A 70,049-nucleotide genomic window follows, 5' to 3' on the forward strand; every position below is an offset into this window, starting at 1 on the left:
GAAAACACTAAACAAACAACAAAGAATTATCTATCCAAAATGGAGATGTATGGGTAAACCACTTCTCCAATCTTTTTGGCTCTATGACAAAGAATAAAGAGCAAAAACATATACATGATCAAATACAGATCTTAGAATCAACTATTAAAGACTACCAGAACCCACTGGATTCTCCAATTACATTGAATGAGTTACAGGACAAAATAAAAACCCTCCAACCCAAAAAGGCCTGTGGTATTGATGGTATCCTCAATTAAATGATCAAATATACAGACAACAAATTCCAATTGGCTATACTAAAACTCTTTAACATCATCCTTAGCTCTGGCATCTTCCCCAATATTTGGAACCAAGGACTGATCACCCCAATCCACAAAAGTGGAGACATATTTGACCCCAATAACTACCGTGGAATATGCGTCAACAGCAAACTTGGGAAAATTCTCTGCATTATCATTAACAGCAGACTCGTACATTTCCTCAATGAAAGCAATGTACTGAGCAAATATCAAATTGGCTTTTTACCAAATTACCGTACAACAGACCATGTATTCACCCTGCACACCCTAATTGACAACCAAACAAACCAAAACAAAGGCAAAGTCTTCTCATGCTTTGTTGATTTCAAAAAAGCCTTTGACTCAATTTGGCATGAGGGTCTGCTATACAAACTGATGGAAAGTGGTGTTGGGGGTAAAACATACGACATTATAAAATCCATATACACAAACAACAAGTGTGCTGTTAAAATTGGCAAAAAACACACACATTTCTTCACACAGGGTCGTGGGGTTAGACAGGGATGCAGCTTAAGCCCCACCCTCTTCAACATATATTTCAACGAATTGGCGCGGGCACTAGAAAAGTCTGCAGCACCCGGCCTCACCCTCCTAGAATCCGAAGTCAAATGTCTGCTGATGATCTGGTGCTTCTGTCACCAACCAAGGCTACAGCAGCACCTAGATCTTATGCACATATTCTGTCAGACCTGGGCCCTGACAGTAAAATCTCAGTAAGACCAAAATAATGGTGTTCCAAAAAAGGTCCAGTCACCAGGATCACAAATACAAATTCCATCTAGACACTGTTGCCCTAGAGCACACAAAAACTATGCATACCTTGGCCTAAACATCAGCGCCACAGGTAACTTCCACAAAGCTGTGAACGATCTGAGAGACAAGGCAAGAAGGGCATTCTATGCCATCAAAAGGAACATACATTTTAACATACCAATTAGGATTTGGCTAAAAATACTTGAATCAGTCAGAGGCCATTGCCCTTTATGGTTGTGAGGTCTGGGGTCTGCTCACCAACCAAGAATTCACAAAATGAGACAAACACCAAATTGAGACTCTGCACGCAGAATTCTGCAAAAATATCCTCCGTGTACAACGTAGAACACCAAATAATGCATCCAGAGCAGAATTAGGCCGATACCCGCTAATGATCAAAATCCAGAAAAGAGAAGTTAAATTCTACAACCACATAAAAGGAAGCGATTCCCAAACCTTCCACAACAAAGCCATCACCTACAGAGAAATTAATCTGGAGAAGAGTCCCCTAAGCAAGCTGGTCCTGGGGCTCTGTTCACAAACACAAACAGACCACACAGAGCCCCAGGACAGCAACACAATTATGCCCAAACAAAAAGATAATTACATGACACATTGGAAAGAATTTACAAGCAATTAACAAAAGAAATAGCAAACTAGAATGCTATTTGGCCATAAACAGAGAGTACACAGTGGCAGAAGACCTGAAAAGTGTAACGAACCCATGCACCAAGTCTGGAACCAACAGGACCATGAACAGCTTCAACCCCCAAGCCATAAGATTGCAAAATAGTTAGTTAAATAGTTAGTCTGGGTAGCTATTTGGTTATCGGCACTAAGTATTTTGACTCATCACATACGCTGCTGCTACTGTCTATTATATATCCTGTTGCCTAGTCACCTTTCCCTACCTATATGTACATATCTACCTCAATTACCTCGTACCCCTAACATTGACTCGGTGCTGGTACCTAGTGTATATAGCCATGTCATCATTACTCATTGTGTATTTATTCTTCCTGTTATTATTTTTCTCTCTGCATTGTTGGGAAGGGCCCATAAGTAAGCATTTTACTGTTAGTCTACACCTGTTGTTCACAAAGCATGTGAAAAATATTATTTCATATTGATAATTTTATTTCATATTGATTTGGTTTATGCTTACCGCATTAGCCCAGTGACTCAAGGCCCAATATTAGAGGACCAGCAGTGAGAGACAGTGTGGGCCAGGAACCACACTGACGATGGATTTACGCCTCCCCAACCCCACACACAACACTATTCCCTACCCCCAAATTCCACATCCAGTTCCACACAAAAACCCACACTGCCCATCTTCCATATCCAGCATGATGAGCAGTAATGAAGCCCCCAGGGTATGGGTTAATACCATTTCACTTTCCTCAATGCTTCTCTATTGAGTTATGGAATTGACTGAATTCAAATTAAATTGACCAACCCTGGACACCCCACATGGTTCTAGAGAAAGCAGCACCCCCTCCCCATCCCTGGCCACTCCAGAGCATCAGTTGGGAGTGGAGTCTCAGTCACCAGATGCATCTGACCTTCCCTCGTCACCAGGACCGTCACCTGGACCGTCACCTGGACCGTCTTGGTGTCAGGACTCACCACAGCAGTGACCAAGGAAGAGGCCAGGCCCAGGAGCCTCCACCCCACACGGCCGGCAAAACCAGTGTTTGATGGAAAGTCATAAGGAACGAGACAGAGAAAATAAAATTCCCTCTTTTGCCGAGACATCAGACTCCAACTGGAAAGCTTCCCTGCCTGATGTTCTTCCAGTAACTTTTCTTCTATATTTAAAAAGGGAGCTCTTGGACATAGAACAGAGTATGGGCCGGGGCAGGCAGGCAGGAGAGACAGACCGACTGAAAATGAGAGAGGGAACCGCATGCTCAGCACGCGCTGAACCATCCCTGAGATCAGCTCGGGAAAGTCCGCCCTTCCCTGTTCCGAGGCGAAGTCATTCCCTCTGGAGAGGCAGGGAGGATTTCCACAGGCATGCTGGATAACCCCAAGCTCACGATGGATGTGATGAGTGGGCAGAAAGATCAGCTAGGCTGTAGCTAAATGCTATCCTTTGAGTAACACTCCCTGAACAGAAGAGCATGTAGGGCAGAAAAGCCAGTCACTCTTATGCATGGACAATATAGCCAGCCTACCATTTCCTTATGCTGTGTCTTTGTGAAATGTACATCTGTAACAAACACACACACACATATATTCAGAAAGTAATCAGACCCCTTGACTTTTTACACATTTCGTTACGTTACAGCCTTATTCTAAAATTGATTAAATAAAACATTTTCCTCAATCAACACACAATACCCTATTATGACAAAGCGAAAACAGGTTGAGAATTTTTTTTAAAGATCATTAAAAAAATATATTAAAAAAATACTTTATTTGCTGAAGTATTCAGATCTTTTGCTATGAGACTTGAACTTGAGCTCAGGTGCATCCTGTTTCCCTTGATCATCTTTGAGATGTTTCTATAACTTGATTGGAGTCCACTTGGGGTAAATTCAAATGATTGGACATGATTTGGAAAGGCACAAACCTAAGATCCCACAGTTGACAGTGCATGTCAGAGCAAAAACTGTAGAGCTCCGATGACAGGATTGTGTCGAGGCACAGATCTGGGGAAGGGTATCAAAACATTTATGCAGCATCGAAGGTCTCCAAGAACAGTGGCCTCCATCATTCTTAAATGGAAGGAGTTTGGAAACACCAAGACTCTTCCAAACTGTACATTTACAGTGCATTCAGATCCTATTCAGACCCCTTGACCTTTTACGGCAGTCGTTACGTTACAGCCTTATTCTAAAATGGATTAAATTGTGTGTGCCCCCCCAATCAACCTACACACAATACCTCATAATATCAAAGCAAAAACAGGTAAGACATTTTAGCAAACATATTAAAAATGTTAAACTGAAATGTCATATTTATATAAATATTCAGACCCTTTACTGAGAACTTTGTTGAAGCACATTTGGCAGCATTTACTGCCTCAAATCTTCTTGGGTATGACGCTACAAGCTTGGCACACCTGTATTTAGGGAGTTTCTCCCATTCTGTCTGCAGATCCTCTCAAGCTCTGTCAGGTTGGATGGGGAGCATCACTGCATAGCTATTTTCAGGTCTCTCCAGAGATGTTCGATCAGGTTCAAGTCTGGCCTCTGGCTGGGCCACTCAAGGACATTCAGAGATTTGTCACAAAGCCACTACTGCGTTGTCTTGGCTGTGTGCTTAAGGTTGTTGTCCTGTTGGAAGGTGAACCACCAGGCTGTGTAAGGGCTATTTGACCAAGAAGGAAGGTGATGGAGTGCTGCATCAGATGACCTGGACTCCACAATCACCCGACCTCAACCCAATTGAGATGGTTTGGGATGAGTTGGCCCGCAGAGGAAGGAAAAGCAGCCAAAAAGTGCTCAGCATATGTGGGAACTCCTTCAAGACTTTTGGAAAAGCATTCCAGGTGACTACCTCATGAAGCTGGTTGAGAGAATTCCAAAAGTGTGCAAAGCTGTCATCAAGGCGAAGAGTGGCATTCTGATTTGTTTAACACTTTTTTTGGTTACTACATGATTCCATGTGTTATTTCATAGTTTTGATGTCTTCACTATTATTCTACAATGTAGAAAATAGTACAAATAAATCAAATCAATCATCAAATCAAATCAAATTTTATTTGTCACATACACATGGTTAGCAGATGTTAATGCGAGTGTAGCAAAATGCTTGTGCTTCTAGTTCCGACAATGCAGTAATAACCAACATGTAATCTAACTAACCATTCCTAAACTACTGTCTTATACACAGTGTAAGGGGATAAAGAATATGTACATAAGGATATATGAATGAGTGATGGTACAGAGCAGCATAGGCAAGATACAGTAGATGGTATCGAGTACAGTATATACATATGAGATGAGTATGTAAACAAAGTGGCATAGTTAAAGTGGCTAGTGATACATGTATTACATAAGGATGCAGTCGATGATATAGAGTACAGTATATACGTATGCATATGAGATGAATAATGTAGGGTAAGTAACATTATATAAGGTAGCATTGTCTAAAGTGGCTAGTGATATATTTACATCATTTCCCATCAATTCCCATTATTAAGGTGGCTGGAGTTGAGTCAGTGTCAGTGTGTTGGCAGCAGCCACTCAATGTTAGTGGTGGCTGTTTAACTTCTTGGAACTCTAGGGGCGCAATTTCATTTTTGGATGAAAAACGTTCCCGTTTTAAACAAGATATTTTGTCACAAAAAGATGCTCGACTATGCATATAATTGCTACTGTTCGAAAGAAAACACTCTGACGTGTCCAGAAATACAAAGATCTTCTCTGTGCGTGCCCTTTAACGTGAGCTTCAGGCAAAACCAAGATGAGATGGCATTCCAGGAAATGACAAGGATTTTTGAGGCTCTGTTTGTCATGATCTCCTTATATGGCTGTGAACGCAAGAGGAATGAATCAACCCTCTCTGTCATTTCCCCAAGGTGTCTGCAGCATTGTGACGTATTTGTAGGCAGATCATTGGAAGATTGACCATAAGAGACCACATTTACCACGTGTCCGCCCGGTGTCCTGCGCCGAAATTGGTGCGCAAAAGTCACCTGCCAGTATTTTTCCAAGGAATACAGAGAGGAAAGCAAGCTTCCACGAACTGCATGTCAATGAAGAGATATGTGAAAAAACACCTTGAGGACTGATTCCAAACAACGTTTGCCATGTTTCGGTCGATATTATGTAGTTAATCCGGAAAAAGTTTTACGTTGTAGGTGACTGCATTTTCGGTTCGTTTCAGTAGCCAGGCGCAATGTAGAAAACGGAACGATTTCTCCTACACACAGACGCTTTCAGGAAACACTGCGCATTTGGCATGTGACTGAGAGTCTCCTCATTGAAAACATCAGAAGCTCTTCAAAGGTAAATGATTTTATTTATTTGGTTATCTGGCTTTTGTGAAAATGTTGCGTGCTACATGCTACACAAAATGCTATGCTAGCTTTGCATACTCTTACACAAATTAGTCCATTTCTATGGTTCAAAAGCATATTTTGAAAATCTGAGATGACAGTGTTGTTAAGAAAAGGCTAAGCTTGAGAGCAAACGCATTATTTTAATTTTATTTGCGATTTTCAGAAATCTTTAACGTTGCGTTATGCTAATGAGCCTGAGGCTTTAGTCACGATCCCGGATCCGGGATGGGGAGTTTCAAGAGGTTTAACAGTCTGATTGCTTTGAGATAGAAGCTGTTTTTCAGTCTCTCGGTCCCAGCTTTGATGCACCTGTACTGACCTCGCCTTCTGGATGATAGCGGGGTGAACAGGCAGTGGCTCGGGTGGTTGATGTCCTTGATGATCTTTATGGCCTTCCTGTAACATTGGGTGGTGTAGGTGTCCTGGAGGGCAGGTAGTTTGCCCCCGGTGATGCGTTGTGCAGACCTCACTACCCTCTGGAGAGCCTTACGGTTGAGGGCGGAGCAGTTGCCGTACCAGGCGGTGATACAGCCCGCCAGGATGCTCTCGATTGTGCATCTGTAGAAGTTTGTGAGTGCTTTTGGTGACAAGCCGAATTTCTTCAGCCTCCTGAAGAGGCGCTGCGCCTTCTTCACGATGCTGTCTGTGTGAGTGGACCAATTCAGTTTGTCTGTGATGTGTATGCCGAGGAACTTAAAACTTGCTACTCTCTCCACTACTGTTCCATCGATGTGGATAGGGGGGTGTTCCCTCTGCTGTTTCCTGAAGTCCACAATCATCTCCTTAGTTTTGTTGACGTTGAGTGGGAGGTTATTTTCCTGACACCACACTCCGAGGGCCCTCACCTCCTCCCTGTAGGCCGTCTCGTCGTTGTTGGTAATCAAGCCTACCACTGTTGTGTCGTCCGCAAACTTGATGATTGAGTTGGAGGCGTGCGTGGCCACGCAGTCGTGGGTGAACAGGGAGTACAGGAGAGGGCTCAGAACGCACCCTTGTGGGGCCCCAGTGTTGAGGATCAGCGGGGAGGAGATGTTGTTACCTACCCTCACCACCTGGGGGCGGCCAGTCAGGAAGTCCAGTACCCAGTTGCACAGGGCGGGGTCGAGACCCAGGGTCTCGAGCTTGATGACGAGCTTGGAGGGTACTATGGTGTTGAATGCCGAGCTGTAGTCGATGAACAGCATTCTCTCATAGGTATTCCTCTTGTCCAGATGGGTTAGGGCAGTGTGCAGTGTGGTTGAGATTGCATCGTCTGTGGACCTATTTGGGCGGTAAGCAAATTGGAGTGGGTCTAGGGTGTCAGGTAGGGTGGAGGTGATATGGTCCTTGACTAGTCTCTCAAAGCACTTCATGATGACGGAAGTGAGTGCTACGGGGCGGTAGTCGTTTAGCTCAGTTACCTTAGCTTTCTTGGGAACAGGAACAATGGTTGCCCTCTTGAAGCATGTGGGAACAGCAGACTGGTATAGGGATTGATTGAATATGTCCGTAAACACACCAGCCAGCTGGTCTGCGCATGCTCTGAGGGCGCGGCTGGGGATGCCGTCTGGGCCTGCAGCCTTGCGAGGGTTAACACGTTTAAATGTTTTACTCACATCGGCTGCAGTGAAGGAGAGACCGCATGTTTCCGTTGCAGGCCGTGTCAGTGGCACTGTATTGTCCTCAAAGCGGGCAAAAAAAGTTATTTAGTCTGCCTGGGAGCAAGACATCCTGGTCCGTGACTGGGCTGGATTTCTTCCTGTAGTCCGTGATTGACTGTAGACCCTGCCACATGCCTCGTGTCTGAGCCGTTGAATTGAGATTCTACTTTGTCTCTGTACTGACGCTTAGCTTGTTTGATAGCCTTACGGAGGGAATAGCTGCACTGTTTGTATTCAGTCATGTTACCAGACACCTTGCCCTGATTGAAAGCAGTGGTTCGCGCTTTCAGTTTCACGCGAATGCTGCCATCAATCCACGGTTTCTGGTTAGGGAATGTTTTAATCGTTGCTATGGGAACGACATCTTCAACGCACGTTCTAATGAACTCGCACACCGAATCAGCGTATTCGTCAATGTTGTTATCTGACGCAATACGAAACATGTCCCAGTCCACGTGATGGAAGCAGTCTTGGATTATGGAGTCAGCTTGGTCGGACCAGCATTGGACAGACCTCAGCGTGGGAGCTTCTTTTTTTAAATTTTTGTCTGTAGGCAGGTATCAGCAAAATGGAGTCGTGGTCAGCTTTTCCGAAAGGGGGGCAGGGCAGGGCCTTATATGCGTCGCGGAAGTTAGAGTAACAGTGATCCAAGGTTTTTCCACCCCTGGTTGCGCAGTCGATATGCTGATAAAATTTAGGGAGTCTTGTTTTCAGATTAGCCTTTTTAAAATCTCCAGCAACAATGAATGCAGCCTCCGGATAAATGGTTTCCAGTTTGCAAAGAGTTAAATAAAGTTCGTTCAGAGCCATTGATATGTCTGCTTGGGGGGGGATATATACGACTGTGATTATAATCGAAGAGAATTCTCTTGGTAGATAATGCGGTCTACATTTGATTGTGAGGAATTCTAAAATCAGGTGAACAGAAGGATTTGAGTTCCTGTATGTTTCTTTCATCGCACCATGCTTCGTTAGCCATAAGGCATACACCCCCACCCCTCTTCTTACCAGAAAGGTGTTTGTTTCTGTCGGCGCGATGCGTGGAGAAACCCGTTGGCTGCACCGCTTCGGATAGCGTCTCTCCAGTGAGCCATGTTTCCGTGAAGCACAGAACGTTACAGTCTCTGATGTCCCTCTGGAATGCTACCCTTGCTCGGATTTCATCAACCTTGTTGTCAAGAGACTGGACATTGGCAAGAAGAATGCTAGGAAGTGGGGCACGATGTGCCCGTCTCCGTAGTCTGACCAGAAGACCGCCCCGTTTCCCTCTTTTTCGGAGTCGTTTTTTTGGGTCGCTGCATGCGATCCATTCCGTTGTCCTGTTTGTAAGGCAGAACACAGGATCCGCATCGCGAAAAACATATTCTTGGTCGTACTGATGGTGAGTTGACGCTGATCTTATATACAGTAGTTCTTCTCGACTGTATGTAATGAAACCTAAGATGACCTGGGGTACTAATGTAAGAAATAACACGTAAAAAAAAAAAAAAAACTGCATAGTTTCCTAGGAACGCGAAGCGAGGCGGCCATCTCTGTCGGCGCCGGAAGTACACAGAAAAGAACAAGAAAAGGTGTCCAAACTTGAGTGGTACTGTGTATATATTTTTTTTAAATTTCAGTCCCATTACTGTAACATTTCATCTCTGAAATGAGCCCATTTAGTCTTCTTCAGTTAACTACAGGCTTCTTCACAACCCGCTGTGAATGATAGTTGACTGAGAAATGCTGTTCTATTCACTCTAATTGCAAGCCTCATTCAAAGGTCATGTCATTCAGTACCACAGTAGCCTCCCTCAATTACAGCTCCCTTTGACTGCACGCTCAATTCAGACAGATTGCAAATGCGAATGTCATCCCTCTCCGACATTCAAGTATTAAAAAATGGGTCAAAGAGACAAAGGTACAACAATGAACAAATATCCCACACAGCACAGAGAATGCAAAAATCAGCATTCGTAGTATTGCGACACTGTCTGTATTTTTAAATGGCATTGAAAAGGCAAAATGGCCTGCTTAATCTGCACAGATGGGAGAACATGAGTCTGGTCTACCTTTTAACCCAATGTGAAGCGTCAGTGCTAAGGTATGCCAACTCAACTGGCCCATACATTATGGCCTGCTAAATACATGAGCCCATATTAGGGTTGATTGCACCACAACTGTAGGCCTAAGATGGCAAGATGCTGCAGATATGTCCAATGTCAAGTTAAAAATCTTCACTTTCTGCTTTTCTGGTGAACATTTCTTCTCAGATTAAGTTACTCTGAAAAGTTGCTGAAGTTCTTTAAAACAGCTTTTAAATGAAAACTCTGTTCCCTTGAATAGTTCCCAATGTCCTTGAGAGTGGCCGGTGCAGCAATAACACAGAATTGGCTGTGGGAGCATGATTTGCACTTATCAGAAAGAAACATGGAGTGGAGTTTTTTATGCATCAATTCAGCATGCAGAGCCAGCAGCATCAACACTGGGGCACATTACCCCTACAGATACCAGGTCCTTGGTAAAAACCTAGATTGCTGCTTTGAAGAGCAGGACAAAGTAAAAAAGACACTGTTTGTGACTTTCTCTCGCTCTCGCTCCCTCACCTCTCTCTCTCTCTCTCTCAGCAAAAAAAATCCCATTCAAAGCTGCCCACCCCACCCAGGTATCCAACCATCAGATCCGCTGCCATGAATATCACGGAAGACTGCAGAGTAAAATAGGGGTGCCGCACATGACCGAGAAACAAACACACACTGCCAGATTGGATGCTCATAAGTATTTTAGTTTTTACCAGTGAGTGTGTCTTGGTTGCCAGCTCCTGAGAACAGAGAAGAGAACAGTGAATGCAGGCTTCTCATCCATCTCGTCTTCTTCACTCCAGTTGGGTTTGAGATGAAAGCCCCCGCAGCCCTTCTCTCCTCTCTCAGGCAGTCCCTGTGTGTGCAAGTTTCACACCTGCATACTATACAAAGGCAACTTTCTTCCTTCCTTCCTCTGGGTGTAGAGTAGGGGATATCTTGTTTCTGAATACCAGTCATTCTCGAGTACAGCTCTGCTATGAAAACCACCAAGTACATATTAAAACCGTCACAGAAACGTTTGGAAACTGAACCCTACAGAGCCCTGAGAAATAAATATGACGCATATTAAACAGAATCCCACCTATGTACCATGACCAAGACAAACAATCCTTCATCAGGCATTACTCCACTAAATATCAACCAGATTATTTACATGTCCTCACTCAGATGACAGATTCACTGTCAAACACAGGAGAATACAATGTTTCATCACTCCATTTCCCTGTTTTAGCCAGTAGCTATTTATCAAGCGGTAAATAAGCAAAGTTCCCCAAAGAATCACAAATGAACATGAGCCATATGAATAAAAACATGAAAAAGTCAGGCTGTACTACAAGTCTGAGGAAAGGTTCCGTGTGCCCATGCCAATGTTGGTAATATAGTGACAACGGTCACAGCATACTCCGGAGACACAACAAAGGGATCTCACAAAAGCCTTGGTTTTGATTTGTCAAAACCAGTAAAAACACGACTGGTTTACACTGCGTCCTTGCTCCAGACTAATCTAAGGAAGTACGCTTGAAATCTAATCCCTCTGACACGATGACAAGATCCTTGGAAATATAGCCTACTGTAGTAGTTTGAAAGTAGAAAAAATAATATTTATATAGTTCATATACTTATTTATGGAGAGCTCAAGTCTCCTTCCTTCTTATAACAGACCAGTGCAAAGCGTAGTTAGGGCCTACTTCACATACCATCCTCCACACTTAGCTAGCCAAATGTCTTAAGCAACAAGTAACAGGGCTCAACTTTGACTGAGCTTGAATTGAACACCGACCCTAATCTACTGCAGTAACAAACACGTCATTACCATACTGTCTGTATCATACTGTCATTATCCTCAGTGGATTATCATTTTGTCCTCGCTTCAATGAATCCACCACCATAATCACCAGTAAACTGATGAGGACATCATTGACCATCATCCCACCACCATTACAGCAACAGACTCACACCATAATCACCAGTAAACTGATGAGGACATCATTGACCATCATCCCACCACCATTACAGCAACAGACTCACACCATAATCACCAGTAAACTGATGAGGACATCATTGACCATCATCCCACCACCATTACAGCAACAGACTCACACCATAATCAGCAATCAGTCACCTTGTCATTAACTCATGTGATGTAATCACCAGTCAGTAAATTGTGTACAGTAAGGATATCCAATCAGCCACCTTGTCATTAACTCATGTGATGTAATCACCAGTCAGTAAATTGTGTACAGTAAGGATATCCAATCAGTCACCTTGTCATTAACTCATGTGATGTAATCACCAGTCAGTAAATTGTGTACAGTAAGGATATCCAATCAGCCACCTTATCATTAACTCATGTGATGTAATCACCAGTCAGTAAATTGTGTAGAGTATGGATATCCAATCAGTCACGCCATAAACTCAATGTAACTCACACAACATAATCGTCGGTCGGTCGGTCAGTCACACTGTGGGCCCTGGTGAAAAGTAATGCACTATATAGGGAATAGGGTGCCATTTGGGACACAGCCAGTGAGTTGTATACAATATGGAGTGGGAAGCCACTCACCTCAGAGGGTTTATTGTGCGCCTGTCTGACCCAGGTGCTGCTGGTCCCTGTGTTCTTGGAGGACTTGGACCAGGAGGTCACTTGACCTGCAGACAATGACAGTTACATTTCAGATTTACGTTTTTAGCATCCATTTACCTTATCTAGAGCGACTTACAGCCAGAGGAGAAAGGATCACAACTTAGGGCATCTGAGAGTCTGACTAACTTGCCTAGTGGAATTAAGCAATTAGGTCACACTATAGCTGTGGTACCTCCTAATGTTGCAACTATACAAAGCGACCACAATCAGAGCTACCCATCAAGGCCCTTTTAATTGAAAGCCCCGGAGTAGCACAGGGTCAAAATTATCATTGGGATCCTTCAATTAGAAACATGATAACCCATCTTTAACAGATGCAGTCTAGCCTGGGCATCATCCCATGTCAATAAGCCATTGTAGACTAGAGTGACTGGCCTGTTATTAGCACTCAGATGCACTGATTGTTCAGGGAGCATCAAGCAGTATAGCCCCCCGGCACATGGCCCAGAGCTATGGCCACTGGTCCAGCTGTAGGAGTTGCCGTAGGCACACATTTCAGATCAGATTACCTCTCCCAATCATGAATTAATCCAATTCGGGATGAAAGAATTCAAACCTGACCAAAGAGGTCATTTGACCATTCACAACCATACATTGGTCAATCACTTGGCCACCACTATAGTGGCTCACAGTGACCAGTCAGTCAGGCACAGCGATGCAGCGATGCAGGCATAAACATCTGGACACTGGCTCTCTCTGTCTTTGATCTGAGCCCAAGCCACTTCAAAGAGGCAGGGATGCAGCGTACGGAGAAAACAAGACGACAGGAAGCAGAATATGGGAGTAGTAGAGAGAGGAGGCCAGGCTAGTGACTGTTCCTGCTATGGGATGCGTCTCAAACGTCATCCTAGTCCCAACCGTGGGCCCACAGGGTGTTGCTGCTGAGGGTTCTCTCTTCAGGGCCTGTTGTAGTCCAAGTACTGTACAGTTCTCATGGCTCACTCCTGACTAATTAGTCTCCAATGGTGACAATCCCTCCCTCTCCAGTTTCTCTCTCCATCAGCCCCTCCCTCAGTCTCTTTTTTCCACCCCTGTCCCTTTCATCATCTCTAACTGAATCAACTCACTGCCAGTGGTGTCCGTGGTGTCCGAGTCATTGCTACTGCTGGAGTATTTTCTCCTCTTCGTCTCCCTCTCCATCTGTAAGGGAAGAAGGAAAACAATCAGCGACACATCAGCAGCAATTACAGTACAGGGCTGGCTATGGTTACTACACTGCTATAGAGTCAAACTAGGCCTCTGTGGGTGAGGTAGTTAGCCTATAGCACAGGGGAAGGGTGTGACTGAGGATATCTGCTCTGTAGATGTGCATGTCTGATTCCCCATCCATCCACAGAGAGAATGGAGTACAGTGAGTCGGGAAAGAGAAGCACTAGAGGAAAAAGCAGGTTATGGCCTTGAGTGACTGAGAGCAGATTTATGTGGCCATAAAACAGGACTTTTCCCCTCTTGCTGTTGCCTTGTTCAGCCTGCCCTGAGCTTTACTGGTGACATTTAGAAATCCAAACAGAGCTGCCTCTAAAGAATAACTGGATACGTAGTGCTGACTATATAATTGACTTCCTGCATCTGACTGGCCTGGATGGAGGTTCAGTGGCGAGGTGTACCTCAGGGATGTGTTGTTTTTCCTTTATTGTTTTGCCCTCAGCGCCGGATCAAAGATGTAGAAAAAGTGGTGGGAGTCATGTTTCACACTATAAATTGAAGACAGGGAGACAGCAACTCATCTTCTCCCCTTCACATAAGAAGGAAAAAACACAGACTGGAGTTTGACTGACAGCTTTTCAACTGGGAAGAAAACCTGTGTGGTTTTTCCCTTTCTCACTCGCTCTCTCTTTTTCTATTCCTCTCCCTCCATTGCAACTATGAAACAAAATCCTCGTCAAGATCAAATCATTTCCTCATCCATGGAGAGAAAGAGGTCTGCATTCGTTAAACAGGAATAACAGATGTATAAAGAATAAAATAAAAAATTGTGTTTGAGATCCATTTTCAGCAGAAACTCTTAAATGTAGAGCAGGTTTCCCCCAGAGGAGCCATACTCCACAGCACAGAGAGGAGAGAGAGGAGAGAGAGAGAGAAAGAGAAAGAGAGAGAGAAAGAGAAAAAGAGAGAGAGAAAGATAAGAGAGAGAAAGATAAAGAGAGAAAAAGAGAGAGAGAAAGATAAGAGAGAGAAAGATAAAGAGAGAAAGAGAGAGAGAAAGATAAAGAGAGAAAGAGAAAGATAAAGAGAGAGAAAGAGAGAGAGATAAGGCCCTCTCAGAGAGAGATAAGGCCCTCTCAAGAGAGATAAGGCCCTCTCAGAGAGAGATAAGGCCCTCTCAGAGAGAGATAAGGCCCTCTCAGAGAGAGATAAGGCCCTCTCAGAGAGAGATAAGGCCCTCTCAGAGAGAGATAAGGCCCTCTCAGAGAGAGATAAGGCCCTCTCAGAGAGAGATAAGGCCCTCTCAGAGAGAGAGAGAGAGAGAGAGAGAGATAAGGCCCTCTCAGAGAGAGAGAGAGAGAGAGAGAGATAAGGCCCTCTCAGAGAGAGATAAGGCCCTCTCAGAGAGAGATAAGGCCCTCTCAGAGAGAGAGAGAGAGAGAGAGAGAGAGAGAGAGAGATAAGGCCCTCAGAGAGAGAGAGAGAGAGAGAGAGAGAGAGAGATAAGGCCCTCTCAGAGAGAGAGAGAGAGATAAGGCCCTCTCAGAGAGAGAGAGAGAGATAAGGCCCTCTCAGAGAGAGAGAGAGATAAGGCCCTCTCAGAGAGAGAGAGATAAGGCCCTCTCAGAGAGAGATAACGCCCTCTCAGGGAGAGAGAGATAACGCCCTCTCAGAGAGAGAGAGAGAGATGTATGGGTAAACCACTTCTCCAATCTTTTTGGCTCTATAACAAAGAATAAAGAGCAAAAACATATACATGATCAAATACAGATCTTAGAATCAACTATTAAAGACTACCAGAACCCACTGGATTCTCCAATTACATTGAATGAGTTACAGGACAAAATAAAAACCCTCCAACCCAAAAAGGACTGTGGTGTTGATGGTATCCTCAATGAAATGATCAAATATACAGACAACAAATTCCAATTGGCTATACTAAAACTCTTTAACAAATCAAATCAAATTTTATTTGTCACATACACATGGTTAGCAGATGTTAATGCGAGTGTAGCGAAATGCTTGTGCTTCTAGTTCCGACAATGCAGTAATAACCAACAAGTAATCTAACTAACCATTCCTAAACTACTGTCTTATACACAGTGTAAGGGGATAAAGAATATGTACAAAAGGATATATGAATGAGTGATGGTACAGAGCAGCATAGGCAAGATACAGTAGATGGTATCGAGTACAGTATATACATACGAGATGAGTATGTAAACAAAGTGGCATAGTTAAAGTGACTAGTGATACATGTATTACATAAGGATGCAGTCCTTATGATATAGAGTACAGTATATACGTATGCATATGAGATGAATAATGTAGGGTAAGTAACATTATATAAGGTGGCATTGTTTAAAGTGGCTAGTGATATATTTACATCATTTCCCATCAATTCCCATTATTAAAGTGGCTGGAGTTGAGTCAGTGTCAGTGTGTTGGCAGCAGCCACTCAATGTTAGTGGTGGCTGTTTAACAGTCTGATGGCCTTGAGATAGAAGCTGTTTTTCAGTCTCTCGGTCCCAGCTTTGATGCACCTGTACTGACCTCGCCTTCTGGATGATAGCGGGGTGAACAGGCAGTGGCTCGGGTGGTTGATGTCCTTGATGATCTTTATGGCCTTCCTGTAACATCGGGTGGTGTAGGTGTCCTGGAGGGCAGGTAGTTTGACCCCGGTGATGCGTTGTGCAGACCTCACTACCCTCTGGAGAGCCTTACGGTTGAGGGCGGAGCAGTTGCCGTACCAGGCGGTGATACAGCCCACCAAGATGCTCTCGATTGTGCATCTGTAGAAGTTTGTGAGTGCTTTTGGTGACAAGCCGAATTTCTTCAGCCTCCTGAGGTTGAAGAGGCTGTCTGTGTGAGTGGACCAATTCAGTTTGTCTGTGATGTGTATGCCGAGGAACTTAAAACTTGCTATGCTACCCTCTCCACTACTGTTCCATCGATGTGGATAGGGGGGTGTTCCCTCTGCTGTTTCCTGAAGTCCACAATCATCTCCTTAGTTTTGTTGACGTTGAGTGGGAGGTTATTTTCCTGACACCACACTCCGAGGGCCCTCACCTCCTCCCTGTAGGCCGTCTCGTCGTTGTTGGTAATCAAGCCTACCACTGTTGTGTCGTCCGCAAACTTGAAGCTCTGGCATCTTCCCCAATATTTGGAACCAAGGACTGATCACCCCAATCCACAAAAATGGAGACAAATTTGACCCCAATAACTACCGTGGAATATGCGTTAACAGTAACCTTGGGAAAATCCTCTGCATTATCATTAACAGCAGACTCGTACACTTCCTCAATGAAAACAATGTACTGAGCAAATGTCAAATTGGCTTTTTACCAAATTACCGTACAACAGACCATGTATTCACCCTAATTGACAACCAAACAAACCAAAACAAAGGCAAAATCTTATCGTGCTTTGTTGTTTTCAAAAAAGCCTTTGACTCAATTTGGCATGAGGGTCTGCTATACAAACTGATGGAAAGTGGTGTTGGGGGTAAAACATACGACGTCATAAAATCCATGTACACAAACAACAAGTGTGCGGTTAAAATTGGCAAAAAACACACAAATTTCTTCACACAGGGTCGTGGGGTTAGACAGGGATGCAGCTTAAGCCCCACCCTCTTCAACATATATATCAACGAACTGGCGCGGGCACTAGAAAAGTCTGCAGCACCCGGCCTCACCCTCCTAGAATCTGAAGTCAAATGTCTGCTGTTTGCTGATGATCTGGTGCTTCTGTCACCAACCAAGGAGGGCCTACAGCAGCACCTAGATCTTATGCACAGATTCTGTCAGACCTGGGCACTGACAGTAAATCTCAGACCAAAATAATGGTGTTCCAAAAAAGGTCCAGTCACCCGGACCACAAATACAAATTCCATCTAGACACTGTTGCCCTAGAGCACACAAAAAACTATACATACCTTGGCCTAAACATCAGCGCCACAGGTAACTTCCACAAAGCTGTGAACGATCTGAGACAAGGCAAGAAGGGCATTCTATGCCATCAAAAGGAACATAAATCTCAACATACCAATTAGGATTTGGCTAAAAATACTTGAATCAGTCATAGAGCCCGTTGCCCTTTATGGTTGTGAGGTCTGGAGTCCGCTCACCAACCAAGACTTCACAAAATGGGACAAACACCAAATTGAGACTCTGCACGCAGAATTCTGCAAAAATATCCTCCGTGTACAACGTAGAACACCAAATAATGCATGCAGAGCAGAATTAGGCCGATACCCACTAATTATCAAAATCCAGAAAAGATCTGTTAAATTCTATAACCACCTAAAAGGAAGCGATTCCCAAACCTTCCACAACAAAGCCATCACCTACAGAGAGATCAACCTGGAGAAGAGTCCCCTAAGCAAGCTGGTCCTGGGGCTCTGTTCACAAACACACCCTACAGAGCCCCATGACAGCAGCACAATTAGACCCAACCAAATCATGAGAAAACAAAAAGAATTACTTGACACGTTGGAAAGAATTAACAAAAAAACAGAGCGAACTAGAATGCTATTTGGCCCTACACAGAGAGTACACAGTGGCAGAATACCTGACCACTGTGACTGACCCAAAATTAAGGAAAGCTTTGACTATGTACAGACTCAGCGAGCATAGCCTTGCTATTGAGAAAGGCCGCCGTAGGCAGACATGGCTCTCAAGAGAAGACAGGCTATGTGCTCACTGCCCACAAAATGAGGTGGAAACTGAGCTGCACTTCCTAACCTCCTGCTCAATGTATGACCATATTAGAGACACATTTTTCCCTCAGATTACACAGATCCACAAAGAATTCGAAAACAAATCCAATTTTGAAAAACTCCCATATCTACTGGGTGAAATTCCACAGTGTGCCATCAGAGCAGCAAGATTTGTGACCTGTTGCCACGAGAAAAGGGCAACCAGTGAAGAACACGCACCATTGTAAATACAACCCATATCTATGCTTATTTATTTTATCTTGTGTCCTTTACAATTTGTACATTGTAAAAACACTGTATACAGTGCCTTGCGAAAGTATTCGGCCCCCTTGAACTTTGCAACCTTTTGCCACATTTCCGGCTTCAAACATAAAGATATAAAACTGTATTTTTTTGTGAAGAATCAACAACAAGTGGGACACAATCGTGAAGTGGAACGACATTTATTGGATATTTCAAACTTTTTTAACAAATCAAAAACTGAAAAATTGGGCGTGCAAAATTATTCAGCCCCCTTAAGTTAATACTTTGTAGCGCCACCTTTTGCTGCGATTACAGCTGTAAGTCGCTTGGGGTATGTCTCTATCAGTTTTGCACATCGAGAGACTGAAATTTTTTCCCATTCCTCCTTGCAAAACAGCTCGAGCTCAGTGAGGTTGGATGGAGAGCATTTGTGAACAGCCGTTTTCAGTTCTTTCCACAGATTCTCGATTGGATTCAGGTCTGGACTTTGACATTCTAACACCTGGATATGTTTATTTTTGAACCATTCCATTGTAGATTTTGCTTTATGTTTTGGATCATTGTCTTGTTGGAAGACAAATCTCCGTCCCAGTCTCAGGTCTTTTGCAGACTCCATCAGGTTTTCTTCCAGAATGGTCCTGTATTTGGCTCCATCCATCTTCCCATCAATTTTAACCATCTTCCCTGTCCCTGCTGAAGAAAAGCAGGCCCAAACCATGATGCTGCCACCACCATGTTTGACAGTGGGAATGGTGTGTTCAGGGTGATGAGCTGTGTTGCTTTTGCGCCAAACATAACGTTTTGCATTGTTGCCAAAAAGTTCAATTTTGGTTTCATCTGACCAGAGCACCTTCTTCCACATGTTTGGTGTGTCTCCCAGGTGGCTTGTGGCAAACTTTAAACTACACTTTTTATGGATATCTTTAAGAAATGGCTTTCTTCTTGCCACTCTTCCATAAAGGCCAGATTTGTGCAATATACGACTGATTGTTGCCCTATGGACAGAGTCTCCCACCTCAGCTGTAGATCTCTGCAGTTCATCCAGAGTGATCATGGGCCTCTTGGCTTCATCTCTGATCAGTCTTCTCCTTGTATGAGCTGAAAGTTTAGAGGGACGGCCAGGTCTTGGTAGATTTGCAGTGGTCTGATACTCCTTCCATTTCAATATTATCGCTTGCACAGTGCTCCTTGGGATGTTTAAAGCTTGGGAAATCTTTTTGTATCCAAATCCGGCTTTAAACTTCTTAACAGTATCTCGGACCTGCCTGGTGTGTTCCTTGTTCTTCATGATGCGCTCTGCGCTTTTAACGGACCTCTGAGACTATCACAGTGCAGGTGCATTTGATTACACACAGGTGGATTGTATTTATCATCATTAGTCATTTAGGTCAACATTGGATCATTCAGAGATCCTCACTGAACTTCTGGAGAGAGTTTGCTGCACTGAAAGTAAAGGGGCTGAAATAATTTTGCATCCCCAATTTTTCAGTTTTTGATTTGTTAAAAAAGTTTGAAATATCCAATAAATGTCGTTCCACTTCATGATTGTGTCCCACTTGTTGTTGATTCTTCACAAAAAAATACAGTTTTATATCTTTATGTTTGAAGCCTGAAATGTGGCAAAAGGTCGCAAAGTTCAAGGGGGCCGAATACTTTCGCAAGGCACTGTAACGCCCTCTCAAGAGAGCGAGAGAGATAACGCCCTCTCAAGAGAGCGAGAGAGATAACGCCCTATCAAGAGAGCGAGAGAGATAACGCCCTCTCAAAAAGAAATATCTCTCTCTCTTTGAGAGGGCGTTAACACCCACTCAGAGAGGGAGAGCTCGCTGTCTCAGAGAGGGAGAGCAAGAGAGAGCTCGCCGTCTCAGAGAGGGAGAGCAAGAGAGAGCGCACCGTCTCAGAGAGGGAGAGCTTACCGTCTCAGAGATCGAGAGCGCACCGTCTCAGAGAGGGAGAGCGCACCGTCTCAGAGAGGGAGAGCGCACCGTCTCAGAGAGGGAGAGCGCACCGTCTCAGAGAGGGAGAGCGCACCGTCTCAGAGAGGGAGAGCGCACCGTCTCAGAGAGGGAGAGCGCACCGTCTCAGAGAGGGAGAGCGCACCGTCTCAGAGAGGGAGAGCGCACCGTCTCAGAGAGGGAGAGTGCACCATCTCAGAGAGGGAGAGCAAGAGAGAGCACGCCGTCTCAGAGAGGGAGAGCAAGAGAGAGCGCGCAGTCTCAGAGAGGGAGTGAGAGCGAGAGAGAGAAAACACCCTCTCAGAGAGAGATATATACATATAACACCTTCTCAGAGAGAGAAACACCCTCTCAGAGAGAGATAGAGACAGAGAGAGACTGAGACAGAGAGAGATAAAGGGGGAGAGTGCTCGCTTTGTCTCAGAGAGAGAGCTCTGGTATGGTATTCCACTCCCCTGTCTTTTCCCCTTCTCTCTCTCGCTACACATACTGTAATGTAGTAGTTGGCAGGCCATTGTTTGCATTGTGGCCCAGATGGATTACATTACTGTGCTGTGACTCTACGATGCCGCTCTTTTCACGCATGCCTCAAATTGCCTACTTGTGAATGGCGGCACGGGATAGCGAAACAGTTAGTGCCAGTTCATCTGTTGTAGTAGTAGTAGTAGTAGTAGTAGTAGTAGTAGACTAGTAATATGTTAATAGTAGTAGTAGTAGTAGTAGTAGTAGTAGTAGTAGTAGTAGTAGAATGCTAGTAGTAGTAGTAGTAGTAGTAGTAGTATGCTAGCACTAGTAATAGTATTATACTAGTAATAGTAGTATGCTAATAGTAGAAGTAGTATTAGTAGTAGTAGTATGCTAGTAGTAGTAGTAGTGGTAGTATGTTAATAGTAGTAGTAGTAGTAGTAGTAGTAGTAGTAGTAGTAGTAGTAGTAGTAGTAGTAGTAGTAGTATAGTAGTATACTAGTAGTCAAAGTAGTAGTAGTAGTAGTAGTAGTATGCTAGTACTAGTATTATACTAGTAATAGTAGTATGCTAATAGTAGTAGTATGCTAATAGTAGTACTAGTAATAGTAGTAGTAGTAGAGGTAGTAGTATGCTAGTACTAGTAGTAGTATTATACTAGTAATAGTAGTAGTAATAGTAGTATGCTAATAGTAGTAGTAGTATTATACCAGTAATAGTAGTATGCTAATAGTAGTAGTAGTAGTAGTAGTAGTAGTAGTAGTAGTAGTAGTAGTATACCAGTAGTAGTAGTATGCTAATAGTATTAGTAGTAGTAGTAGAAGAACTCTTTTTTATACCACTGGAATAAACCATCTGCAGAGACCACTACCACTGGAATAAACCATCTGCAGAGACCACTACCACTGGAATGAACAATATGCAGAGACCACTACCACTGGAATAAACCATCTACAGAGACCACTACCACTGGAATAAACCATCTGCAGAGACCACTACCGCTGGAATAACTCATCTGCAGAGACCACTACCGCTGGAATAACCCACCTGCAGAGACCACTACCGCTGGAATAACCCATCTGCAGAGACCACTACCGCTGGAATAACCCATCTGCAGAGACCACTACCGCTGGAATAAACCATCTGCAGAGACCACTACCGCTGGAATAACCCATCTGCAGAGACCACTACCGCTGGAATAACCCATCTGCAGAGACCACTACCGCTGGAATAACCCATCTGCAGAGACCACTACCGCTGGAATAACCCATCTGCAGAGACCACTACCGCTGGAATAACCCATCTGCAGAGACCACTACCACTGGAAATAACCATCTGCAAAGACCACTACCGCTGGAATAACCATCTGCAGAGACCACTACCGCTGGAATAACCATCTGCAGAGACCACTACCACTGGAATAAACCATCTGCAAAGACCACTACCGCTGGAATAACCATCTGCAAAGACCACTACCGCTGGAATAACCATCTGCAAAGACCACTACCGCTGGAATAACCATCTGCAGAGACCACTACCACTGGAATAAACCATATGCAGAGACAACTGGAATAACCCATCTGCTGACCAATGGAATAACAATCTGCAGAGACCACTACCACTGGAATAAACCATCTGCAGAGTCCACTACCACTGGAATAAACCATCTGCAGAGTCCACTACCACTGGAATAAACTATCTGCAGAGTCCACTACCACTGGAATAAACCATCTGCAGAGTCCACTACCACTGGAATAAACCATCTGCAGAGACCACTACCGCTGGAATAAACCATCTGCAGAGACCACTACCGCTGGAATAAACCATCTGCAGAGACCACTACCGCTGGAATAAACCATCTGCAGAGACCACTACCACTGGAATAAACAATTGGATAATAATCCTAGTCGTATTAGTAAACCATGCTAGTTGATGATAATCCTAATCGTATTAGTAACCCATGCTAGTTGATGATAATCCTAGTCGTATTAGTAACCCATGCTAGTTGGATGATAATCCTAGTCGTATTAGTAACCCATGCTAGTTGATGATAATCCTAATCGTATTAGTAACCCATGCTAGTTGATGATAATCCTAATCGTATTAGTAACCCATGCTAGTTGATGATAATCCTAATCGTATTAGTAACCCATGCTAGTTGATGATAATCCTAGTCGTATTAGTAACCCATGCTAGTTGGATGATAATCCTAGTCGTATTAGTAACCCATGCTAGTTGGAGATAATCCTAGTTGTATTAGTTACCCATGCTAGTTGATGATAATCCTAGTCGTATTAGTAATCCATGCTAGTTGATGATAATCCTAGTTGTATTAATATACCATGCTAGTTGATGATAATCCTAGTCGTATTAGTAACCCATGCTAGTTGATGATAATCCTAGTCGTATTAGTAACCCATGCTAGTTGATGATAATCCTAGTCGTATTAGTAACCCATGCTAGTTGATGATAATGATAATAACCATGCTAGTTGATGATAATTAGTAACCCATGCTAGTTATGATAATCCATGCTAGTTGTTGATGATAATCCTAGTCGTATTAGTAACCCATGCTAGTTGATGATAATCCTAGTCGTATTAGTAACCCATGCTAGTTGATGATAATCCTAATCCTAGTTGATAGTTGTATTAGTAACCCATGCTAGTTGATGATAATCCTAGTTGTATTAGTAATAACCCATGCTAGTTGATGATAATCCTAGTCGTATTAGTAACCCATGCTAGTTGATGATAATCCTAGTCGTATTAGTAACCCATGCTAGTTGATGATAATCCTAGTTGTATTAGTAACCCATGCTAGTTGATGATAATCCTAGTCGTATTAGTAACCCATGCTAGTTGATGATAATCCTAGTCGTATTAGTAACCCATGCTAGTTGATGATAATCCTAGTTGTATTAGTAACCATGCTAGTTGATGATAATCCTAGTTGTATTAGTAACCCATGCTAGTTGATAATAATCCTAGTTGTATTAGTTGATGTAACCCATGCTAGTTGATGATAATCCTAGTTGTATTAGTAACCCATGCTAGTTGATAATAATCCTAGTTGTATTAGTAACCCATGCTAGTTGATGATAATCCTAGTTGTATTAGTAACCCATGCTAGTTGATGATAATCCTAGTTGTATTAGTAACCCATGCTAGTTGATGATAATCCTAGTTGTATTAGTAACCCATGCTAGTTGATGATAATCCTAGTCTAGTTGATGATAATTAGTAAACCCATGCTAGTTGATGATAATCCTAGTCGTATTAGTAACCCATGCTAGTTGATGATAATCCTAGTCGTATTAGTAACCCATGCTAGTTGATGATAATCCTAGTCGTATTAGTAACCCATGCTAGTTGATGATAATCCTAGTTGTATTAGTAACCCATGCTAGTTGATGATAATCCTAGTTGTATTAGTAACCCATGCTAGTTGATGATAATCCTAGTTGTATTAGTAACCCATGCTAGTTGATGATAATCCTAGTTGTATTAGTAACCCATGCTAGTTGATGATAATCCTAGTTGTATTAGTAACCCATGCTAGTTGATGATAATCCTAGTTGTATTAGTAACCCATGCTAGTTGATGATAATCCTAGTTGTATTAGTAACCCATGCTAGTTGATGATAATCCTAGTTGTATTAGTAACCCATGCTAGTTGATGATAATCCTAGTTGTATTAGTAACCCATGCTAGTTGATGATAATCCTAGTTGTATTAGTAACCCATGCTAGTTGATGATAATCCTAGTTGTATTAGTAACCCATGCTAGTTGATGAGTCACATATTTTTCCTGTGTCACAGGAAACCGCTCACCCATGAGGTGCGCTTTTGAGAACAGTGTTTTCCCACTAATTGCATTTTGGAATATTCCAGCAGGCCAACAGCCATGTGCGCATTGTTGAGCTTTTAATATGAAGAAACAAAATGTTGTCAACATTTTAAGCTAAAACGGTCTGATCTATTGCATCAACCACATGGCTTTTTTTATATGCAGTAGTTATATGAATTTTGGATCTGTCGTCACAGAACTGTCCCAGAGTCCGTTTAAAATGTAGACATATTTTATCGTCACAGGGATGATAGGATGCCCTTATCTTTGAGCCCTGAAGGGAATTATTTTATGAAGAAATAAAAAGTGTTTGGTTGTAATTGTAATTTTGCAATATTTTATAAACTGCCAAGGGTGGCCAACCATCTGCCAAGACAGCCTTAAAGGGGCAGTGTTGTATTTTGAAACAGGTTTGAATATGCAAAGAGCCAATAGTCCAACAAGCTCTCACTGCAGAATAAGACATTCATCCACGTTCTCCCAAACATCAAATTTCAAAGAGTTTATGTTGCCCCTGGTGCTCTACACTGTTCCCTTTCTCCAAATGTAAAAATTGGAGTTAAGGGTTAAGTCTAGGAGCTCATTCAAAATGGTTACAGTTTGGAACAGGGTTAAAACAAGATATTAAAAACGAGTGTCCACGACTGGGATCAAACACACAATCATCTGATCCAGAGTCATGGGATTTTGCCCATCCACCACCCCTGTCCACAATGCCCGAGCAAAACCCAACCTTCTTGATGGCAATAGCACTCACTGTTGCCCCCTAGTGGCCGGTTCTGAAGCCATTTTCCGACATCCTCAGGGGATGGCTGGACGTCCTATTTCGACGTCAATCTTGAACGAGTGTAGCCTACATTTTTGTCTGATTCTCTATGGTAAAATACATAGTAATGCATCTTGTTTGTAAAGTGGTTCATTGCATCATACAATTATATAAAAATGGTGTTGGAGACCTTTTTGTTTTTATTGGAACAAGTGCCTTGTGCTTTGGACAAGTCAAAAATCTGTCCCTACTTTTCCGAAGATCAGGGAACCTTGATTCAATTCCATTACTGTTATTCCAGTCTCTCACTCTCTCCGGGACGGCAGGGTAGCCTAGTGGTTAGAGTGTTGGACTAGTAACCGGAAGGTTGCAAGGTCAAACCCCCGAGCTGACAAGGTACAAATCTGTTATTCTGCCCCTGAACAGGCAGTTAACCTACTGTTCCCAGGCTGTCATTGTAAATAAGAATTTGTTCTTAACTGACTTGCCTAGTAAAATAAAGGTGCAAAAAATAATAATAATAAATTCAGTTTCCGGGTGTAAATCCACTTAACTTACAGTAGTAGGTTCAATAACTAAAAGAGATTTTTTCAAAGTCAAGGTGCCATTTCATTTCTTTCTGCAGACATCTTGGAATCTTAATTCGGAGCAGATATTTACCTCCATTTTTGTAAAATTCGGTCCCATAAAAATTTAAGGGAGATTACCAGAATTCCATGTGTTTTTTTTTTAGTCAGTGGAAATCAATCAAATACATTTTTGGTTTGTTAAACTTTGAAATCAATGTTTTTTGTTCAGCAAACACTTTAAAGTGAAAAAACTAAGTCAAAGCGTACCGTGAAATTGCCCAGTAGTAGTGTGTCCTCATGCCTGCTCACGCTACAGAGAGGAGACAGGCCAAAACATGCCTGGTCCTTCCCACAACAGTCTCTTCATGGTGTCACTACACAGGGACATGTCTCTGCTGCCCCTGGCCTCATTGACAGGGTGCCGAGTGGCACCCACAACACACACACCCCCGAACTGACTCACTCACTGGGGAGGGCTGTGTGTGATGACTGAGCTGCATGGATGGAGGCCGCAGGCTGAAAAGGCTGCATCCCAAACCTGTCTGAGAGTGCCAAAGTGAGCTGCCTGGTCATTTCCATGAGAGTCTGTGTGTGTGTGTGTCTCTGCCTGGTCTTTCAAAGTGCTGAGAGATGACTGCCAAGCTCATTAGAAGGCTAATTCTGACACAGAGCCTCTGAAATGGATAGTTACTGCCTGCCAGCCTGCCTGGCCTTTCTGCCTCCCTGCCAGCGTGCCTGGCATGTCTGCCTCCCTTGCCAGCGTGCCTGGCATGTCTGCCTCCCTGCCAGCGTGCCTGGCATGTCTGCCTCCCTGCCAGCGTGCCTGGCCTGTCTGCCTGGCCTGTCTCTCCATCAACTAGCCTCAAAGCCTCTCTTCCGATTTCCAATAACAAGCCTCTCTCTCTCGCTCGATCTCCAGCAACAAGCCTCTCTCTCTTAGCTCGATCTCCAGCAACAAGCCTCTCTCTCTCGCTCGATCTCCAGCAACAAGCCTCTCTCTCTCGCTCGATCTCCAGCAACAAGCCTCTCTCTCTCGCTCGATCTCCAGCAACAAGCCTCTCTCTCTCGCTCTCTCGCAGCTACAAGCCTGTATCGCTCTCTCGCTTGCGCTCCAGCAACAAGCCTCCCTCTTGCTCTCTCGCTCTCCGGCAACAAGCCTCCATCTCTCGCCCTCTCCGGCAACAAGCCTCTCTCTCGCCCTATCCGGCAACAAGCCTCTCTCTCGCCCTCTCCGGCAACAAGCCTCTCTCTCGCCCTCTCCGGCAACAAGCCTCTCTCTCGCCCTCTCCGGCAACAAGCCTCTCTCTCGCCCTCTCCGGCAACAAGCCTCTCTCTCGCCCTCTCCGGCAACAAGCCTCTCTCTCGCCCTCTTTCCAGCAACAAGCATGTCTCTCTCTGGCACTCCAGCAACAAGCCTCTCTCTCTGGCTCTCCAGCAACAAGCCTCTCTCTCTGGCTCTCCAGCAACAAGCCTCTCTCTCTGGCTCTCCAGCAACAAGCCTCTCTCTCTGGCTCTCCAGCAACAAGCCTCTCTCTGGCTCTCCAGCAACAAGCCTCTCTCTCTGGCTCTCCAGCAACAAGCCTCTCTCTCTGGCTCTCCAGCAACAAGCATCTCTCTCTGGCTCTCCAGCAACAAGCCTCTCTCTCTGGCTCTCCAGCAACAAGCCTCTCTCTCTGGCTCTCCAGCAACAAGCCTCTCTCTCTGGCTCTCCAGCAACAAGCCTCTCTCTCGCCCTCTCCAGCAACAAGCGCCTCTCTCTCTGGCTCTCCAGCAACAAGCCTCTCTCTCTGGCTCTCCAGCAACAAGCCTCTCTCTCTGGCTCTCCAGCAACAAGCCTCTCTCTCTGGCTCTCCAGCAACAAGCCTCTCTCTCGCCCTCTCCAGCAACAAGCCTCTCTCTCGCCCTCTCCAGCAACAAGCCTCTCTCTCGCCCTCTCCAGCAACAAGCCTCTCTCTCGCCCTCTCCAGCAACAAGCCTCTCTCTCGCTGGCTCTCCAGCAACAAGCCTCTCTCTCGCCCTCTCCAGCAACAAGCCTCTCTCTCGCCCTCTCCAGCAACAAGCCTCTCTCTCGCCCTCTCCAGCAACAAGCCTCTCTCTCGCCCTCTCCAGCAACAAGCCTCTCTCTCGCCCTCTCCAGCAACAAGCCTCTCTCTCGCCCTCTCCAGCAACAAGCCTCTCTCTCGCCCACTCGAGCAAAACAAGCCTCTCTCTCGCCCTCTCCAGCAACAAGCCTCTCTCTCGCCCTCTCCAGCAACAAGCCTCTCTCTCGCCCTCTCCAGCAACAAGCCTCTCTCTCGCCCTCTCCAGCAACAAGCCTCTCTCTCGCCCTCTCCAGCAACAAGCCTCTCTCTCTGGCTCTCCAGCAACAAGCCTCTCTCTCGCCCTCTCCAGCAACAAGCCTCTCTCTCGCCCTCTCCAGCAACAAGCCTCTCTCTCGCCCTCTCCAGCAACAGGCCTCTCTCTCGCCCTCTTTCCAGCAACAAGCATGTCTCTCACTGGCTCTCCAGCAACAAGCCTCTCTCTCGCCCTCTCCAGCAACAAGCCTCTCTCTCGCCCTCTCCAGCAACAAACCTCTCTCTCTCTCCCCAAAAACAAGCCTCTCTCTTCCTCTTTCCAGCAACAAGCATGTCTCTCTCTGGCACTCCAGCAACAAGCATGTCTCTCTCTGGCACTCCAGCAACAAGCATGTCTCTCTCTGGCAATCCAGCAACAAGCATGTCTCTCTCTGGCACTCCAGCAACAAGCCTCTCTCTCTGGCTCTGTCCAGCAACAAGCCTCTCTCTCTGGCTCTGTCCAGCAACAAGCCTATCTCTCTGGTTCTCCAGCAACAAGCCTCTCTCTCTGGCTCCCCAAAAACAAGCCTCTCTCTTCCTCTTTCCAGCAACAAGCATGTCTCTCTGGCACTCCAGCAACAAGCCTCTCTCTCTGGCTCCCCAAAAACAAGCCTCTCTCTTCCTCTTTCCAGCAACAAGCATGTCTCTCTGGCACTCCAGCAACAAGCCTCTCTCTCGCCCTCTCCAGCAACAAGCCTCTCTCTCGCCCTCTCCAGCAACAAACCTCTCTCTCTCTCCCCAAAAACAAGCCTCTCTCTTCCTCTTTCCAGCAACAAGCATGTCTCTCTCTGGCACTCCAGCAACAAGCATGTCTCTCTCTGGCACTCCAGCAACAAGCATGTCTCTCTCTGGCAATCCAGCAACAAGCATGTCTCTCTCTGGCACTCCAGCAACAAGCCTCTCTCTCTGGCTCTGTCCAGCAACAAGCCTCTCTCTCTGGCTCTGTCCAGCAACAAGCCTATCTCTCTGGTTCTCCAGCAACAAGCCTCTCTCTCTGGCTCTCCAGCAACAAGCCTCTCTCTTCCTCTTTCCAGCAACAAGCATGTCTCTCTCTGGCACTCCGGCAACAAGCCTCTCTCTCTCTCCCCAAAAACAAGCCTCTCTCTTCCTCTTTCCAGCAACAAGCATGTCTCTCTGGCACTCCAGCAACAAGCCTCTTTCTCGCCCTCTCCAGCAACAAGCCTCTCCAGCAACAAGCCTCTCTCTCTGGCTCTCCAGCAACAAGCCTCTCTCTCGCCCTCTCCAGCAACAAGCCTCTCTCTCGCCCACTCGAGCAAAACAAGCCTCTCTCTCGCCCACTCCAGCAACAAGCCTCTCTCTCGCCCTCTCCAGCAACAAGCCTCTCTCTCGCCCTCTCCAGCAACAAGCCTCTCTCTCGCCCTCTCCAGCAACAAGCCTCTCTCTCGCCCTCTCCAGCAACAAGCCTCTCTCTCAAGCCGCCCTCTCCAGCAACAAGCCTCTCTCTCGCCCTCTCCAGCAACAGGCCTCTCTCTCGCCCTCTTTCCAGCAACAAGCATGTCTCTCTCTGGCTCTCCAGCAACAAGCCTCTCTCTCGCCCTCTCCAGCAACAAGCCTCTCTCTCGCCCTCTCCAGCAACAAACCTCTCTCTCTCTCCCCAAAAACAAGCCTCTCTCTTCCTCTTTCCAGCAACAAGCATGTCTCTCTCTGGCACTCCAGCAACAAGCATGTCTCTCTCTGGCACTCCAGCAACAAGCATGTCTCTCTCTGGCAATCCAGCAACAAGCATGTCTCTCTCTGGCACTCCAGCAACAAGCCTCTCTCTCTGGCTCTGTCCAGCAACAAGCCTCTCTCTCTGGCTCTGTCCAGCAACAAGCCTATCTCTCTGGTTCTCCAGCAACAAGCCTCTCTCTCTGGCTCTCCAGCAACAAGCCTCTCTCTTCCTCTTTCCAGCAACAAGCATGTCTCTCTCTGGCACTCCAGCAACAAGCCTCTCTCTCTCTCCCCCCAAAAACAAGCCTCTTTCTTCCTCTTTCCAGCAACAAGCATGTCTCTCTGGCACTCCAGCAACAAGCCTCTCTCTCGCCCTCTCCAGCAACAAGCCTCTCCAGCAACAAGCCTCTCTCTCTGGCTCTCCAGCAACAAGCCTCTCTCTCGCCCTCTCCAGCAACAAGCCTCTCTCTCGCCCACTCGAGCAAAACAAGCCTCTCTCTCGCCCACTCCAGCAACAAGCCTCTCTCTCGCCCTCTCCAGCAACAAGCCTCTCTCTCGCCCTCTCCAGCAACAAGCCTCTCTCTCGCCCTCTCCAGCAACAAGCCTCTCTCTCGCCCTCTCCAGCAACAAGCCTCTCTCTCGCCCTCTCCAGCAACAAGCCTCTCTCTCGCCCTCTCCAGCAACAGGCCTCTCTCTCGCCCTCTTTCCAGCAACAAGCATGTCTCTCTCTGGCTCTCCAGCAACAAGCCTCTCTCTCGCCCTCTCCAGCAACAAGCCTCTCTCTCGCCCTCTCCAGCAACAAACCTCTCTCTCTCCCCAAAAACAAGCCTCTCTCTTCCTCTTTCCAGCAACAAGCATGTCTCTCTCTGGCACTCCAGCAACAAGCATGTCTCTCTCTGGCACTCCAGCAACAAGCATGTCTCTCTCTGGCACTCCAGCAACAAGCATGTCTCTCTCTGGCAATCCAGCAACAAGCATGTCTCTCTCTGGCACTCCAGCAACAAGCCTCTCTCTCTGGCTCTGTCCAGCAACAAGCCTCTCTCTCTGGCTCTGTCCAGCAACAAGCCTATCTCTCTGGTTCTCCAGCAACAAGCCTCTCTCTCTGGCTCTCCAGCAACAAGCCTCTCTCTTCCTCTTTCCAGCAACAAGCATGTCTCTCTCTGGCACTCCGGCAACAAGCTTCTCTCTCTCTCCCCAAAAACAAGCTTCTCTCTTCCTCTTTCCAGCAACAAGCATGTCTCTCTGGCACTCCAGCAACAAGCCTCTTTCTCGCCCTCTCCAGCAACAAGCCTCTCCAGCAACAAGCCTCTCTGGCTCTCCAGCAACAAGCCTCTCTCTCGCCCTCTCCAGCAACAAGCCTCTCTCTCGCCCTCTCCAGCAACAAGCCTGTCTCTCGCCCTCTCCAGCAACAAGCCTCTCTTGCCCTCTCCAGCAACAAGCCTCTCTCTCTCTCTCTCCCCAAAAACAAGCCTCTCTCTTCCTCTTTCCAGCAACAAGCATGTCTCTCTCTGGCACTCCAGCAACAAGCCTCTCTCTCTCTCCCCAAAAACAAGCCTCTCTCTTCCTCTTTCCAGCAACAAGCATGTCTCTCTCTGGCCCTCTCCAGCAACAAGCCTCTCTCTCGCCCTCTCCAGCAACAAGCCTCGCTCTCGCCCTCTCCAGCAACAAGCCTCGCTCTCGCCCTCTCCAGCAACAAGCCTCTCTCTCTGGCTCTCTCCAGCAACAAGCCTCTCTCTCTGGCTCTCTCCAGCAACAAGCCTCTCTCTCTGGCTCTCTCCAGCAACAAGCCTCTCTCTCTGGCCCTCTCCAGCAACAAGCCTCTCTCTCGCCCTCTCCAGCAACAAGCCTCTCTCTCTCTGGCTCTCCAGCAACAAGCCTCTCTCTCGCCCTCTCCAGCAACAAGCCTCTCTCTCGCCCTCTCCAGCAACAAGCCTCTCTCTCGCCCTCTCCAGCAACAAGCCTCTCTCTTCCCCTTTCCAGCAACAAGCCTCTCTCTCGCCCTCTCCAGCAACAAGCCTCACTCTCGCCCTCTCCAGCAACAATCCTGTCTCTCTGGCTCTCCAGCAACAAGCTCTCTCTCTCCAGCAACAAGCCTCTCAAAAACTCTCCCTCTCCAGCAACAAGCCTCTCTCTCTCCAGCAACAAGCCCGCCCTCTCCAGCAACAAGCCTCTCTCTCGCCCTCTCCAGCAACAAGCCTCTCTTCCTCTTCCAGCAACAAGCATGTCTCTCTCTGGCACTCTCCAGCAACAAGCCTCTCTCTCTCTCTCCAGCAACAAGCTCTCCTCTCCAGCAACAAGCCTCTCTCTGGCTCTCCAGCAACAAGCCTCTCTCTCGCCCTCTCCAGCAACAAGCCTCTCCAGCAACAAGCCTCTCTCTCTGCCCTCTCCAGCAACAAGCCTCTCTCTCGCCCTCTCCAGCAACAAGCCTCTCTCTCGCCCTCTCCAGCAACAAGCCTCTCTCTCGCCCTCTCCAGCAACAAGCCTCTCTCTCGCCCTCTCCAGCAACAAGCCTCTCTCTCTCTGGCCTCCAGCAACAAGCCTCTCTCTCGCCCTCTCCAGCAACAAGCATGTCTCTCTGGCCTCTCCAGCAACAAGCATGTCTCTCTCTCTCTCCAGCAACAAGCCTCTCTCTCTCTCTTTCCAGCAACAAGCATGTCTCTCTCTGGCACTCCAGCAACAAGCCTCTCTCTGGCTCTCCAGCAACAAGCATGTCTCTCTCTGGCTCTCCAGCAACAAGCCTATCTCTGGCTCTCCAGCAACAAGCCTCTCTCTCTGGCTCTTTCCAGCAACAAGCATGTCTCTCTCTGGCACTCCAGCAACAAGCCTCTCTCTCTGGCTCTCTCCAGCAACAAGCCTCTCTCTCTGGCTCTTTCCAGCAACAAGCATGTCTCTCTCTGGCTCTCCAGCAACAAGCCTCTCTCTCGCCCTCTCTCTCCAGCAACAAGCCTCTCTCTCTGGCTCTCCAGCAACAAGCCTGTCTCTCTGGCTCTCTCCAGCAACAAGCCTCTCTCGCCCTCTCCAGCAACAAGCCTCTCTCTCTGCCCTCTCCAGCAACAAGCCTCTCTCTCTGGCTCTCCAGCAACAAGCCTCTCTCTGGCCCTCTCCAGCAACAAGCCTCTCTCTCGCCCTCTCCAGCAACAAGCCTCTCTCTCTGGCTCTCCAGCAACAAGCCTCTCTCTCGCCCTCTCCAGCAACAAGCCCTCTCTCTGGCTCTCCAGCAACAAGCCTCTCTCTCTGGCTCTCCAGCAACAAGCCTCTCTCTCGCCCTCTCCAGCAACAAGCCTCTCTCTCGCCCTCTCCAGCAAAGCCTCTCTCTCGCCCTCTCCAGCTACAAGCCTCTCTCTCGCCCTCTCCAGCAACAAGCCTCTCTCTCGCCCTCTCCAGCTAAACAAGCCTCTCTCTCTGGCTCTCCAGCAACAAGCCTCTCTCTCGCCCTCTCCAGCAACAAGCCTCTCTCTCTGGCTCTCCAGCAACAAGCCTCTCTCTTCCCTCTCCAGCAACAAGCCTCTCTCTGGCCCTCTCCAGCAACAAGCCTCTCTCGCCCTCTCCAGCAACAAGCCTCTCTCTCGCCCTCTCCAGCAACAAGCCTCTCTCTCGCCCTCTCCAGCAACAAGCCTCTCTCTCGCCCTCTCCAGCAACAAGCCTCTCTCTTGCCCTCTCCAGCAACAAGCCTCTCTCTCTCTCTCCCCAAAAACAAGCCTCTCTCTTCCTCTTTCCAGCAACAAGCATGTCTCTCTCTGGCTCTCCAGCAACAAGCCTCTCTCTCGGCTCTCCAGCAACAAGCCTCTCCAGCAACGCTCTCTCTCTGGCTCTCCAGCAACAAGCCTCTCTCTCGCCCTCTCCAGCAACAAGCCTCTCTCTCGCCCTCTCCAGCAACAAGCCTCTCTCTCGCCCTCTCCAGCAACAAGCCTCGCTCTCGCCCTCTCCAGCAACAAGCCTCTCTCTTCCTCTTTCCAGCAACAAGCATGTCTCTCTCTGGCACTCCAGCAACAAGCCTCTCTCTCTCTCCCCAAAAACAAGCCTCTCTCTTCCTCTTTCCAGCAACAAGCATGTCTCTCTCTGGCACTCCAGCAACAAGCCTCTCTCTCGCCCTCTCCAGCAACAAGCCTCTCCAGCAACAAGCCTCTCTCTCTGGCCCTCTCCAGCAACAAGCCTCTCTCTCGCCCTCTCCAGCAACAAGCCTCTCTCTCGCCCTCTCCAGCAACAAGCCTCTCTCTCGCCCTCTCCAGCAACAAGCCTCTCTCTCTCTCTCCCCAAAAACAAGCCTCTCTCTTCCTCTTTCCAGCAACAAGCATGTCTCTCTCTGGCACTCCAGCAACAAGCCTCTCTCTCTCTCCCAAAACAAGCCTCTCTCTTCCTCTTTCCAGCAACAAGCATGTCTCTCTCTGGCCCTCTCCAGCAACAAGCCCTCGCTCTCTCCAGCAACAAGCCCTCTCCAGCAACAAGCCTCTCTCTCGCCCTCTCCAGCAACAAGCCTCTCTCTCGCCCCTCCAGCAACAAGCCTCTCTCTCGCCCTCTCCAGCAACAAGCCTCTCTCGCCCTCTCCAGCAACAAGCCTCTCTCTTCCTCTTTCCAGCAACAAGCATGTCTCTCTCTGGCACTCCAGCAACAAGCATGTCTCTCTCTGCCCCTCCAGCAACAAGCCTCTCTCTCTCCTCTTTCCAGCAACAAGCTCTCTCTCTCTCTCTTCCTCTCCAGCAACAAGCCTCTCTCTCGCCCTCTCCAGCAACAAGCCTCTCTCTCCCCTCTCCAGCAACAAGCCTCTCTCTCGCCCTCTCCAGCAACAAGCCTCTCTCTCTCGCCCTCTCCAGCAACAAGCCTCTCTCTTCCTCTTTCCAGCAACAAGCCTCTCTCTCTGGCTCTCCAGCAACAAGCCTCTCTCTCTCCAGCAACAAGCCTCTCTCTCGCCTCTCTCCAGCAACAAGCCTCTCTCTCCTCTCTCCAGCAACAAGCCTCTCTCTGGCCCTCTCCAGCAACAAGCCTCTCTCTCGCCCTCTCCAGCAACAAGCCTCTCTCTCGCCCTCTCCAGCAACAAGCCTCTCTCTATCCCCTCTCCAGCAACAAGCCTCTCTCTCTGGCTCTCCATCAACAAGCCTCTCTCTCTGGCTCTCCAGCAACAAGCCTCTCTCTCTCTGGCTCTCCAGCAACAAGCCTCTCTCTCTGGCTCTCCAGCAACAAGCCTCTCTCTCTGGCTCTCCAGCAACAAGCCTCTCTCTCGCCCTCTCCAGCAACAAGCCTCTCTCTCTGGCTCTCCAGCAACAAGCTCTCTCTCTGGCTCTCCAGCAACAAGCCTCTCTCTGGCTCTCCAGCAACAAGCATGTCTCTCTCTGGCACTCCAGCAACAAGCCTCTCTCTCTGGCTCTCCAGCAACAAGCCTCTCTCTCTGGCCCTCTCCAGCAACAAGCCTCTCTCTCGCTCTCTCCAGCAACAAGCCTCTCTCTCGCCTCTCTCCAGCAACAAGCTCTCTCTGCCCTCTCCAGCAACAAGCCTCTCTCTCGCCCTCTCCAGCAACAAGCCTCTCTCGCCCTCTCCAGCAACAAGCCTCTCTCTCGCCCTCTCCAGCAACAAGCCTCTCTCTCTCTCCAAAACAAGCCTCTCTCTGGCTCTCCAGCAACAAGCATCTCTCTGGCACTCCAGCAACAAGCCTCTCTCTCGCCCTCTCCAGCAACAAGCTCTCTGGCTCTCCTCTCTCTCTCCAGCAACAAGCCTCTCTCTCGCCCTCTCCAGCAACAAGCCTCTCTCTGCCCTCTCCAGCAACAAGCCTCTCTCTCTGGCCCTCTCCAGCAACAAGCCTCTCTCTCTGGCTCTCCAGCAACAAGCCTCTCTCTCTGGCTCTCCAGCAACAAGCCTCTCTCTCTCTCTCCAGCAACAAGCCTCTCTCTCCCTCTCCAGCAACAAGCCTCTCTCTGGCCCTCTCCAGCAACAAGCCTCTCTCCCTCTCCAGCAACAAGCCTCTCTCTCTGGCTCTCCAGCAACAAGCCTCTCTCTCTGGCTCTCCAGCAACAAGCCTCTCTCTCTGGCTCTCCAGCAACAAGCCTCTCTCTCTGCCTCTCTCCAGCAACAAGCCTCTCTCTGGCCCTCTCCAGCAACAAGCCTCTCTCTCTGCCCTCTCCAGCAACAAGCCTCTCTCTCTGGCTCTCCAGCAACAAGCCTCTCTCTCGCCCTCTCCAGCAACAAGCCTCTCTCTCGCCCTCTCCAGCAACAAGCCTCTCTCTCCGCCCTCTCCAGCAACAAGCCTCTCCCTCTCCAGCAACAAGCCTCTCTCTTCCTCTCCAGCAACAAGCCATCTCTCTCTCTCTCCAGCAACAAGCCTCTCTCTCTCTCTCTCCAGCAACAAGCCTCTCTTCCTCTCCAGCAACAAGCATGTCTCTCTCTGGCCCTCTCCAGCAACAAGCCTCTCTCTGCCCTCTCCAGCAACAAGCCTCTCTCTCGCCCTCTCCAGCAACAAGCTCTGGCTCTCCAGCAACAAGCCTCTCTCTGGCTCTCCAGCAACAAGCTCTCTCTCTCTGGCCCTCTCCAGCAACAAGCCTCTCTCTCGCCCTCTCCAGCAACAAGCCTCTCTCTCGCCCTCTCCAGCAACAAGCCTCTCTCTGGCCCTCTCCAGCAACAAGCCTCTCTCTCTCCCTCTCCAGCAACAAGCCTCTCGCCCACCCAAGCAACAAGCCTCTCTCTCGCCCTCTCCAGCAACAAGCCTCTCTCTCTCCCCAAAAACAAGCCTCTCTCTTCCTCTTTCCAGCAACAAGCATGTCTCTCTCTGGCACTCCAGCAACAAGCCTCTCTCTCTCTCCCCCAAAAACAAGCCTCTCTCTTCCTCTTTCCAGCAACAAGCATGTCTCTCTCTGGCCCTCTCCAGCAACAAGCCTCTCTCTCTGGCTCTCTCCAGCAACAAGCCTCGCTCTCGCCCTCTCCAGCAACAAGCCTCTCTCTCTCTGGCTCTCTCCAGCAACAAGCCTCTCTCTCTGCCCTCTCCAGCAAAGCCTCTCTCTCGCTCTCTCCAGCAACAAGCCTCTCTCTCTCTGGCTCTCCAGCAACAAGCCTCTCTCTCGCCCTCTCCAGCAACAAGCCTCTCTCTCGCCCTCTCCAGCAACAAGCCTCTCTCTCTCTCTCCAGCAACAAGCCTCTCTCTCTCCTCTCTCCAGCAACAAGCCTCTCTCTGGCACTCTCCAGCAACAAGCTCTCTCTCTGGCTCTCCAGCAACAAGCCTCTCTCTCTGGCTCTTCCAGCAACAAGCATGTCTCTCTCTGGCCCTCTCCAGCAACAAGCCTCTCTCTCTGGCTCTCCAGCAACAAGCCTCTCTCTCGCCCTCTCCAGCAACAAGCCTCTCTCTCTCCTCTCCAGCAACAAGCCTCTCTCTCGCCCTCTCCAGCAACAAGCCTCTCTCTCCCCCTCTCCAGCAACAAGCCTCTCTCTCTGCCCTCTCCAGCAACAAGCCTCTCTCTCTCTCTCCAGCAACAAGCCTCTCTCTCGCCCTCTCCAGCAACAAGCCTCTCTCTGGCCCTCTCCAGCAACAAGCCTCTCTCGCCCTCTCCAGCAACAAGCCTCTCTCTCGCCCTCTCCAGCAACAAGCCTCTCTCTCTGGCTCTCCAGCAACAAGCCTCTCTCTCCCTCTCCAGCAACAAGCCTCTCTCTCTGGCTCTCTCCAGCAACAAGCCTCTCTCTCTGGCCTCTCTCTCCTCTCCAGCAACAAGCCTCTCTCTGGCCCTCTCCAGCAACAAGCCTCTCTCTCGCCCTCTCCAGCAACAAGCCTCTCTCTCTGGCTCTCCAGCAACAAGCCTCTCTCTCTGGCTCTCTCCAGCAACAAGCCTCTCTCTCTGGCTCTCCAGCAACAAGCCTCTCTGGCCCTCTCCAGCAACAAGCCTCTCTCTGCCCTCTCCAGCAACAAGCCTCTCTCTCTGGCTCTCTCCAGCAACAAGCCTCTCTCTCTGGCTCTCCAGCAACAAGCCTCTCTCTCTGGCTCTCCAGCAACAAGCCTCTCTCTCTCCCTCTCCAGCAACAAGCCTCTCTCTCTGGCTCTCTCCAGCAACAAGCCTCTCTCTGGCCCTCTCCAGCAACAAGCCTCTCTCTCTGGCCCTCTCCAGCAACAAGCCTCTCTCTCGCCCTCTCCAGCAACAAGCGCCTCTCTCTCTGGCTCTCCAGCAACAAGCCTCTCTCTGGCTCTCCAGCAACAAGCCTCTCTCTCTCCTCTCCCAAAAACAAGCTCTTTCCAGCAACAAGCATGTCTCTCTCTGGCACTCCAGCAACAAGCCTCTTTCTCTCTCTCCAGCAACAAGCCCTCCAGCAACAAGCCTCTCTCTTCCTCTCTCCAGCAACAAGCATGTCTCTCTCTGGCCCTCTCCAGCAACAAGCCTCTCTCTCGCCCTCTCCAGCAACAAGCCTGTCTCTCTCGCCCTCTCCAGCAACAAGCCTCTCTCTCTCTCTCTCTCCAGCAACAAGCCTCTCTCTCTGGCTCTCTCCAGCAACAAGCCTCTCTCTCTGGCTCTCTCCAGCAACAAGCTCTCTCTCTCTCTCTCCAGCAACAAGCCTCTCTCTCTGGCTCTCTCCAGCAACAAGCCTCTCTCTCTGGCTCTCCAGCAACAAGCCTCTCTCTCGGCTCTCGCCCTCTCCAGCAACAAGCCTCTCTCTGGCTCTCTCCAGCAACAAGCCTCTCTCTCTGGCTCTCTCCAGCAACAAGCCTCTCTCTCTGGCTCTCTCCAGCAACAAGCCTCTCTCTCTGGCTCTCTCCAGCAACAAGCCTCTCTCTCTGGCCCTCTCCAGCAACAAGCCTCTCTCTCTCTGGCTCTCCAGCAACAAGCCTCTCTCTCGCCCTCTCCAGCAACAAGCCTCTCTCTCGCCCTCTCCAGCAACAAGCCTCTCCAGCAACAAGCCTCTCTCTCGCCCTCTCCAGCAACAAGCCTCTCTCTGGCTCTCCAGCAACAAGCCTCTCTCTGGCTCTCCAGCAACAAGCCTCTCTCTGGCTCTCCAGCAACAAGCCTCTCTCTCTGGCTCTCCAGCAACAAGCCTCTCTCTCTGGCTCTCCAGCAACAAGCCTCTCTCTCTGGCTCTCCAGCAACAAGCCTCCTCTCTCCAGCAACAAGCCTCTCTCTCGCCCTCTCCAGCAACAAGCCTCTCTCTCTGGCTCTCCAGCAACAAGCCTCTCTCTCTCTCCAGCAACAAGCCTCTCTCTCTGGCTCTCCAGCAACAAGCTCTCTCCAGCAACAAGCCTCTCTCTGCCCTCTCCAGCAACAAGCCTCTCTCTCGCCCTCTCCAGCAACAAGCCTCTCTCTCGCCCTCTCCAGCAACAAGCCTCTCTCTGCCCTCTCCAGCAACAAGCCTCTCTGGCTCTCTCCAGCAACAAGCCTCTCTCTCTTCCTCTCCAGCAACAAGCCTCTCTCTCCAGCAACAAGCATCTCTCTCTGGCTCTCTCCAGCAACAAGCCTCTCTCTCTCTCTCTCCAGCAACAAGCCTCTCTCTCCTCTCCAGCAACAAGCCTCTCTCGCCCTCTCCAGCAACAAGCCTCTCTCTCGCCCTCTCCAGCAACAAGCCCTCTCCAGCAACAAGCCTCTCTCTCGCCCTCTCCAGCAACAAGCCTCTCTCTCGCCCTCTCCAGCAACAAGCCTCTCTCTCGCCCTCTCCAGCAACAAGCCTCTCTCTCTGGCTCTCCAGCAACAAGCCTCTCTCTCTGGCTCTCCAGCAACAAGCCTCTCTCTCGCCCTCTCCAGCAACAAGTCCCTCTCTCGCCCTCTCCAGCAACAAGCCTCTCTCTCGCCCTCTCCAGCAACAAGCCTCTCTCTCTCTCCCTCTCCAGCAACAAGCCTCTCTCTCGCCCTCTCCAGCAACAAGCTCTCTCTCTCTTCTTCCTCTCCAGCAACAAGCCTCTCTCTGGCACTCCAGCAACAAGCCTCTCCTCTCCAGCAACTCTCCAGCAACAAGCCTCTCTCTCTGGCTCTCCAGCAACAAGCCTCTCTCTCGCCCTCTCCAGCAACAAGCCTCTCTCTCGCCCTCTCCAGCAACAAGCCTCTCTCTGCTTCCTCTTCCAGCAACAAGCCTCTCTCTCTGGCTCTCCAGCAACAAGCCTCTCTCTCTGCCCTCTCCAGCAACAAGCCTCTCTCTCTGCCCTCTCCAGCAACAAGCCTCTCTCTCTGGCTCTCCAGCAACAAGCCTCTCTCTCTGGCTCTCCAGCAACAAGCCTCTCTCTCTGGCCCTCTCCAGCAACAAGCCTCTCTCTCTGGCTCTCTCCAGCAACAAGCCTCTCTCTGGCTCTCTCCAGCAACAAGCCTCTCTCTCTCTCTCCAGCAACAAGCCTCTCTCTCTGGCTCTCTCCAGCAACAAGCCTCTCTCTCCTCTCTCCAGCAACAAGCCTCTCTCTCTGGCTCTCTCCAGCAACAAGCCTCTCTCTCTGGCTCTCTCCAGCAACAAGCCTCTCTCTCTGGCTCTCTCCAGCAACAAGCCTCTCTCTCTGGCTCTCTCCAGCAACAAGCCTCTCTCTCTGGCTCTCTCCAGCAACAAGCCTCTCTCTCTGGCTCTCTCCAGCAACAAGCCTCTCTCTCGCCCTCTCCAGCAACAAGCCTCTCTCTCCCAAAACAAGCCTCTCTTCTCTTTCCAGCAACAAGCATGTCTCTCTCTGGCACTCCAGCAACAAGCCTCTCTCTCTCTCTCTCCAGCAACAAGCCTCTCTCTCCCTCTCCAGCAACAAGCCTCTCTCTGGCCCTCTCCAGCAACAAGCCTCTCTCTCGCCCTCTCCAGCAACAAGCCTCTCTCTCGCCCTCTCCAGCAACAAGCCTCTCTCTCGCCCTCTCCAGCAACAAGCCTCTCTCTCTGGCCCTCTCCAGCAACAAGCCCTCTCTCTGGCTCTCCAGCAACAAGCCTCTCTCTCTCTCCCCAGCAACAAGCCTCCTCTCTCCCTCTTTCCAGCAACAAGCATGTCTCTCTCTGGCTCTCCAGCAACAAGCCTCTCTCTCTCTCTCCCCAAAAACAAGCCTCTCTCTTCCTCTTTCCAGCAACAAGCATGTCTCTCTCTGGCCCTCTCCAGCAACAAGCCTCTCTCTCGCCCTCTCCAGCAACAAGCCTCGCTCTCGCCCTCTCCAGCAACAAGCCTCTCTCTCGCCCTCTCCAGCAACAAGCCTCTCTCTCGCCCTCTCCAGCAACAAGCCTCTCTCCCCAAAAACAAGCCTCTCTCTTCCTCTTTCCAGCAACAAGCATGTCTCTCTCTGGCACTCCAGCAACAAGCCTCTCTCTCTCTCCCCCCAAAAACAAGCCTCTTTCTTCCTCTTTCCAGCAACAAGCATGTCTCTCTCTGGCCCTCTCCAGCAACAAGCCTCTCTCTCGCCCTCTCCAGCAACAAGCCTCTCGCCCTCTCCAGCAACAAGCCTCTCTCTCTGGCCCTCTCCAGCAACAAGCCTCTCTCTCTGCCCTCTCCAGCAACAAGCCTCTCTCTGGCTCTCTCCAGCAACAAGCCTCTCTCTCTGGCTCTCTCCAGCAACAAGCCTCTCTCTCTGGCTCTCTCCAGCAACAAGCCTCTCTCTCTGGCCCTCTCCAGCAACAAGCCTCTCTCTCTCGCTCTCCAGCAACAAGCCTCTCTCTCTGGCTCTCCAGCAACAAGCCTCTCTCTCTGGCTCTCTCCAGCAACAAGCCTCTCTCTCTGGCTCTCTCCAGCAACAAGCCTCTCTCTCTGGCTCTCTCCAGCAACAAGCCTCTCTCTCTGGCTCTCTCCAGCAACAAGCCTCTCTCTCTGGCTCTCTCCAGCAACAAGCCTCTCTCTCTGGCTCTCTCCAGCAACAAGCCTCTCTCTCTGGCTCTCTCCAGCAACAAGCCTCTCTCTCTGGCTCTCTCCAGCAACAAGCCTCTCTCTCTGGCTCTCTCCAGCAACAAGCCTCTCTCTCTGGCTCTCCAGCAACAAGCCTCTCTCTCTGGCTCTCTCCAGCAACAAGCCTCTCTCTCGCCCTCTCCAGCAACAAGCCTCTCTCTCGCCCTCTCCAGCAACAAGCCTCTCTCTCGCCCTCTCCAGCAACAAGCCTCTCTCTCTGGCTCTCCAGCAACAAGCCTCTCTCTCGCCCTCTCCAGCAACAAGCCTCTCTCTCGCCCTCTCCAGCAACAAGCCTCTCTCTCTGGCTCTCCAGCAACAAGCCTCTCTCTCTGGCTCTCCAGCAACAAGCCTCTCTCTCTGGCTCTCCAGCAACAAGCCTCTCTCTCTGGCTCTCCAGCAACAAGCCTCTCTCTCTGGCTCTCCAGCAACAAGCCCTCTCTCGCCCTCTCCAGCAACAAGCCTCTCTCTCGCCCTCTCCAGCAACAAGCCTCTCTCTCTGGCTCTCCAGCAACAAGCCTCTCTCCCTCTCCAGCAACAAGCCTCTCTCTCTGGCCCTCTCCAGCAACAAGCCTCTCTCTCGCCCTCTCCAGCAACAAGCCTCTCTCTCTGGCCCTCTCCAGCAACAAGCCTCTCTCTCGCCCTCTCCAGCAACAAGCCTCTCTCTCTGGCTCTCCAGCAACAAGCCTCTCTCTCTGGCTCTCCAGCAACAAGCCTCTCTCTCTGGCTCTCCAGCAACAAGCCTCTCTCTCCCTCTCCAGCAACAAGCTCTCTCTCTGCCCTCTCCAGCAACAAGCCTCTCTCTCGCCCTCTCCAGCAACAAGCCTCTCTCTTCCCCTCTCCAGCAACAAGCATGTCTCTCTCTGGCCCTCTCCAGCAACAAGCCTCTCTCTCGCCCTCTCTCTCGCCCTCTCCAGCAACAAGCCTCTCTCTCGCCCTCTCCAGCAACAAGCCTCTCTCTCGCCCTCTCCAGCAACAAGCCTCTCTCTCGCCCTCTCCAGCAACAAGCCTCTCTCTCCCCAAAAACAAGCCTCTCTCTTCCTCTTTCCAGCAACAAGCATGTCTCTCTCCACTCCAGCAACAAGCCTCTCTCTCTCTCCCCCAAAAACAAGCCTCTTTCTTCCTCTTTCCAGCAACAAGCATGTCTCTCTCTGGCCCTCTCCAGCAACAAGCCTCTCTCTCGCCCTCTCCAGCAACAAGCCCTCTCTCGCCCTCTCCAGCAACAAGCCTCTCTCTCTGGCTCTCCAGCAACAAGCCTCTCTCTGGCCCTCTCCAGCAACAAGCCTCTCTCTCTGGCTCTCTCCAGCAACAAGCCTCTCTCTCTGGCTCTCTCCAGCAACAAGCCTCTCTCTCTCCCTCTCCAGCAACAAGCCTCTCTCTGGCCCTCTCCAGCAACAAGCCTCTCTCTCTGGCCCTCTCCAGCAACAAGCCTCTCTCGCTCTCTCCAGCAACAAGCCTCTCTCTCTGGCTCTCCAGCAACAAGCCTCTCTCTCTCTTCCTCTCCAGCAACAAGCTCTGCCCTCTCCAGCAACAAGCCTCTCTCTCTGGCTCTCCAGCAACAAGCTCTCTCTCTCTCTCCAGCAACAAGCCTCTCTCTCTCTCTCCAGCAACAAGCCCTCTCTCTGGCTCTCCAGCAACAAGCCTCTCTCTCTGGCTCTCCAGCAACAAGCCTCTCTGGGCTCTCCAGCAACAAGCCTCTCTCTCTGGCTCTCCAGCAACAAGCCTCTCTCTCGCCCTCTCCAGCAACAAGCCTCTCTCTCTGGCCCTCTCCAGCAACAAGCCTCTCTCTGGCCCTCTCCAGCAACAAGCCTCTCTCTCTGGCTCTCCAGCAACAAGCCTCTCTCTCTGGCTCTCCAGCAACAAGCCTCTCTCTCTGGCTCTCTCCAGCAACAAGCCTCTCTCTCTGGCCCTCTCTCTCTCTCCTCTCCAGCAACAAGCCTCTCGCCCTCTCCAGCAACAAGCCTCTCCAGCAACAAGCCTCTCTCGCCTCTCTCCAGCAACAAGCCTCTCTCTCGCTCTCTCCAGCAACAAGCCTCTCTCTCTGGCCTCTCCAGCAACAAGCCTCTCTCTGGCCCTCTCCAGCAACAAGCCTCTCTCTGGCTCTCCAGCAACAAGCTCTCTCTCTCTCTCCAGCAACAAGCCTCTCTCTCGCCCTCTCCAGCAACAAGCCTCTCTCTCGCCCTCTCCAGCAACAAGCCTCTCTCTCTCTCCAGCAACAAGCCTCTCTCTCGCCCTCTCCAGCAACAAGCCTCTCTCTCTGGCCCTCTCCAGCAACAAGCCTCTCTCTCTGCCCTCTCCAGCAACAAGCCTCTCTCTCTGGCTCTCCAGCAACAAGCCTCTCTCTCTGGCTCTCCAGCAACAAGCCTCTCTCTCGCCCTCTCCAGCAACAAGCCTCTCTCTCGCCCTCTCCAGCAACAAGCCTCTCTCTCGCCCTCTCCAGCAACAAGCCTCTCTCTCGCTCTCTCCAGCAACAAGCCTCTCTCTCTCTCTCCCCAAAACAAGCCTCTCTCTTCCTCTTTCCAGCAACAAGCCTCTCTCTTCCTCTTTCCAGCAACAAGCATGTCTCTCTGGCACTCCAGCAACAAGCCTCTCTCTCGCCCTCTCCAGCAACAAGCCTCTCCAGCAACAAGCCTCTCTCTCTGGCTCTCCAGCAACAAGCCTCTCTCTCGCCCTCTCCAGCAACAAGCCTCTCTCTCGCCCTCTCCAGCAACAAGCCTCTCTCTCGCCCTCTCCAGCAACAAGCCTCTCTCTCGCCCTCTCCAGCAACAAGCCTCTCTCTCGCCCTCTCCAGCAACAAGCCTCTCTCTCTGGCTTCTCCAGCAACAAGCCTCTCTCTCTCCCTCTCCAGCAACAAGCCTCTCTCTCTGGCTCTCCAGCAACAAGCCTCTCTCTCTCCTCTCCAGCAACAAGCCTCTCTCTCTGGCCCTCTCCAGCAACAAGCCTCTCTCTCTGGCTCTCCAGCAACAAGCCTCTCTCTCTGGCTCTCTCCAGCAACAAGCCTCTCTCTCTGGCTCTCTCCAGCAACAAGCCTCTCTCTCTGGCTCTCTCCAGCAACAAGCCTCTCTCTGGCTCTCCAGCAACAAGCCTCTCTCTCTGCCCTCTCCAGCAACAAGCCTCTCACTCTGCCTCTCTCCAGCAACAAGCCTCTCTCTCTGGCTCTCTCCAGCAACAAGCCTCTCTCTCGCCCTCTCCAGCAACAAGCCTCTCTCTCGCCCTCTCCAGCAACAAGCCTCTCTCTCTCTCTCCCCAAAAACAAGCCTCTCTCTTCCTCTTTCCAGCAACAAGCATGTCTCTCTCTGGCACTCCAGCAACAAGCCTCTCTCTCTCTCTCCCCAAAAACAAGCCTCTCTCTTCCTCTTTCCAGCAACAAGCATGTCTCTCTCTGGCCCTCTCCAGCAACAAGCCTCTCTCTCGCCCTCTCCAGCAACAAGCCTCTCTCTCGCCCTCTCCAGCAACAAGCCTCTCTCTCGCCCTCTCCAGCAACAAGCCTCTCTCTCGCCCTCTCCAGCAACAAGCCTCTCTCGCCCTCTCCAGCAACAAGCCTCGCTCTCGCCCTCTCCAGCAACAAGCCTCTCTCTTCCTCTTTCCAGCAACAAGCATGTCTCTCTCTGGCTCTCCAGCAACAAGCCTCTCTCTCGCCCTCTCCAGCAACAAGCCTCTCTCTCTCTCCCCAAAAACAAGCCTCTCTCTTCCTCTTTCCAGCAACAAGCATGTCTCTCTCTGGCTCTCCAGCAACAAGCCTCTCTCTCGCCCTCTCCAGCAACAAGCCTCTCTCTCGCCCTCTCCAGCAACAAGCCTCTCTCTCGCCCTCTCCAGCAACAAGCCTCTCTCTCGCCCTCTCCAGCAACAAGCCTCTCTCTCTGGCTTCCTCTCCAGCAACAAGCCTCTCTCTCTCTGGCACTCCAGCAACAAGCCTGGCTCTCTCCAGCAACAAGCCTCTCTCTTCCTCTTTCCAGCAACAAGCCTCTCTCTCGCCCTCTCCAGCAACAAGCCTCTCTCTCTGGCCCTCTCCAGCAACAAGCCTCTCTCTCTGGCTCTCTCCAGCAACAAGCCTCTCTCTCTGGCTCTCTCCAGCAACAAGCCTCTCTCTCTGGCTCTCTCCAGCAACAAGCCTCTCTCTCTGGCTCTCTCCAGCAACAAGCCTCTCTCTCTCTGGCTCTCTCCAGCAACAAGCCTCTCTCTCTGGCTCTCTCCAGCAACAAGCCTCTCTCTCTGGCTCTCTCCAGCAACAAGCCTCTCTCTCTGGCTCTCTCCAGCAACAAGCCTCTCTCTCTGGCTCTCTCCAGCAACAAGCCTCTCTCTCTGGCTCTCTCCAGCAACAAGCCTCTCTCTCTGGCTCTCCAGCAACAAGCCTCTCTCTCTGGCTCTCCAGCAACAAGCCTCTCTCTGGCCCTCTCCAGCAACAAGCCTCTCTCTCGCCCTCTCCAGCAACAAGCCTCTCTCTCGCCCTCTCCAGCAACAAGCCTCTCTCTGGCCCTCTCCAGCAACAAGCCTCTCTCTGGCTCTCTCCAGCAACAAGCCTCTCTCTGGCTCTCCAGCAACAAGCCTCTCTCTCTGCCCTCTCCAGCAACAAGCCTCTCTCTCGCCCTCTCCAGCAACAAGCCTCTCTCTCGCCCTCTCCAGCAACAAGCCTCTCTCTCCGCTCTCCAGCAACAAGCCTCTCTCTCTGGCTCTCCAGCAACAAGCCTCTCTCTCGCCCTCTCCAGCAACAAGCCTCTCTCTCGCTCTCTCCAGCAACAAGCCTCTCTCTCGCCCTCTCCAGCAGCAAGCCTCTCTCTCGCCCTCTCCAGCAACAAGCTCTCGCCCTCTCCAGCAACAAGCCCTCTCTCGCCCTCTCCAGCAACAAGCCTCTCTCTCGCCCTCTCTCTCCCCAAAAACAAGCCTCTCTCTTCCTCTTTCTCTCTCTTGGCTCTCCAGCAACAAGCCTCTCTCTCTGCCCTCTCCAGCAACAAGCTCTCTCTCTCTCTCTCCAAAAACAAGCCTCTCTCCTCTCCAGCAACAAGCCTCTCTCTCCCTCTCCAGCAACAAGCCTCTCTCTCGCCCTCTCCAGCAACAAGCCTCTCTGGCCCTCTCCAGCAACAAGCCTCTCTCTCGCGCCCTCTCCAGCAACAAGCCTCTCTCTCGCCCTCTCCAGCAACAAGCCTCTCTCTCGCCATCTCCAGCAACAAGCCTCTCTCCCCAAAAACAAGCCTCTCTCTTCCTCTTTCCAGCAACAAGCATGTCTCTCTCTGGCACTCCAGCAACAAGCCCTCTCTCTCTCCCCCAAAAACAAGCCTCTTTCTTCCTCTTTCCAGCAACAAGCATGTCTCTCTCTGGCCCTCTCCAGCAACAAGCCTCTCTCTCGCCCTCTCCAGCAACAAGCCTCGCTCTCGCCCTCTCCAGCAACAAGCCTCTCTCTCTGGCTCTCCAGCAACAAGCCTCTCTCTCTGCCTCTCTCCAGCAACAAGCCTCTCTCTCTGGCTCTCTCCAGCAACAAGCCTCTCTCTCTCTGGCTCTCCAGCAACAAGCCTCTCTCTCTCTCTCCAGCAACAAGCCTCTCTCTCTGGCTCTCTCCAGCAACAAGCCTCTGGCTCTCTCCAGCAACAAGCCTCTCTCTCTGGCTCTCTCCAGCAACAAGCCTCTCACTCTGCCTCTCTCCAGCAACAAGCCTCTCTCTCTGGCTCTCTCCAGCAACAAGCCTCTCTCTCTGGCCCTCTCCAGCAACAAGCCTCTCTCTCTGCCCTCTCCAGCAACAAGCCTCTCTCTCGCCCTCTCCAGCAACAAGCCTCTCTCTCGCCCTCTCCAGCAACAAGCCTCTCTCTCGCCCTCTCCAGCAACAAGCCTCTCTCTCGCCCTCTCCAGCAACAAGCCTCTCTCTCGCCCTCTCCAGCAACAAGCCTCTCTCCAGCAACAAGGCTCTCCAGCAACAAGCCTCTCTCTCTGGCTCTCCAGCAACAAGCCTCTCTCTCTGGCTCTCCAGCAACAAGCTCTCTCTCTGGCTCTCCAGCAACAAGCCTCTCTCTCTGGCTCTCCAGCAACAAGCCTCTCTCTCTGCCCTCTCCAGCAACAAGCCTCTCTCTCGCCCTCTCCAGCAACAAGCCTCTCTCTCGCCCTCTCCAGCAACAAGCCTCTCTCTCTGGCTCTCCAGCAACAAGCCTCTCTCTCTGGCTCTCCAGCAACAAGCCTCTCTCTCGCCCTCTCCAGCAACAAGCCTCTCTCTCTCCCTCTCCAGCAACAAGCCTCTCTCTGCCCTCTCCAGCAACAAGCCTCTCTCTCTCCCTCTCCAGCAACAAGCCCTCTCTCCCTCTCCAGCAACAAGCCTCTCTCTGGCTCTCTCCAGCAACAAGCCTCTCTCTCTGCCCTCTCCAGCAACAAGCCTCTCTCGCCCTCTCCAGCAACAAGCCTCTCTCTCGCCCTCTCCAGCAACAAGCCTCTCTCTCGCCCTCTCCAGCAACAAGCCTCTCTCCCCAAAAACAAGCCTCTCTCTTCCTCTTTCCAGCAACAAGCATGTCTCTCTCTGGCACTCCAGCAACAAGCCTCTCTCTCTCTCCCCCCAAAAACAAGCCTCTTTCTTCCTCTTTCCAGCAACAAGCATGTCTCTCTCTGGCCCTCTCCAGCAACAAGCCTCTCTCTCGCCCTCTCCAGCAACAAGCCTCGCTCTCGCCCTCTCCAGCAACAAGCCTCTCTCTCTGGCTCTCTCCAGCAACAAGCCTCTCTCTCTGGCTCTCTCCAGCAACAAGCCTCTCTCTCTGGCTCTCTCCAGCAACAAGCTCTCTCCAGCAACAAGCCTCTCTCTCTGGCTCTCCAGCAACAAGCCTCTCTCTCTGGCTCTCTCCAGCAACAAGCCTCTCTCTCTGGCTCTCCAGCAACAAGCTCTCTCTCTGGCCTCTCCAGCAACAAGCCTCTCTCTCTGGCCTCTCCAGCAACAAGCCTCTCTCTCTGGCTCTCTCCAGCAACAAGCCTCTCTCTCTGGCTCTCTCCAGCAACAAGCCTCTCTCTCTGCCCTCTCCAGCAACAAGCCTCTCTCTGGCCCTCTCCAGCAACAAGCCTCTCTCTCGCCCTCTCCAGCAACAAGCCTCTCTCTCTGGCTCTCCAGCAACAAGCCTCTCTCTCGCCCTCTCCAGCAACAAGCCTCTCTCTCGCCCTCTCCAGCAACAAGCCTCTCTCTCGCCCTCTCCAGCAACAAGCTCTCTCTTCCCCTTTCCAGCAACAAGCCTCTCTCTCGCCCTCTCCAGCAACAAGCCTCTCTCTCTGGCTCTCCAGCAACAAGCCTCTCTCTCTGGCTCCAGCAACAAGCCTCTCTCTCTGGCTCTCCAGCAACAAGCCTCTCTCGCCCTCTCCAGCAACAAGCCTCTCTCTCGCCCTCTCCAGCAACAAGCCTCTCTCTCGCCCTCTCCAGCAACAAGCCTCTCTCTCTGGCTCTCCAGCAACAAGCCTCTCTCTCTGGCTCTCCAGCAACAAGCCTCTCTCTCTCCCTCTCCAGCAACAAGCCTCTCTCTCTCCCTCTCCAGCAACAAGCCTCTCTCTCGCCCTCTCCAGCAACAAGCTCTCTCTCTCTCTGCCCTCTCCAGCAACAAGCCTCTCTCTCGCCCTCTCCAGCAACAAGCCTCTCTCTCGCCCTCTCCAGCAACAAGCCTCTCTCTCTCTCTGGCTCTCCAGCAACAAGCTCTCTCTCGCCTCTGCCTCTCCAGCAACAAGCCTCTCTCTCTCTCCAGCAACAAGCTCTCTCCAGCAACAAGCCTCTCTCCAGCAACCCCCCAAAACAAGCCTCTTTCTTCCTCTTTCCAGCAACAAGCATGTCTCTCTCTGGCCCTCTCCAGCAACAAGCCTCTCTCTCGCCCTCTCCAGCAACAAGCCTCTCTCTCTGGCTCTCTCCAGCAACAAGCCTCTCTCTCTGGCTCTCTCCAGCAACAAGCCTCTCTCTCTGGCTCTCTCCAGCAACAAGCCTCTCTCTGGCTCTCTCCAGCAACAAGCCTCTCTCTCTGGCTCTCCAGCAACAATCCTCTCTCTCTGGCTCTCCAGCAACAAGACTCTCTCTCTGGCTCTCCAGCAACAAGCCTCTCTCTCTCCCTCTCCAGCAACAAGCCTCTCCAGCAACAAGCCTCTCTCTCTCTCTGGCCCTCTCCAGCAACAAGCCTCTCTCTCTGCCCTCTCCAGCAACAAGCCTCTCTCTCTGGCCCTCTCCAGCAACAAGCCTCTCTCGCCCTCTCCAGCAACAAGCCTCTTGCTGGCCTCTCCAGCAACAAGCCTCTCTCTCTCTCTCCCCAAAAACAAGCCTCTCTCTTCCTCTTTCCAGCAACAAGCATGTCTCTCTCTGGCACTCCAGCAACAAGCCTCTCTCTCTCCCCCCAAAAACAAGCCTCTCTCTTCCTCTTTCCAGCAACAAGCATGTCTCTCTGGCCTCTCCAGCAACAAGCCTCTCTCTCTGGCCCTCTCCAGCAACAAGCCTCTCTCTCTGGCTCTCCAGCAACAAGCCTCTCTCTCGCCCTCTCCAGCAACAAGCCTCTCTCTCGCCCTCTCCAGCAACAAGCCTCTCTCTCTGGCTCTCCAGCAACAAGCCTCTCTCTCGTCCTCTCCAGCAACAAGCATGTCTCTCTGGCACTCCAGCAACAAGCCTCTCTCTCTGGCTCTCCAGCAACAAGCCTCTCTCTCTGGCTCTCCAGCAACAAGCCTCTCTCTCGCCCTCTCCAGCAACAAGCTCTCTCTCGCCCTCTCCAGCAACAAGCCTCTCTCTCGCCCTCTCCAGCAACAAGCCTCTCTCTCGCCCTCTCCAGCAACAAGCCCTCTCCAGCAACAAGCCTCTCTCTCGCCCTCTCCAGCAACAAGCCTCTCTCTTCCTCTCCAGCAACAAGCCTCTCTCTCAAAAACAAGCCTCCTCTTTCCAGCAACAAGCATGTCTCTCTCTGGCACTCCAGCAACAAGCCTCTCTCTCTCTCTCCCCAAAAACAAGCCTCTCTCTTCCTCTTTCCAGCAACAAGCATGTCTCTCTCTGGCCCTCTCCAGCAACAAGCCTCTCTCTCGCCCTCTCCAGCAACAAGCCTCTCTCTCGCCCTCTCCAGCAACAAGCCTCTCTCTCGCCCTCTCCAGCAACAAGCCTCTCTCTCGCCCTCTCCAGCAACAAGCCTCTCTCTCGCCCTCTCCAGCAACAAGCCTCTCTCTCTCTCCCCAAAAACAAGCCTCTCTCTTCCTCTTTCCAGCAACAAGCATGTCTCTCTCTGGCACTCCAGCAACAAGCCTCTCTCTCTCTCCCCCCAAAAACAAGCCTCTTTCTTCCTCTTTCCAGCAACAAGCATGTCTCTCTCTGGCCCTCTCCAGCAACAAGCCTCTCTCTCGCCCTCTCCAGCAACAAGCCTCGCTCTCGCCCTCTCCAGCAACAAGCCCTCTCCAGCAACAAGCCTCTCTCTGCCCTCTCCAGCAACAAGCCTCTCTCTCTGGCTCCTCTCCAGCAACAAGCCTCTCTCTCTGGCTCTCCAGCAACAAGCCTCTCTCTCTCTGGCTCTCCAGCAACAAGCCTCTCTCTCTGCTCTCTCCAGCAACAAGCCTCTCTCTCTGCCCTCTCCAGCAACAAGCCTCTCTCTCTCTCTCCAGCAACAAGCTCTCTCTCCAGCAACAAGCCTCTCTCTCGCCTCTCTCCAGCAACAAGCCTCTCTCTCGCCCTCTCCAGCAACAAGCCTCTCTCTCGCCCTCTCCAGCAACAAGCCTCTCTCTGCCCTCTCCAGCAACAAGCCTCTCTCTCGCCCTCTCCAGCAACAAGCCTCTCTCTCGCCCTCTCCAGCAACAAGCCTCTCTCTCGCCCTCTCCAGCAACAAGCCTCTCTCGCCCTCTCCAGCAACAAGCCTCTCTCTCTGCCTCTCTCCAGCAACAAGCCTCTCTCTCTGGCTCTCCAGCAACAAGCCTCTCTCTCTGGCTCTCCAGCAACAAGCCTCTCTCTCCTCTCCAGCAACAAGCCTCTCTCTCCAGCAACAAGCCTCTCTGGCTCTCCAGCAACAAGCCTCTCTCTCGCCCTCTCCAGCAACAAGCCTCTCTCTCTGGCTCTCCAGCAACAAGCCTCTCTCTCTGCCCTCTCCAGCAACAAGCTCTCTCTCTGGCTCTCCAGCAACAAGCCTCTCTCTCTGGCTCTCCAGCAACAAGCCTCTCTCTCTGCCCTCTCCAGCAACAAGCCTCTCTCTCCCTCTCCAGCAACAAGCCTCTCTCTCCCTCTCCAGCAACAAGCCTCTCTCTCTCTCCGCTCTCTCCAGCAACAAGCCTCTCTCTCGGCTCTCCAGCAACAAGCCTCTCTCTCCTCTTCCAGCAACAAGCCTCTCTCTCCTGGCTCTCCAGCAACAAGCCTCTCTCTCTGGCTCTCCAGCAACAAGCCTCTCTCTCCTGGCTCTCCAGCAACAAGCCTCTCCAGCAACAAGCCTCTCTCTCTGGCTCTCCAGCAACAAGCCTCTCTCTCGCCCTCTCCAGCAACAAGCCTCTCTCTCGCCCTCTCCAGCAACAAGCCTCTCTCTCCCTCTCCAGCAACAAGCCTCTCTCTCTGGCTCTCCAGCAACAAGCTCTCTCTCTGGCTCTCCAGCAACAAGCCTCTCTCTCGCCCTCTCCAGCAACAAGCCTCTCTCTCTGGCTCTCTCCAGCAACAAGCCTCTCTCTCTGGCTCTCTCCAGCAACAAGCCTCTCTCTCTGGCTCCCTCCAGCAACAAGCCTCTCTCTGGCTCTCTCCAGCAACAAGCCTCTCTCTCTGGCTCTCTCCAGCAACAAGCCTCTCTCTGGCTCTCTCCAGCAACAAGCCTCTCTCTCTGGCTCTCTCCAGCAACAAGCCTCTCTCTCTGGCTCTCCAGCAACAAGCCTCTGGCTCTCCAGCAACAAGCCTCTCTCTCTGGCTCTCCAGCAACAAGCCTCTCTCTCTGCCTCTCTCCAGCAACAAGCCTCTCTCTCTGGCCTCTCCAGCAACAAGCCTCTCTCTCGCCCTCTCCAGCAACAAGCCTCTCTCTGCCCTCTCCAGCAACAAGCCTCTCTCTCCAGCAAAAACAAGCCTCTCTCTTCCTCTTTCCAGCAACAAGCATGTCTCTCTCTGGCACTCCAGCAACAAGCCTCTCTCTCTCTCTCCCCAAAAACAAGCCTCTCTCTTCCTCTTTCCAGCAACAAGCATGTCTCTCTCTGGCCCTCTCCAGCAACAAGCCTCTCTCTCGCCCTCTCCAGCAACAAGCCTCGCTCTCGCCCTCTCCAGCAACAAGCCTCTCTCTCGCCCTCTCCAGCAACAAGCCTCTCTCTCGCCCTCTCCAGCAACAAGCCTCTCTCTCTCTCCCCAAAAACAAGCCTCTCTCTCTCTCCCCAAAAACAAGCCTCTCTCTTCCTCTTTCCAGCAACAAGGATGTCTCTCTCTGGCACTCCAGCAACAAGCCTCTCTCTCGCCCTCTCCAGCAACAAGCCTCTCTCTCTCTCTCCCCAAAAACAAGCCTCTCTCTTCCTCTTTCCAGCAACAAGCCTCTCTCCAGCAACTCTCTCTCTCGCTCTCCAGCAACAAGCCCTCTCTCTCGCCCTCTCCAGCAACAAGCCTCGCTCTCGCCCTCTCCAGCAACAAGCCTCGCTCTCGCCCTCTCCAGCAACAAGCCTCTCTCTCGCCCTCTCCAGCAACAAGCCTCTCTCTTCCTCTTTCCAGCAACAAGCATGTCTCTCTCTGGCACTCCAGCAACAAGCCTCTCTCTCTCTCCCCCCAAAAACAAGCCTCTTTCTTCCTCTTTCCAGCAACAAGCATGTCTCTCGCCCTCTCCAGCAACAAGCCTCTCTCTCTGGCTCTCTCCAGCAACAAGCCTCTCTCTCTGGCTCTCTCCAGCAACAAGCCTCTCTCTCTGGCTCTCTCCAGCAACAAGCCTCTCTCTCTCTGGCTCTCCAGCAACAAGCCTCTCTCTCTGGCTCTCTCCAGCAACAAGCCTCTCTCTCTGGCTCTCTCCAGCAACAAGCCTCTCTCTCTGGCTCTCTCCAGCAACAAGCCTCTCTCTCTGGCTCTCTCCAGCAACAAGCTCTCTCCAGCAACAAGCCTCTCTCTCTGGCTCTCTCCAGCAACAAGCCTCTCTCTCTGGCTCTCTCCAGCAACAAGCTCTCTCTCTGGCCCTCTCCAGCAACAAGCCTCTCTCTCTGGCTCTCCAGCAACAACCCTCTCTCTCGCCCTCTCCAGCAACAAGCCTCTCTCTCGCCCTCTCCAGCAACAAGCCTCTCTCTCGCCCTCTCCAGCAACAAGCCTCTCTCTTGCCCTCTCCAGCAACAAGCCTCTCTCTCTGGCTCCAGCAACAAGCCTCTCTCTCTGGCTCTCCAGCAACAAGCCTCTCTCTCGCCCTCTCCAGCAACAAGTCTCTCTCTCGCCCTCTCCAGCAACAAGCCTCTCTCTTGCCCTCTCCAGCAACAAGCCTCTCTCTCTGGCTCTCCAGCAACAAGCCTCTCTCTGGCTCTCCAGCAACAAGCCTCTCTCTCTCCCTCTCCAGCAACAAGCCTCTCTCTCTCCCTCTCCAGCAACAAGCCTCTCTCTCGCCCTCTCCAGCAACAAGCCTCTCTCTCTCTCTCTGGCCCTCTCCAGCAACAAGCCTCTCTCTCTCCCTCTCCAGCAACAAGCCTCTCTCTCGCCCTCTCCAGCAACAAGCCTCTCTCTCGCCCTCTCCAGCAACAAGCCTCTCTCTCTCTCCCCAAAAACAAGCCTCTCTCTTCCTCTTTCCAGCAACAAGCATGTCTCTCTCTGGCACTCCAGCAACAAGCCTCTCTCTCGCCCTCTCCAGCAACAAGCCTCTCTCTCTCTCTCCCCAAAAACAAGCCTCTCTCTTCCTCTTTCCAGCAACAAGCATGTCTCTCTCTGGCGCTCTCCAGCAACAAGCCTCTCTCTCGCCCTCTCCAGCAACAAGCCTCGCTCTCACCCTCTCCAGCAACAAGCCTCTCTCTCGCCCTCTCCAGCAACAAGCCTCTCTCTCGCCCTCTCCAGCAACAAGCCTCTCTCTCGCCCTCTCCAGCAACAAGCCTCTCTCCCCAAAAACAAGCCTCTCTCTTCCTCTTTCCAGCAACAAGCATGTCTCTCTCTGGCACTCCAGCAACAAGCCTCTCTCTCTCTCCCCCCAAAAACAAGCCTCTTTCTTCCTCTTTCCAGCAACAAGCATGTCTCTCTCTGGCCCTCTCCAGCAACAAGCCTCTCTCTCGCCCTCTCCAGCAACAAGCCTCGCTCTCGCCCTCTCCAGCAACAAGCCTCTCTCTCTGGCTCTCTCCAGCAACAAGCCTCTCTCTCTGGCTCTCTCCAGCAACAAGCCTCTCTCTCTGGCTCTCTCCAGCAACAAGCCTCTCTCTCTCTGGCTCTCCAGCAACAAGCCTCTCTCTCTGGCTCTCTCCAGCAACAAGCCTCTCTCTCTGGCTCTCTCCAGCAACAAGCTCTCTCTCTGGCTCTCTCCAGCAACAAGCCTCTCTCTCTGGCTCTCTCCAGCAACAAGCCTCTCTCTCTGGCTCTCTCCAGCAACAAGCCTCTCTCTCTGGCTCTCTCCAGCAACAAGCCTCTCTCTCTGGCCCTCTCCAGCAACAAGCCTCTCTCTCTCTGGCTCTCCAGCAACAACCCTCTCTCTCGCCCTCTCCAGCAACAAGCCTCTCTCTCGCCCTCTCCAGCAACAAGCCTCTCTCTCGCCCTCTCCAGCAACAAGCCTCTCTCTCGCCCTCTCCAGCAACAAGCCTCTCTCTCGCCCTCTCCAGCAACAAGCCTCTCTCTCGCCCTCTCCAGCAACAAGCCTCTCTCTCTGGCTCTCCAGCAACAAGCCTCTCTCTCTGGCTCTCCAGCAACAAGCCTCTCTCTCTGGCTCCAGCAACAAGCCTCTCTCTCTGGCTCTCCAGCAACAAGCCTCTCTCTCGCCCTCTCCAGCAACAAGTCTCTCTCTCGCCCTCTCCAGCAACAAGCCTCTCTCTGCCCTCTCCAGCAACAAGCCTCTCTCTCTGGCTCTCCAGCAACAAGCCTCTCTCTCTGGCTCTCCAGCAACAAGCCTCTCTCTCTCCCTCTCCAGCAACAAGCCTCTCTCTCTCCCTCTCCAGCAACAAGCCTCTCTCTCGCCCTCTCCAGCAACAAGCCTCTCTCTCTCTCTGGCTCTCTCCAGCAACAAGCCTCGCTCTCACCCTCTCCAGCAACAAGCCTCTCTCTCGCCCTCCAGCAACAAGCCTCTCGCCCTCTCCAGCAACAAGCCTCTCTCTCGCCCTCTCCAGCAACAAGCCTCTCTCTCGCCCTCTCCAGCAACAAGCCTCTCTCTCGCCCTCTCCAGCAACAAGCCTCTCTCCCCAAAAACAAGCCTCTCTCTTCCTCTTTCCAGCAACAAGCATGTCTCTCTCTGGCACTCCAGCAACAAGCCTCTCTCTCTCCCCAAAAACAAGCCTCTTTCTTCCTCTTTCCAGCAACAAGCATGTCTCTCTCTGGCCCTCTCCAGCAACAAGCCTCTCTCTCGCCCTCTCCAGCAACAAGCCTCGCTCTCGCCCTCTCCAGCAACAAGCCTCTCTCTGGCTCTCTCCAGCAACAAGCCTCTCTCTCTGGCTCTCTCCAGCAACAAGCCTCTCTCTCTGGCTCTCTCCAGCAACAAGCCTCTCTCTCTGGCTCTCTCCAGCAACAAGCCTCTCTCTCTGGCTCTCTCCAGCAACAAGCCTCTCTCTCTGGCTCTCTCCAGCAACAAGCCTCTCTCTCTGGCTCTCTCCAGCAACAAGCCTCTCTCTCTGGCTCTCTCCAGCAACAAGCCTCTGGCTCTCTCCAGCAACAAGCCTCTCTCTCTGGCTCTCTCCAGCAACAAGCCTCTCACTCTGCCTCTCTCCAGCAACAAGCCTCTCTCTCTCTCTCTCCAGCAACAAGCCTCTCTCTCGCCCTCTCCAGCAACAAGCCTCTCTCTCGCCCTCTCCAGCAACAAGCCTCTCTCTCGCCCTCTCCAGCAACAAGCCTCTCTCGCCCTCTCCAGCAACAAGCCTCTCTCTCGCCCCTCCAGCAACAAGTCTCTCTCTCGCCCTCTCCAGCAACAAGCCTCTCTCTCGCCCTCTCCAGCAACAAGCCTCTCTCTCTGGCTCTCCAGCAACAAGCCTCTCTCTCTGGCTCTCCAGCAACAAGCCTCTCTCTCTGGCTCTCCAGCAAGCCTCTCTCTCGCCCTCTCCAGCAACAAGTCTCTCTCTCGCCCTCTCCAGCAACAAGCCTCTCTCTGCCCTCTCCAGCAACAAGCCTCTCTCTCTGGCTCTCCAGCAACAAGCCTCTCTCTCTGGCTCTCCAGCAACAAGCCTCTCTCTCTCCCTCTCCAGCAACAAGCCTCTCTCTCTCCCTCTCCAGCAACAAGCCTCTCTCTCGCCCTCTCCAGCAACAAGCCTCTCTCTCTCTCTGGCCCTCTCCAGCAACAAGCCTCGCTCTCACCCTCTCCAGCAACAAGCCTCTCTCTCGCCCTCTCCAGCAACAAGCCTCTCTCTCGCCCTCTCCAGCAACAAGCCTCTCTCTCGCCCTCTCCAGCAACAAGCCTCTCTCCCCAAAAACAAGCCTCTCTCTTCCTCTTTCCAGCAACAAGCATGTCTCTCTCTGGCACTCCAGCAACAAGCCTCTCTCTCTCTCCCCCCCAAAACAAGCCTCTTTCTTCCTCTTTCCAGCAACAAGCATGTCTCTCTCTGGCCCTCTCCAGCAACAAGCCTCTATCTGGCTCTCTCCAGCAACAAGCCTCTCTCTCTGGCTCTCTCCAGCAACAAGCCTCTCTCTCTGGCTCTCTCCAGCAACAAGCCTCTCTCTCTGGCCCTCTCCAGCAACAAGCCTCTCTCTCGCCCTCTCCAGCAACAAGCCCTCTCCAGCAACAAGCCTCTCTCTCTGGCTCTCCAGCAACAAGCCTCTCTCTCTGGCTCTCCAGCAACAAGCCTCTCTCTCTGGCTCTCCAGCAACAAGCCTCTCTCTCGCCCTCTCCAGCAACAAGCCTCTCTCTCTGGCTCTCCAGCAACAAGCCTCTCTCTCGCCCTCTCCAGCAACAAGCCTCTCTCTCGCCCTCTCCAGCAACAAGCCTCTCTCTCGCCCTCTCCAGCAACAAGCCTCTCTCTCGCCCTCTCCAGCAACAAGCCTCTCTCTCGCACTCTCCAGCAACAAAAGCCTCTCTCTCTCTGGCTCTCTCCAGCAACAAGCCTCTCTCACTCTCCCCAAAAACAAGCCTCTCTCTTCCTCTTTCCAGCAACAAGCATGTCTCTCTCTGGCAATCCAGCAACAAGCCTCTCTCTCTCTCCCCAAAAACAAGCCTCTCTCTTCCTCTTTCCAGCAACAAGCATGTCTCTCTGGCACTCCAGCAACAAGCCTCTCTCTCTGGCTCTCCAGCAACAAGCCTCTCTCTCTGGCTCTCCAGCAACAAGCCTCTCTCTCGCCCTCTCCAGCAACAAGCCTCTCTCTCGCCCTCTCCAGCAACAAGCCTCTCTCTCTGGCTCTCCAGCAACAAGCCTCTCTCTCGCCCTCTCCAGCAACAAGCATGTCTCTCTGGCACTCCAGCAACAAGCCTCTCTCTCTGGCTCTCCAGCAACAAGCCTCTCTCTCTGGCTCTCCAGCAACAAGCCTCTCTCTCGCCCTCTCCAGCAACAAGCCTCTCTCTCGCCCTCTCCAGCAACAAGCCTCTCTCTCGCCCTCTCCAGCAACAAGCCTCTCTCTCGCCCTCTCCAGCAACAAGCCTCTCTCTCGCCCTCTCCAGCAACAAGCCTCTCTCTCCAGCAACAAGCCCTCTCCAGCAACAAGCCTCTCTCTCTCTCCCCAAAACAAGCCTCTCTCTTCCTCTTTCCAGCAACAAACATGTCTCTCTCTGGCACTCCAGCAACAAGCCTCTCTCTCTCTCTCCCCAAAAACAAGCCTCTCTCTTCCTCTTTCCAGCAACAAGCATGTCTCTCTCTGGCCCTCTCCAGCAACAAGCTCTCGCCCTCTCTCGCCCTCGCCCTCTCCAGCAACAAGCCTCTCTCTCGCCCTCTCCAGCAACAAGCCTCTCTCTCGCCCTCTCCAGCAACAAGCCTCTCTCTCGCCCTCTCCAGCAACAAGCCTCTCTCTCGCCCTCTCCAGCAACAAGCCTCTCTCTCTCTCTCCCCAAAAACAAGCCTCTCTCTTCCTCTTTCCAGCAACAAACATGTCTCTCTCTGGCACTCCAGCAACAAGCCTCTCTCTCTCTCTCCCCAAAAACAAGCCTCTCTCTTCCTCTTTCCAGCAACAAGCATGTCTCTCTCTGGCCCTCTCCAGCATCAAGCCTCTCTCTCGCCCTCTCCAGCAACAAGCCTCGCCCTCGCCCTCTCCAGCAACAAGCCTCTCTCTCGCCCTCTCCAGCAACAAGCCTCTCTCTCGCCCTCTCCAGCAACAAGCCTCTCTCTCCCCAAAAACAAGCCTCTCTCTTTTCCCTTTTTCATCAACAAGCATGTCTCTCTCTGGCACTCCAGCAACAAGCCTCTCTCTCTCTCTCCCCAAAAACAAGCCTCTCTCTTCCTCTTTCCAGCAACAAGCCTCTCTCTTCCTCTTTCCAGCAACAAGCCTCTCTCTCTCGCCCTCTCCAGCAACAAGCCTCTCTCTCGCCCTCTCCAGCAACAAGCCTCTCTCTCGCCCTCTCCAGCAACAAGCCTCTCTCTCGCCCTCTCCAGCAACAAGCCTCTCTCTCGCCCTCTCCAGCAACAAGCCTCTCTCGCCCTCTCCAGCAACAAGCCCTCTCTCCAGCAACAAGCCTCTCTCTCGCCCTCTCCAGCAACAAGCCTCTCTCTCGCCCTCTCCAGCAACAAGCCTCTCTCTCTGGCTCTCTCCAGCAACAAGCCTCTCTCTCTGGCTCTCTCCAGCAACAAGCCTCTCTCTCTGGCTCTCCAGCAACAAGCCTCTCTCTCTCGCCCTCTCCAGCAACAAGCCTCTCTCTCTCGCCCTCTCCAGCAACAAGCCTCTCTCTTCCTCTTTCCAGCAACAAGCATGTCTCTCTCTGGCCCTCCAGCAACAAGCCTCTCTCACTCTTCCTCTTTCCAGCAACAAGCATGTTTCTCTGGCACTCCAGCAACAAGCCTCTCTCTCTGGCTCTCTCCAGCAACAAGCCTCTCTCTCTGGCTCTCTCCAGCAACAAGCCTCTCTCTCCGGCTCTCCAGCAACAAGCCTCTCTCTCTCTCCGCTCTCTCTCCGGCTCTCCAGCAACAAGCCTCTCTCTCCAGCAACAAGCCTCTCTCTCCGGCTCTCCAGCAACAAGCCTCTCTCTCCGGCTCTCCAGCAACAAGCCTCTCTCTCCGGCTCTCCAGCAACAAGCCTCTCTCTCCGGCTCTCCAGCAACAAGCCTCTCTCTCCGGCTCTCCAGCAACAAGCCTCTCTCTCCGGCTCTCCAGCAACAAGCCTCTCTCTGGCTCTCCAGCAACAAGCTCTCTCTCTCCAGCAACAAGCTCGGCTCTCCAGCAACAAGCCTCTCTCTGGCTCTCCAGCAACAAGCCTCTCTCTCCGGCTCTCCAGCAACAAGCCTCTCTCTCGCCCTCTCCAGCAACAAGCCTCTCTCTCGCCCTCTCCAGCAACAAGCCTCTCTCTCTCGCCCTCTCCAGCAACAAGCCTCTCTCTCTGGCTCTCCAGCAACAAGCCTCTCTCTCTGGCTCTCCAGCAACAAGCCTCTCTCTCTGGCTCTCCAGCAACAAGCCTCTCTCTCTGGCTCTCCCAGCAACAAGCCTCTCTCTCTGGCTCTCCAGCAACAAGCCTCTCTCTCTCTGGCTCTCCAGCAACAAGCCTCTCTCTCTGGCTCTCCAGCAACAAGCCTCTCTCTCTGGCTCTCCATCAACAAGCCTCTCTCTCTGGCTCTCCAGCAACAAGCCTCTCTCTCGCTCTCCAGCAACAAGCCTCTCTCTCTGGCTCTCCAGCAACAAGCTCTCCAGCAACAAGCCTCTCTCTCTGGCTCTCCAGCAACAAGCCTCTCTCTCTGGCTCTCCAGCAACAAGCCTCTCTCTCTCCCTCTCCAGCAACAAGCCTCTCTCTCGCCCTCTCCAGCAACAAGCCTCTCTCTCTCTCTCCAGCAACAAGCTCTCTCGCCCTCTCCAGCAACAAGCCTCTCTCTCGCCCTCTCCAGCAACAAGCCTCTCTCTCGCCCTCTCCAGCAACAAGCCTCTCTCTCTCGCCCTCTCCAGCAACAAGCCTCTCTCTCTCCGGCTATCCAGCAACAAGCCTCTCTCTCTCCGGCTATCCAGCAACAAGCCTCTCTCTCTCCGGCTATCCAGCAACAAGCCTCTCTCTCTCCGGCTATCCAGCAACAAGCCTCTCTCTCTCCGGCTATCCAGCAACAAGCCTCTCTCTCTCTCCTCTATCCAGCAACAAGCCTCTCTCTCTCCGGCTATCCAGCAACAAGCCTCTCTCTCTCCGGCTATCCAGCAACAAGCCTCTCTCTCTCCGGCTATCCAGCAACAAGCCTCTCTCCGGCTATCCAGCAACAAGCCTCTCTCTCTCCGGCTATCCAGCAACAAGCCTCTCTCTCTCCGGCTCTCCAGCAACAAGCCTCTCTCTCTTCCTCTTCCAGCAACAAGCCTCTCTCTCTCTTCCTCTCCAGCAACAAGCCTCTCTCTCTCTGGCTCTCCAGCAACAAGCCTCTCTCTCTGGCTCTCCAGCAACAAGCCTCTCTCTCTGGCTATCCAGCAACAAGCCTCTCTCTCTGGCTCTCCAGCAACAAGCCTCTCTCTCTGGCTCTCCAGCAACAAGCCTCTCTCTCTGGCTCTCCAGCAACAAGCCTCTCTCTCGCCCTCTCCAGCAACAAGCCTCTCTCTCGCCCTCTCCAGCAACAAGCCTCTCTCTCGCCCTCTCCAGCAACAAGCCTCTCTCTCGCCCTCTCCAGCAACAAGCCTCTCTCTCGCCCTCTCCAGCAACAAGCCTCTCTCTCTGGCTCTCCAGCAACAAGCCTCTCTCTCTGGCTCTCCAGCAACAAGCCTCTCTCTCTGCTCTCCAGCAACAAGCCTCTCTCTCTGGCTCTCCAGCAACAAGCCTCTCTCTCTGGCTCTCCAGCAACAAGCCTCTCTCTCTGGCTCTCCAGCAACAAGCCTCTCTCTCTGGCTCTCCAGCAACAAGCCTCTCTCTCTGGCTCTCCAGCAACAAGCCCTCTCTCTGGCTCTCCAGCAACAAGCCCTCTCTATCCCCTCTCCAGCAACAAGCCTCTCTCTCTGGCTCTCCAGCAACAAGCCTCTCTCTCTGGCTCTCCAGCAACAAGCCTCTCTCTATCCCCTCTCCAGCAACAAGCCTCTCTCTCTCCGGCTATCCAGCAACAAGCCTCTCTCTCTCCGGCTATCCAGCAACAAGCCTCTCTCTCTCCGGCTATCCAGCAACAAGCCTCTCTCTCTCTCCGGCTATCCAGCAACAAGCCTCTCTCTCTCCGGCTATCCAGCAACAAGCCTCTCTCTCCCATCCAGCAACAAGCCTCTCTCTCTCTGGCTCTCCAGCAACAAGCCTCTCTCTCTCCGGCTATCCAGCAACAAGCCTCTCTCTCTGGCTCTCCAGCAACAAGCCCTCTCTCTCCGGCTATCCAGCAACAAGCCTCTCTCTCTTCCTCTTTCCAGCAACAAGCCTCTCTCTCTGGCTCTCCAGCAACAAGCCTCTCTCTCTGGCTATCCAGCAACAAGCCTCTCTCTCTGGCTCTCCAGCAACAAGCCTCTCTCTGGCTCTCCAGCAACAAGCCTCTGGCTATCCAGCAACAAGCCTCTCTCTCTCTGGCTCTCCATCAACAAGCCTCTCTCTCGCCCTCTCCAGCAACAAGCCTCTCTCTCGCCCTCTCCAGCAACAAGCCTCTCTCTCGCCCTCTCCAGCAACAAGACTCTCTCTCTGGCTCTCCAGCAACAAGCTCTCCAGCAACAAGCCTCTCTCTCTGGCTCTCCAGCAACAAGCCTCTCTCTCTGGCTCTCCAGCAACAAGCCTCTCTCTGGCTCTCCAGCAACAAGCCTCTCTCTCTGGCTCTCCAGCAACAAGCCTCTCTCTCTGGCTCTCCAGCAACAAGCCTCTCTCTCTGGCTCTCCAGCAACAAGCCTCTCTCTCTGGCTCTCCAGCAACAAGCCTCTCTCTCTGGCTCTCCAGCAACAAGCCTCCTCTCCCCTCTCCAGCAACAAGCCTCTCTCTCTGGCTCTCCAGCAACAAGCCTCTCTCTCTGGCTCTCCAGCAACAAGCCTCTCTCTCTGGCTCTCCAGCAACAAGCCTCTCTCTCTGGCTCTCCAGCAACAAGCCTCTCTCTCTGGCTCTCCAGCAACAAGCCTCTCTCTCTGGCTCTCCAGCAACAAGCCTCTCTCTCTGGCTCTCCAGCAACAAGCCTCTCTCTCTGGCTCTCCAGCAACAAGCCTCTCTCTCGCGCTCTCCAGCAACAAGCCTCTCTCTCTGGCTCTCCAGCAACAAGCCTCTCTCTCTGGCTCTCCAGCAACAAGCCTCTCTCTCTGGCTCTCCAGCAACAAGCCTCTCTCGCCCTCTCCAGCAACAAGCCTCTCTCTCGCCCTCTCCAGCAACAAGCCTCTCTCTCGCCCTCTCCAGCAACAAGCCTCTCTCTCGCCCTCTCCAGCAACAAGCCCTCTCTCGCCCTCTCCAGCAACAAGCCTCTCTCTCGCCCTCTCCAGCAACAAGCCTCTCTCTCTCCCCTCTTTCCAGCAACAAGCATCTCTCTCTCTGGCTCTCCAGCAACAAGCCTCTCTCTCTCTCTTCCTTCCAGCAACAAGCCTCTCTCTGGCCCTCTCCAGCAACAAGCCTCTCTCTCGCCCTCTCCAGCAACAAGCCTCGCTCTCGCCCTTCCAGCAACAAGCCTCTCTCTCTCTCCAGCAACAAGCCTCTCTCTCGCCCTCTCCAGCAACAAGCCTCTCTCTCTCCGGCTCTCCAGCAACAAGCCTCTCTCTCCCCCAAAACAAGCCTCTCTCTCCTCTTTCCAGCAACAAGCATGTCTCTCTCTGGCACTCCAGCAACAAGCCTCTCTCTCTCTCTCCCCAAAACAAGCCTCTCTCTCTCTTCCTCTTTCCAGCAACAAGCCTCTCTCTGGCCCTCTCCAGCAACAAGCCTCTCTCTCGCCCTCTCCAGCAACAAGCCTCTCTCTCGCCCTCTCCAGCAACAAGCCTCTCTCTCGGCTCTCCAGCAACAAGCCTCTCTCTCTCCAGCAACAAGCCTCTCTTTTCCCTCTCCATCAACAAGCCTCTCTCTCGGCTCTCCAGCAACAAGCCTCTCTCTCGCTCTCTCCAGCAACAAGCCTCTCTCTCGCTCTCTCCAGCAACAAGCCTCTCTCTTCGCCCTCTCCAGCAACAAGCCTCTCTCTCGCCCTCTCCAGCAACAAGCCTCTCTCTCGCCCTCTCCAGCAACAAGCCTCTCTCTCGCCCTCTCCAGCAACAAGCCTCTCTCTCCCTCTCCAGCAACAAGCCTCTCTCTCTGCCTCTCCAGCAACAAGCCTCTCTCTCGCCCTCTCCAGCAACAAGCCCTCTCTCTCGCCCTCTCCAGCAACAAGCCTCTCTCTCGCCCTCTCCAGCAACAAGCCTCTCTCTCTGGCTCTCCAGCAACAAGCCTCTCTCTCTGGCTCTCCAGCAACAAGCCTCTCTCTCTGGCTCTCCAGCAACAAGCCTCTCTCTCTCGCCCTCTCCAGCAACAAGCCTCTCTCTCGCCCTCTCCAGCAACAAGCTCTCTCTCTCCTCTTTCCAGCAACAAGCATGTCTCTCTCTGGCTCTCCAGCAACAAGCTCTCCAGCAACAAGCCTCTCTCTCTGGCTCTCTCCAGCAACAAGCCTCTCTCTCTGGCTCTCTCCAGCAACAAGCCTCTCTCTCCGGCTCTCCAGCAACAAGCCTCTCTCTCCGGCTCTCCAGCAACAAGCCTCTCTCTCCGGCTCTCCAGCAACAAGCCTCTCTCTCCGGCTCTCCAGCAACAAGCCTCTCTCTCCGGCTCTCCAGCAACAAGCCTCTCTCTCTGGCTCTCCAGCAACAAGCTCTCTCTCTGGCTCTCCAGCAACAAGCCTCTCTCTCTGGCTCTCCAGCAACAAGCCTCTCTCTCTGGCTCTCCAGCAACAAGCCTCTCTCTCTGGCTCTCCAGCAACAAGCCTCTCTCTCTGGCTCTCCAGCAACAAGCCTCTCTCTCTGGCTCTCCAGCAACAAGCCTCTCTCTCTGGCTCTCCAGCAACAAGCCTCTCTCTCTGGCTCTCCAGCAACAAGCCTCTCTCTCTGGCTCTCCAGCAACAAGCCTCTCTCTCGCCCTCTCCAGCAACAAGCCTCTCTCGCCCTCTCCAGCAACAAGCCTCTCTCTCTGCCCTCTCCAGCAACAAGCCTCTCTCTCGCCCTCTCCATCAACCAGCCTCTCTCTCGCCCTCTCCAGCAACAAGCCTCTCTCTCTCCCTCTCCAGCAACAAGCCTCTCTCTCGCCCTCTCCAGCAACAAGCCTCTCTCTCTGGCTCTCCAGCAACAAGCCTCTCTCTCTGGCTCTCCAGCAACAAGCTCTCTCTCCTGGCTCTCCAGCAACAAGCCTCTCTCTCTCCGGCTCTCCAGCAACAAGCCTCTCTCTCCGGCTCTCCAGCAACAAGCCTCTCTCTCTCCGGCTATCCAGCAACAATCCTCTCTCTCCGGCTCTCCAGCAACAAGCCTCTCTCTCTGGCTCTCCAGCAACAAGCCTCTCTCTCTCCGGCTATCCAGCAACAAGCCTCTCTCTCTCCGGCTATCCAGCAACAAGCCTCTCTCTCTCCGGCTATCCAGCAACAAGCCTCTCTCTCTCCGGCTATCCAGCAACAAGCCTCTCTCTCTCAGGCTATCCAGCAACAAGCCTCTCTCTCTCCGGCTATCCAGCAACAAGCCTCTCTCTCTTCCTCTTTCCAGCAACAAGCCTCTCTCTCTCTTCCTCTTTCCAGCAACAAGCCTCTCTCTCTCTGGCTATCCAGCAACAAGCCTCTCTCTCTCTGGCTCTCCAGCAACAAGCCTCTCTCTCTCTGGCTATCCAGCAACAAGCCTCTCTCTCTGGCTATCCAGCAACAAGCTCTCTCTCTCTGGCTATCCAGCAACAAGCCTCTCTCTCTGGCTCTCCAGCAACAAGCCTCTCTCTCTGGCTCTCCATCAACAAGCCTCTCTCTCGCCCTCTCCAGCAACAAGCCTCTCTCTCGCCCTCTCCAGCAACAAGCCTCTCTCTCGCCCTCTCCAGCAACAAGCCTCTCTCTCGCCCTCTCCAGCAACAAGCCTCTCTCTCGCCCTCTCCAGCAACAAGCCTCTCTCTCGCCCTCTCCAGCAACAAGCCTCTCTCTCGCCCTCTCCAGCAACAAGCCTCTATCTCTCGCTCTCCAGCAACAAGCCTCTCTCTCTGGCTCTCCAGCAACAAGCCTCTCTCTCTGGCTCTCCAGCAACAAGCCTCTCTCTCTGGCTCTCCAGCAACAAGCCTCTCTCTCTGGCTCTCCAGCAACAAGCCTCTCTCTATCCCCTCTCCAGCAACAAGCCTCTCTCTCGCCCTCTCCAGCAACAAGCCTCTCTCTCGCCCTCTCCAGCAACAAGCCTCTCTCTCGCCCTCTCCAGCAACAAGCCTCTCTCTCGCGCTCTCCAGCAACAAGCCTCTCTCTCGCCCTCTCCAGCAACAAGCCTCTCTCTCGCCCTCTCCAGCAACAAGCCTCTCTCTCTCCGGCTATCCAGCAACAAGCCTCTCTCTCCGGCTATCCAGCAACAAGCCTCTCTCTCTCCGGCTATCCAGCAACAAGCCTCTCTCTCTCCGGCTATCCAGCAACAAGCCTCTCTCTCTCAGGCTATCCAGCAACAAGCCTCTCTCTCTCCGGCTATCCAGCAACAAGCCTCTCTCTCTTCCTCTTTCCAGCAACAAGCCTCTCTCTCTTCAGGCTTTCCAGCAACAAGCCTCTCTCTCTGGCTATCCAGCAACAAGCCTCTCTCTCTCTGGCTATCCAGCAACAAGCCTCTCTCTCTCTGGCTCTCCAGCAACAAGCCTCTCTCTCTCTGGCTATCCAGCAACAAGCCTCTCTCTCTCTGGCTATCCAGCAACAAGCCTCTCTCTCTCTGGCTATCCAGCAACAAGCCTCTCTCTCTGGCTCTCCATCAACAAGCCTCTCTCTCTGGCTCTCCAGCAACAAGCCTCTCTCTCGCCCTCTCCAGCAACAAGCCTCTCTCTCGCCCTCTCCAGCAACAAGCCTCTCTCTCGCCCTCTCCAGCAACAAGCCTCTCTCTCGCCCTCTCCAGCAACAAGCCTCTCTCTCGCCCTCTCCAGCAACAAGCCTCTCTCTCTCGCCCTCTCCAGCAACAAGCCTCTCTCTCGCCCTCTCCAGCAACAAGCCTCTCTCTCGCCCACTCCAGCAACAAGCCTCTCTCTCTCTCTCTCCGGCTCTCCAGCAACAAGCCTCTCTCTCTCTCCGGCTCTCCAGCAACAAGCCTCTCTCCCGCAACAAGCCTCTCTCTCGCCCTCTCCAGCAACGAGCCTCTCTCGCCCTCTCCAGCAACGAGCCTCTCTCGCTCTCACACTCGCTCCGGCCACGAGCCGCGCTCTCTCACGCTCACTCCGGCCACGAGCCGCCCTCTCTCACGCTCGCTCCGGCCACGAGCCGCCCTCTCTCACGCTCGCTCCGGCCACGAGCCGCGCTCTCTCACGCTCGCTCCGGCCACGAGCCGCGCTCTCTCACGCTCGCTCCGGCCACGAGCCGCGCTCTTCACGCTCGCTCCGGCCACGAGCCGCGCTCTCTCACGCTCGCTCCGGCCACGAGCCGCGCTCTCTCACGCTCGCTCCGGCCACGAGCCGCGCTCTCTCACGCTCGCTCCGGCCACGAGCCGCGCTCTCTCACGCTCGCTCCGGCCACGAGCCGCGCTCTCTCACGCTCGCTCCGGCCACGAAGCCGCCCTCTTCACGCTCGCTCCGGCCACGAGCCGCCTCTCTCACGCTCGCTCCGGCCACGAGCCGCGCTCTCTCACGCTCGCTCCGGCCACGAGCCGCGCTCTCTCACGCTCGCTCCGGCCACGAGCCGCGCTCTCTCACACTCGCTCCGGCCACGAGCCGCGCTCTCTCACACTCGCTCCGGCCACGAGCCGCGCTCTCTCACACTCGCTCCGGCCACGAGCCGCGCTCTCTCACACTCGCTCCGGCAACGAGCCTCTCCCCTCTCTGAAGCTGCATCCCTGTTTCACCCCACAGTCCTTTGGGAAGCAATGTGTTTTTTGCCTATTTTAGCTGCACACTTGTTGTTTGTGTACATTTATAACGTTGTAGGTTTTTCCCCCAACATCACTTTCCATCAATTTGTATAGCAGACCGTCATGCCAAATTGAGTCGAAGCCTTTTTATAAAATCAACAAAGCATGAGAAGACTTTGACAAACAAACAAACCAAAACAAAAGGCAATTAGGGTGTGCAGGGTGAATACGTGGTCTGTCGTACGATAATTTGGTAAAAAGCAAATATGATATTTGCTCAGTATGTTGTTTTCACTGAGGAAATATACGAGTCTGCTGTTAATGATAATGCAATGTTTTCCCAAGGTTGCTGTTGATGCATATCCCACCGTAGTTATTGGGGTCAAATTTGTCTCCACTTTTGTGGATTGGGGTGATCAGTCCTCGGTTCCAAAAATTGGGGAAGATGCCAGAGCTAAGGATGATGTTAAAGAGTTTTAGTATAGCCAATTGGAATTTGTTGTCTGTATATTTGATCATTTCATTGAGGATACCATCAATACCACAGGCCTTTTTGGCTTGGAGGGTTTTTATTTTGTCCTGTGGTTCATTCAAGGTAATTGGAGAATCCAGTGGGTTCTGGTAGTCTTTAATAGTTGATTCTAAGATTTGTAATTGATCATGTATATGTTGTTGCTGTTTGTTCTAGAGCCAAAATGATTGGAGAAGTAGTTTACCCATACATCTCAATTTTGGATAGATAATTCTTTGTGTTGTTGTTTGTTTAGTGTTTTCCAATTAACCCAGAAGTGGTTAGAGTCTATGGATTCTTCAATTGAGCTGATTTCTGACGTGCTGTTCCTTCTTATTCCTGTCGTGTATTTCTGGACCGTTTTAGTGATTCACCATAGTGAAGGCGTAGACTCTGTTTTTGGTTGGACAGGTTTCTCAATTTCTTTCTTAGGTTCCCTCTCCCTCTAGCAAAAAGTCTCTCTCTCTCCAGCAACTCCTCTTTCTCACTCACTATCAACTCCTCTCTCCAGCAACAAGCCTCTCTCAGATCCCAGGATCTAACACACACACACACACACACACACACACACACAGGGAGGGAGGGGACATGGAGAGCCCCTTCAGGACCTGGTAGGTCAGGCTGTTTGATAAAGAATCCCTGCATATAAAAATGCTTCATAACAACACATCTCTCTGAAGCTGGCTGTTGCAAGTGTGTGTGTGTGTGTGTGTGTGTGTGTGTGTGTGTGTGTGTGTGTGTGTGTGTGTGTGTGTAGGGGAAGATGCAGTATTGCCATTAGGGTGGCATAAACCACCAGAGAGCAGGGCAACCAAGCTCCACTATCTCCCTCTGTTTGTTCTTATTTTATTGACAGTCCTTTCTCTCCCCTCTCTCTCTCCTTGGAAAAAGCAGAGGAGCGGAGAGAGGGTGTGTGCAACATAAGTGCTGGATGCCCTATGCAGTGTTAATGCCGTTTGTGCAAATCAAGGCTGCAACAAGGCAGGCGACGACCAACGTGTCCCTGCAATTCCCCCTGGGAGGCAGATCCCCTGCCCGCTACCCCTCTGCTGCTCTACTCTTTCGGCCCTATAAAATCTGCGATGCGGAGAATGCAGACAGAATCATCTAACTTTCCTTTGCTAGCTGACAGCTAAAGCTAACATCAATTCACTACCCTAGGACTTTGTGATATGCTAACCATAATGCAAATTAGGATAATTTCAAAGCTGACTGACACCAAAAACGTTATTAATTTACGTATTCGATCTCTCAAGTCTCTCCCAAAGATGATCCTATTATTATAAACCTCAGTGAACTGACTGCCTTCTGAATGATATCATTACTGGTTATGGAGACCGCGCACATTTTTTTAAAAGAAGCAACTTCTATTTAAATGTTGTTGATCAGTACAATAAAATATGTCCCAAATGGAAGGGGAAAAGGTTGTTTGTCATCTGTAGCCCCATGAAAATCAATGCATGCACACACCTATTGAATATGCATTCACCTGTATTGTTGATAGACCTACATGTTGATTTACCCAGTTTATCAAGAGATTTACCATTTGAATAAATAAATACCATTATGTAGTTAGATTGGTAAGTCAAATTGATTGTATAA

This window comes from Oncorhynchus masou, chromosome 12, assembly GCF_036934945.1.
Source record: "Oncorhynchus masou masou isolate Uvic2021 chromosome 12, UVic_Omas_1.1, whole genome shotgun sequence".
NCBI classification, from domain to species: Eukaryota; Metazoa; Chordata; class Actinopteri; order Salmoniformes; family Salmonidae; genus Oncorhynchus; species Oncorhynchus masou.